Source organism: Trematomus bernacchii, unplaced genomic scaffold (assembly GCF_902827165.1).
Source record: "Trematomus bernacchii unplaced genomic scaffold, fTreBer1.1, whole genome shotgun sequence".
Classification (NCBI taxonomy): Eukaryota; Metazoa; Chordata; class Actinopteri; order Perciformes; family Nototheniidae; genus Trematomus; species Trematomus bernacchii.
This window is the reverse complement of record NW_022988043.1, coordinates 23,593,005-23,665,093: the sequence shown is the minus strand read 5'-3', so window position 1 is coordinate 23,665,093 and position 72,089 is coordinate 23,593,005. Positions and strand designations below refer to the sequence as shown.

Below are 72,089 nucleotides of genomic sequence, written 5' to 3'. Positions count from 1 at the left end.
AACAGTCATTTACACACATCTGGCTAACTCCATATGTGTATTCCCAAGTGAAAGAAGTTTGCTTAATCTTAATCTCGATGTAGGCTAGTGCTAAATGCTGTCGGAGTGCACCGGAACGAACGCCACTATCATAATATCTTCTGAAAACAAATGCCCACACACACACACACACAAACATACACACACATACACACACACACACACAGACACAAACATACACACACGCCCTGGCGACCGGACATCTTCTTCATAAAACTAATAATATGGCGTAATAATCGGGCAGTTCGATGTGTCTAACCATAAGAAAGTATCTTGTGCGAACGAGAAAGTATATCGTGCGAATTAATAAAACGAATTAATAAAACGTGGCCTCGTTTTATTTAAATTGAGGCCAAGAATTACATCTCGTGCGCACAAATTAATAAAACGTGGCCTCGTTTTATTAATTTTTCTCTCTATGAACCCTCCAGGGCTCCGTAGATGTCAATGTTATTTTCTACACTTTTCTTTTTTGGATTACTCCAAACTCCATGTTTTTGTCATGTTATAATTGTCATGTTATTGTATGTATCTTATCTAGAATATTAAGGATACATAGTAATGTGTTTTGCACAGTCTTTCTCTGATTATATTTATCAGCAGCTGTTATCAAGCCTGGGTGTGAGTCCAGAGCATCAATAAAGGCAGCCCATCACAGTTCCTCCCCCCGGTGATATGTCAATCTGTACAGGAGCTGACACACACCGAAATAGCATCATCTCGTAGGAACACGTCCTAACCTATAGTCACAACTGATCTGTTTATTTGTGGGACGTCTGAAGGATCCAATATGAAGTTAATGAATCCAGATACCACAGCTGGCCGAGGCCGTACTGAGGCACAGAGGTGCAGTGAGCAAAATGCTATTGCCAGCATGCTAACATACTCAATAGTAACAGAGTGGTGCAGGCATGGGTAAAGGTAAATAGCTAACATTGGGCTAAAAACAAACTACATCACATCAGCAACCACTGGTAAGCTAAAGGTGGCTAGTGTTCAGCGTGAGTAGTCTCATTTAGCCACTTTTTTGCAACCGCCATTTTGTACATGGAGGCTCAAGAAATTCCTACTCCGGGTACTAAATGCCATATTTTAGAACAACACATGAAAAACCAAAGACCTCACTTTGAGAATCTTACCAATAAAATCATTCATTAAATATTGACTGCGAGAAGAAGAAGCCTGGAACTGCTAAAATGCTAACCCATTTCCTGGTTTATGACTCGTTCCTTAACCACTCTATACAGTGAGCATGACTTTTCAATGTCCTATCTCTCTGTCCTGAAATGTTTTCCCCTCTGAAAGGTCAGGCTCACTGTCTCTCTGTAACTCAAGGATTTACAGATTTATAGCTTCCTGCCAGATAAACTGGAGCTGTCTGCCAACAAGAACAACAAGCTCCAAGAGTGTTGATTCTACAGGGCAAGAAATCAATAAGGCAACAGAGCGCAGCAGCCAAAGAGCAGGCCTCGCCTCCAACAGCTTTATGGAGCACAGAGATGTTTCCAACCAACAATCCTGCATCACACCTTCCTATGGATTTACAGACTATAATTGAAACTGTGGCAGCTGTCTGTGTTTCAATTAATCCGTTTCTCATGCTATCATGGACCACTGAGCATGTCCAGCCAATGGCGAATGTTCACCAATGTATAGGTTGGGGTTTTTGTGATAGGAGGAGGAGCTATAAAGACCTTTAGAGGAATTAGATGTTTATGTACTTGAAACAAGTCATGCAGCTGTCACCAGTAAAGCATAGCGTAGACGCCCCTTTCAGTCCAAAGAGAAAAAGGTTTGCATCCACAAACAGCTTGGTTAAAGTAAATTATCTCACTTTCCCTAAATAGTCTACTTTCCAGCAGTGTGAACCCAGAAATGTTGAGTACCCCAAAGTTTTATGTCAGAAATGTATAGTGCAGCACAAAGAAACTGCCGGATGCTAACTTGCATACATTGGGCAATTTGCACAATTGGGAAAAATTGCATTAATTAGCAGCGATTAGCATGTGCAGACAATAGCTCAAAATTGGCTTGGCCAATTTGGACAGTTTTCGTGTAGATTTTGAGAAATATTGAGGAGATTGAATCTATTTCTGCCATTTTTAGGATAAAAAATGGCAGTTTAGAGTCCCCTTATTAAAATCGACCCAAAATGAATCAAAAATAGCCCACAGAGATTACAAATATGGCCACTTTCTGGTTAAAACTGCCGTTTGTGAGATCATACTCTCAGAAATTGATTCAACATCAACAAAACCACTAAAACATGTGCCAAGCCATTTGATACTATTGTCTGCATATGCTAATTAATGCAACTTATGCTTATTGTGCAAATTGCCCAACATATGCAAGTTTGTATCTTACAGTTTCTATGTGCTGGGGACATGTACTGTACATTTCTAACAAACTTTGGGGTACTCAACATTTCCAGGTTCACAACAGGACTATTTTAGCTGGCAACTAGACTATAACCTTTGTGTTAGTTAAAAAACCTGAGTGGTTGGAGAAGCTTAATTTACGACTGGCCCCTTCCTATTATGAAGCTAAAAAATAATGCACACTCTCCAACCAATCAAAATCCAATACACACTTTGGATAGTTTAAAAAAATATATATATATATATACACATCTGAGCAATAAACAGTTGGTTGTAGCAGGCGGAGGTTGTACATGTCATGTCTCACTAACCGGCCAAAATGTATTTAAGCAAGCAAACACATTAAATAAAAGTCCTATGTATAGAAGAGAGCTGTTGATTTGTGAACAGACCCAAATACCTCTTTCAGTTACATAACAATCTCAGTAACATATGTTCAGTAATAATGAATGCTGTTTTTCTTTCTAAGAAACAGATATATTTGTATTAGTTGATGATATGTTACATCACATAAATGTGTGGATATTTATGTGGTGACTAATCTGCCTGAGATTCCTGTTAACTCACATAACTGTTCCCAACACATCCTTTCCCTTTCTTTTGAATTCAATGCCATTTACATTTATTTGTTTGATCTGCTTTAAATACACTGTAAACCCTTCAAGTTTGTAAACTTTTGCAAGACTGTTTTCTCTTAAAATGTTCTATTTATTATGCTCCTCTATAATCTTCCAATGTAGCTACAGTTTAGTGTTGGGAGAGGATTGTGCTCTTGAGACAACATTGTCCTTAGCTTGTAACACGAGTGATATTAAGGTCATGACAATAACATGTTATATACTGACTACATGGTATAACTAAGACACTAGAACAACTATGTAAAGGATATTACTGACATGTCTGATTTAACAGTCTTATTGCCAGTTCTGCCAGAGATGTTGATGACAAGCTCTGCTCTCCACAATAAAGATTTTGGTGAGCAGCTCCCCCTAGTGGAGGATCACCTGCACTGCACTGGAGATAGTTACCGTCTTCTTCAGGGTGAACTGTATCTTAACCTCGACACTAACAGGTTAAAGTCTTCTTATAGCAATAATGACTTCATTTAAAGTGGACCTATCATGCTATATTTAAATGATATATTGTAGGGCCATACCTATATAAGGTATATTTATACGTTTCTGTTTTCAAAATACCAAACAGATCATGCATTTTAGCCATGCCTCATTTCGCTCTATTTGCTGTTCTCCAGCCCTGTTTTTGCAGGGGGCTGATTCTGTGAGCTGAAGCTGACCACGCCCCCCTGCAGGAGAGGGGAGCCGCTCTGATCAAGTCAGAAGAGGGGGAGAAAAATAGATCTCCGTCCTCCGTGTTTTATTATATACTGTAGAGTCGTTATTCATTTGTTTTAAAGCTCAATAAATAACAAAGAAGACCTTTGACCGGCACTTTTCTAATTTTGTCCGGAAGATTTAAACTTTAACGGACATCTTGACCGGCGAAAGAAAATCTAACTGAAACTCTGCCGCACGGTCCCCTCGTTCCTTGGAAGAGGCGGAGAGGTGGGTATTTGTCATCTGCTGGTGGACTAACCGGAGAGAATTACAGTGCTTGCCTCGACGGGGAGGGATTGCATTGAATTACAGCAGCGGGAGCAAACGCTTGCCTCGGGGAGGGAGAAAAAAAGCCACAGCGGAGAATAAACAGAAGGGTAACCATGGTAACCATGCACGGGAAGACTTCTTCGCTGCTTTTGTGGCAGACTACAGCGCCACTTACAGGCCTGGCATATGTATTACAGCGTCTCCAGCGCTTTCGAGCGGCAATGGCCGGCCGTGGCCCAACCCCACATTCCCCTGATAGGTGGAAAGTTGGCCCAATAGCTGTAGCGCCACCGTCCTGACGTCAGGACAGTGTTCAAATCTGGATCAGTTTTTATCAGATCCGTTGCAGCCCCTTTTTTAGAGATTTGGGTATGGAGGAAAATAGAGAGGGTTGTGTTTTCTGACACTTGGTGAGTTCCCTGGAACACCGGGGACACATATTCATGTATAAAAGACGTACAAAAGTGCATTTTGCATGATAGGTCCCCTTTAAGATGGAAATACAGTGAAATTAAGTGGATTTGAGTAGTCTCTTGGATTTTCTAATGTGAAACATGTCTCTATAGAGTGGTGCAGTGATGACGTTTTATTTTAGGGCGACCAAAAAGTTAGCATTACAAGGGTTCCCTGTACTAAAAGGAATGGGATTCTTCCATTGCTATATGGAATACTGCACAAAATAAGATATGTGGCAAACTCACATTTATAATATTTACACAAATATCATATTTACACATTTTGTTAAACTGGATAATCGTCACTTAATAACATAAACTACCCGACGGTAACATGACTTCACATCACCAACGCTAAGCTAAAAGTGGACTTGTCTTTGGTGTGATGAAGTTAAATAGTCTTATTTAGTAACTTGTTAGCAACCGCCTTTTCTTTATAGACCTTATTTCAGGCATCCAACCAAAAACATAATGGAAAAAAACGATTGGCTCGCGAGAAGGAAACTGCCAGTGTGCTTTCCGGGATTAGGACTCAAACCCTGCACATTGTATTGTAATCCACTATAGATTACATAGATCTTGCTCAGCACATTGTTCTTTCAGTGCATTAAGATGCACTTAAGTCTCCATGTAGATTGATCCATCTCATTTTATCTGATTTCTTAAACTCATCCATGTACACAAAAGCAGAGTTCTATTTGGATGTCTACAAGTGCAGGTCAAAGACTTTCCATAGAAAAAGATGAGCAAAAGGATGGAGGGATGCTACTATACATATTACTTTTAATTCCATCAACAATCTGTCCTTCAAGGAAACCAAAAACTGACATGCAGCAAGTATGCGTGGATTTATAGTAACTGGATTGTGTGGTAAATGGATCTGCATTATTTTGCCCAAGAGCGCTGCGGACTAGAGGAACTGGAGACCAGATTCACAATCTTATGATGAGGGGGACAACTTACACTACAGTACATCCTGAGCCACAACCATTAATGTGGACACTTTCTCTGATGCCCTGCATAAGCTGGGAGTGCACGTGAAAGCACTGTTTGTGAAGGAGCAACCCCAAAGTGTTTACTGTGAGGTTAAAGGGAACCTTCACTGATATTCCACATCAACATGTTAAAGGTGTCGGGGAGTTCCACTGCCTGTGTGTAAAAAACCTTCTTGTGGATCTAACGAAACTATAGTATAATAGTTATAGTTAATACGCGTTTCCCATTTTCAAGGTGTAAAAAATAAGAACCTCTATAATAAGCCTGCTCAAAGTTGAGTAGCGTGAGCGTACGATGGCCATCAACCTATAATTAGTGTGTAAAAATACCACATACAACATTCAGATGTTCCACAGTGACAGTGCACAGGACATAGTGACTTACAGAGAAGACAACATCGTAGTCTGCTCCAGTGAAAGCTTCATCTGTCAGGTCCTCAAAATACTCTGTGAGAGAATCCAACGTGTCCTCTGCCAGCTTCTCATACGCTGCTTCAGTCAGCTCACTGTACACAGTGACACACTTGTTATTAGAAATGTAACCATTCAACTAATGATGCTGAAATGAGATAGAACCTGGTTTACCTTTTCTCCAGCCTTATTGGTGTCAGGTGGAGGTTTCTCCTCCATATATCACCATCAACCCTGTTTTCAAACCACTGACACAGAAACAGAGAGGTCAGAAACGAAACCACAAGCACTCAGCAGTTAGTCATCATCACACTTCTGACCAGTGATGTAAAGTAACTAAGTACATTTACTCAAGTACTGTACTGAAGTACAACTTGGAGGTACTTTAATTGAGTATTTCAATTTTGTTCTACTTTGTACTTCCTCCCCACTACAATTCAGTGGTAAATCATGTACCTTTACTCCACTACATGTATTTAATCCCTTTAGTTACTTTACAGATGTGGATTAATGATGTGAAATACTGTATAATCAAGCCTTAAATCAGACTTTAGATCCACCTGGAGTAAATCCACAAGCTACCCTGCAGTATACAAAGTCATTCAAACTAGCTGCACCTTTACCAGCTTTGAGAACACTTTAATGATCAATCATTATAAAACATATCATATATATTATTCTGAAATGGACCAATCTGCACAACTTTTACTTGTGGTACTTTAAGTATATTTTGATGCCAATACTTTTGTACTTTTTACCCGAGTAACCTTTTGAATACAGGACTTTTACTTGTAAGAGAGGATTCCTACACACCTCCTTCCTTTTACTCAAGTACAAGATCTGATTACTTCTCCCACATCTTCTTCAGTCAGTTATCTTTCACTTTCACATTTGACCTTGTAGGGTTTTTACCGTCCACTTTGATACAGCTTAACTTCATAATATATCATTCTCCCAGAGCTTCTGTCCCCTCACTCTGATGACGCAGTGAACAGTTAAAGTGTGTAACTTGTGAATAGAGTCCTACAGCAGCACTCACTTTGTGTTGAGGTTGACAGACAGGATGCAGAGTGTGTGTTGTAAACGGAGCCCCCCTCAGCTGAGAGACGCTCCTGAGCTGAAACATATCAAATAAACAGTTAACTGAGTGTTAGAGAGATATGACACAACGGCAGGTGTTACCGTTTAACTGGTGTCACTGGGAACTGGTGATATTCTATAACGGTAGGAAGATGTGTCAGGAGCGTGTACTTTGAGGAGCCATTGTCGAATAACCAGGAAATACACATTTCGATCGCTTCTTCTGTCGTTTACATTCATCTTTTGGTATATTTGGCTGGATAGGAACACTTTGATGCATATTCAGTAACAGTGTGTGAGGTTGAGATGCCGATATCCAGCGAGGACTACAAAATGACAATGAGGTGACTGGGGATGTCTGTTCAAAATATTGCACGCTTGAATAAATAATTTAAACCAGTTATTTTGCCAGACTTATTACTGAATATCGTTCTTAATGTGATACCAAGTCCATCTGAGACCTGTGTATACCTTCAGACAGCATACAAGTGAAGCACACGTAGTTTACTCGCAGTTTGAAAGCAGCGTGGAGAAGTCTTCAGCTGTGGAGCTGTGATCCGCCCAGGTTAAATTGTGATACGACTTCTGTTCTGTGGCTATCTACCAGCGATCATGTTTAATATTAAAGACTACACACATGTATCCCTTATCAAAACAGTATTCTGCACTTTGCAGCATTTATCCAGATAAGATGTGACAGTTTACTCGTTTTGCAAAGATAGCAGCAGAAATGTCATTGCTGCATGTGCAGGGATATTTAGACTTTAAAATGCTGCTTGGTCATTCATTTTGGTCTCCGCAAACAATATTATGAATCCTCTATTCAAAAATATAATTCAGTGTCCATCGACATGAAAATAACTAAAAAGTTCATGCTGGACTCACACATTAACATGGTTGGGTTACATTAAAATGCAACCCAACCATCATTTATAATGTGAGCAAATGTATGTACACTTTAAGCCATATAATATACATATTATAGTAGGCATTTGCTTTTAAATAGTATACTGACTGAGGTCTGTATCAAGCCTCATTAAGACCCACAGAGATCAGATATCCTAGTTTATCAGCCTGCGAGCCCACATTATGTTGTGATAAGTGGTCATTTTACATATAAATGTATTCCAGTGCACACATTAAGTTATATAATATAAATATAAAATATGCAAATCAGGCCATGTGTTTCGTTATGTAGTATAATCATCACCGACAGATGGAAAGACAACAATAACAAGGAATTAATATTAATATTACCAAGTTACACAGAAATAGATACAAAATATAAGAAAAAAATACCACAAAGATAAAAGCATTAACGTTAAGATAGAAACAAAAACATGTTCACAGCAGAGTAAAAATTATGAATATATGTGTTTGTTCTCAACGTATGTGAGTATCCTCGTCATTCGGTTTGTGTCGCTGTATCGGTGCATAACGAAAGTTAACCAAGTAAACTGTCACATCTTATCTGGATAAGTGCTGCAAAGTGCAGAATACTGTTTTGATAAGGGATACATGTGTGTAGTCTTTAATATTAAACATGATCGCTGGTAGATAGCCAGAGAACAGAAGTCGTATCACAATTTATCCTGAGCGGATCACAGCTCCACAGCTGAAGACTTCTCCACGCTGCTTTCAAACTGCGAGTAAACAACTTGTGCTTCACTTGTATGCTGTCTGAAGGTGTAAACAGGTCTCAGATGGACTTGGTATCACATTAAGAACGATATTCAGTAATAAGTCTGGCAAAAATAACTGGTTTAAATTATTTATTCAAGCGTGCAATGTTTTGAACAGACATCCCCAGTCAACTCATTGTCATTTTGTAGTCCTCGCTGTACGCGTCCGGATATCGGCATCTCAACCTCACACACTGTTACTGAATGTGCATCAAAGTGTTCCTATCCAGACAAATATACCAAAAGATGAATGTAAACGACAGAAGAAGCGATCGAAATGTGTATTTCCTGGTTATTCGACAATGGCTCCTCAAAGTACACGCTCCTGACACATCTTCCTACCTTTATAGAATATCACCAGTTCCCAGTGACACCAGTTAAACGTTAACACAGGCAGCTATAACTACCAATGTTAGCTAATGTTAGCTTCATGACATTAACTGAGTGTAGCTCCGCCGGTTAGCTTTAGCTAACGTTACCTGTTTAAATATGTTCCCGAGTCTCTGCGGTGCCCCCATGTTGAGCTGTCAGCGGTTATATATACAAATAAATACCAGGGAATCTTTGAGAGAAGGAAAGCATGTTCCCCGCTGCCCTGTGTGACCGCCAGGCTGCTCCGTCCTCCGTGTCAATGGACCGAGGAGCCGCTCCCTGCCGGCCACACTGCCGCCTGCTGGGTGGGAGAGTGTGAGAGATAAGCTCAAGATAGCCTAATTTTTCTAACACTGATAATATGTAGTGTTCATATTGAATATTATTGTATTATTGTGAAGTTAAACATTGTGTATTTCTACGAATTTTGCGTATCTTATATCTGCACAGCTTTCCACTTGTCATACCAATACTGCACATATTTTATTGTATTCTATTCCTACATTTGTTTACGTGTTTATCTATATTTCATGTAAATATTGCTATAATTTAATGTTATAATAATTTGTTTTAATAGTTTTATTATTGTTTTTTTTCTTACAATTTATTTTTCTTTTAATGTGTTTATGTAGCGCCATATACTCCAAGGCAAATTGGTTAATTTGTATTTACAGGATCAGAAATCAGAAACGGGGTTATTGCCAAGTCGGATAACTTATCCTATTTTGGAGGCGCTGACCAGCATGGAATTCATGCTGGTCTATGCTGGTTTTTGCTGGTGAAGCTGGTAGTTATGTTGGTCTATGCTGGTGAAGCTGGTATTTATGCTGGTCTACCAGCATTCTTGCTGGTGAAGCTTTATCACCAGCAAGACCATGCTGGTGTACCAGCTTCACCAGCAAGACCATGCTGGTAGACCAGCAAGACCAGCATAGGAAAGCTGATACACCAGCAAGACCAGCTGGTATTGGTACACCAGCAAAGTCTCATTATGTTATAGCTGGTGAAGTTGGATTACCATTTTAGCTAAATAAATAGAGAGAGAGAGACATAGACAGAGAGAGAGAGAAAGACAAACAGACAGACAGACATACATACTGTGACAGACAGAGAGGGCGGGACACAGAGGAACTGCGAGACAGCAGTGGTTGAAACAAAGTGGTTTAAAACAGGGTTTTTAACTGGCGCTAACGATCGGGGAGTGAAGATCAATTGATAGGGCTTTCACAACAACGCGATTCCCGTTCCGTGCTAGAGCTTTTCTGGTTCGGAACCGGTTTTTCTTTTCAGCCCCCGTTTTGTTCATACCGCCCAGAGCCTGACTGGTGGGTTATGGCTAGAACGGTTCCTCTCAGAAGAGCAGCAGTGGGCGGAGTCACAGAAACGGCTCGTTTCTGTGACTCCGCCCACTGCCGGAGCTAGAGCCTGAAAAGCACAGTTTTTTCCTGTTCACACCGCTCCGGAATCCAGTTCGTTTCAAGCACCAAAACATTGTCGGTCTAGAAGCAAGAACCGCATACGTCACGCTTACGTTGGAGGGGGGCGAGATTAACATGAGCTAACAGTTAAAGGCAGTACGGCAAATAAAAGTTGTAACAAGCAGTAGTGCTGAGCAAAGTGACTAGAACGCAACCACACACTTATAAAAAAAAAAAACACTTTATAAAGTCAGGCAACACTAACCAGGCTCCGTGTGATTCTGTTTATTTTTACCTTACTTTGACCATCCGTTCGCTGTTATTGATCATTGTGGAGAGCAGGCAGACGTTTTGTTTTGTAATATAGCAGCTATCGGATGGAATCAATACATGGGCTGCTTCTGACAGCTCTCTCTACTAGGAAACAGCTAAAAGCTACACAATTACACCCAGTCTGATAGTAAAAGCTTTCTCGAAGGTTCGTTTTGCTTTCTTACAACGTTACGTTAATGTTAACGAGGCTATTGTTACTTCCCTTAACAAGAGCTAGCTGTCTTAGCTAACAACAGTTAGCAGCTAACGTTTTCTGCAGTTTGTGTTGCCCCTGAAAAACGTGATGTAGTTATTTTTTGTTGTTATTTTACAAGTTGAGAGTTAAAGGTGGGGTAGGTAAGTTTGAGAAACCGGCTCGAGATCGCTAGAATTTGAAAATACACAACCGGAGAAAATCTGCCACTTCCTTACAGAGCCCCTCCTCCAACACACACAAACGCGCACATGACCAATGAGGGCACGAGATAAGTTTGTGCACAGATGGAAGGCTGACAGGCAGGTAGGCCATCCAGTTATTTTAGCCGGGCCGGCTAAAATGATTGGTCGTGCTTTTTACAGTACTACGGCTTCCACAGATGACATTTTTTTATGGATTTTTTGTCAAAGCACTTAAGATATTCATTGCTATCGGGATGTTAAGAGCATTCCATGGAATATAACAAAAAGTGTATCTCGAGCCGGTTTCTCAAACTTACCTACCCCACCTTTAAGTTTTGTTTAAAATCGTCAATGTAATGCACGTTAGAGGTTTTGTGTTGGACATGAAGTTAGCAAACTCTACAAAAGGTTAGTATGTTAAAGTGGACCTATCATGCTATATTTTAATAATATAGTGTAGGACCATACCTATATAAGGCATATTTATACTTTTTAAATACCAAACAGATCATGCATTTTAGCCATGCCTCATTTCGCTCAATTTGCACTTTTTTAGCCCTGTTTTTGTAAGGGCTGATTCTGTGAGAACAGCACCACCTACATGCCTGGCATATGTACTACAGCGTCTCCAGCGCTTTCGAACGGCAATGGCCGTGGCTGTCTCCTCCTGATTGGTGGAGTTGGCCCAATAGCCGTAGCGCCACCATCCTGACGTCAGTAAAGTGTTCAAATCTGTATCAGTCTGTATCAGATCCGTTGCAGCCCCGTTTTTAGAGATTTGGGTATGGAGGAAAAGAGAGAGGGTTGTGTTTTCCTGACACACCGGGGACACATATTCATGTATAAAAGACGTACAAAGGTGCATTTTGCATGAAACCCTCAAAATGACCTGCAGGTACGTTATTTATATCTGCTCTGTCTGTCCTAAAGATAGTTCAATAGGGCTACAGTGTTTCCCACAGAATTTGATTCTATTTGTGGGGGCACCGCAGCCCACCTCACTATCCATTAGACCAGGGGTTCCCAAACTTTTAAAATTAATGTATTTAAGTTTTCCGTACTCTCGCGGGAATATCTCCGAAATGGAGCGAGTTTAAATTTCGATTGCATGATATAGCCCAGCGCAACACCTTCGTCACACATGTTGCCACTTGTTTGTACCATTTTTTGGCGATTTGTAATCTGTTCTAGAAAAATGATGTGTTTTTTTGGATTTCAAGAAGCATATAGAACAAACAATGGATGTATTTTATGAACATTTATCCATGCTGAAAGTAGATTTAGATGTGTTAGGAGTGAGATACTGTAGAGATTATTATCTAATATATGCATCCAATGAAGCATTGCATGTAGTCTGTTGATGATCAGAGGCTGTTGTTGGGGCTGCATAAACGTTCTTTTATTTTTGTTTTGTAGGCAGACCATACAGGCCAGCCCGATGGTCACCAAGGTTCATGTTTTATAGCATTTTTACAAAAAAAGCCCAGGCGAGCCTAACCCCTAGATTCCACCGGGTCCGTCTGCGCCGCGTTGTGGTTTTGGTCCGGCCTCCTCCGGCGTCATACCCTACCAGGCGCGTTTCAGAAGCATTTCAGAAGCGGAGCGTCTTGCCTGCCGGCTCGCAGTTTTTGTTGATTTGGGCATATTTCCTGGACAGGCTACTTTGTACAGACAAAGTTAATAATAACTGTAATATTCCAGTTATAAACGACATGAATCAAAGATGTGTTGCTGTATTTTAGTGGTAAAAAAATGCATTCATCATCATAATTATTCTATATATATATATATAATTTACACAGTGCCTGTAAACCGGAGGAGAACGCTGGCATTTCTCCTCCTACTTGAAATACTACGGAGGGATAGGGTCTGCAAAATTAGTTTGTGTGTGTGTATATATCGTATATATATGCTCTGAACGTTCCACTTCCTGCCTGCCCGACCTTACGTTACGGCTGCGCCGCGACAAAAATAGGATTCGATCCTAATTTTAGAGGAGCCCTGCGCCGAGCCGCTTCTGGGACGCTTCTGAGCCGCTTCTGAGCCGCTTCTGAGCCGTAACGCGCCGCGTGTGGTGGAATAGCACCCATTGACTAGAGTGGCCGCGATCGCCGTGAGCACCGCGGCGCAGCCGTAACGCGCCCGTAACGCGCCCGTAACGCGCCCGTAATGCGCCGCAGACGGACCCGGTGGAATCTAGGGGTAACATGTGAAAAAATGGCTTAGACCTCAGAGAGTTAAACTTGGGCCTGCGACCATAGTTTTACTGTATTTTGTCTTGAAAATCCACAGCGGAGGTTTGTGTCGTACTACATGCGGTGTATTTTGCATTTCTCTCAGTAGCCAACGATCTGTGAGTCTGTTGGCTCGGACATAAACTCCGTAGTAAATGTAGTCTACATTTCATAAGAGGTGTAAAACCTGTGAGCATTTTAAATCGCATTTGAACTAAATGCTTATAATCTGTAGTTGTATTTGTATTGTTAATTTATTGTGTGAACGAGGTGATATAGAGAAGGTTAAGCTGTCATTACTGTATGTACTGTTGGAGTGGTAAGCAGGCCTATTGTTTTGGGATATTTGTGGAGTTAGGTGGTCCGTGAGTGTTTTTTTATTGGTTAAGTGGTCCTTGGTATGAAGAAGTTTGAGAAACACTGCGCTAGTGGATTCTCAACGGGGGGAGCCTCGCTGCGGGGAAATTATACAGATGGCCAGTCCACCCCTGAAAAATGTCTATGCACACGTTATTATTAATAATAATTAAAAAATATTGATTACATTCTTTATTTTTTTATTTTGTAATCATCTCGCGACCCCCACTCGGGTCTCGCGACCTCCACTTTGGGAACCCCTGCATTAGACCACCAAAATAAAAAAAGAATTATTATTAATTTAAAAAAAATTATGAGATCCATTTGTGGCGGACGATATTTAATTGTGGCGGCCCGCCACAATTAAATCAATGTACTGGGCTACAACAACAAACTGTTACGCTCTCACGAGCCTACAGGACTGAACTCCTAATGCTGAACACCAGGAAGAGGAGACAGAGTTTAGTTGGTAAAAAAGGTTTATTTAACCAAAAAACCCTTCGGGAATAAACAGAAGTTGGGAGGTCTCCAGGGCTGAGGGGAGCTTGGGCAGAGCTACAAAATGGGCACATTTGGAGAAACGGTCTACAACTGTTAGAATAGTTGTGTTTCCTTGTGAGGGAGGTAGGCCGGTGACAAAGTCCAGTGCTATATGAGACCAAGGTTGACTTGGGATAGGAAGGGCTGGAGCAATCCTGCAGGTCTCTGATGAGAGGCCTTGCTCCTAGCACATGTAGTGCAGGCTGAAACAAACTCCTTAGTGTCCTTGTCAATTGTTGGCCACCAGAAATGTCTCCGGAGAAGAGAGAGTGTGCGGTTGGCACCTGGATGATTTGCGAAACGGGAGCTGTGGACCCACTGCAGGACTTGGGAACGGACAGAGTTGGGGACAAACTGACGGTTTGGCGGACCACAACCAGGGTCCGGTTGCTCCAATAGCGCCTCCTGGATGGAGTTACTGATCTCCCAGGTGAGGGCACCCACAACACAACTCAGGGGGAGAATAAAGTCAAAAGAGGTGACTGGTCCCTCAGACGAGAACGACCTGGACAGGACATCGGGCTTTGTATTTTTGGAACCAGGGCGATATGTAAGAGAAAAGTTGAACCGACCAAAGAAGAGGGCCCATCTGGCCTGTCGGGAGTTTAGCCGTTTAGCTGACTGGATGTACTCCAGGTTTTTGTGGTCAGTCCAAACAAGGAATGGCTGCTCGCTGCCCTCGAGCCAGTGTCGCCACTCCTCCAACGCCATCTTCACCGCCAGCAGCTCTCTGTTGCCCACATCATAATTTCTCTCAGCTGGGGAAAGACGGCGAGAGAAGAAAGCACATGGGTGAAGCTTATTGTCTGGCCCTGCAGTCTGGGACAGAACAGCGCCAACCCCGATGTCAGATGCATCTACCTCAACAACAAACTGCTTGCTTGAGTCTGGCTGGATGAGTATGGGGGCAGAAGTGAACAGGGACTTGAGAAGAAGAAATGCATTGTTTGCATCTGTTGTCCAGGAAAACTTGATCTTGACAGAAGTGAGACTGGAGAGTGGAGCTGCTACCTTGCTATAGTTCCTGATGAACCGGCGATAGAAGTTAGCAAAACCCAGGAACCTCTGCAGCTCCTTCCGAGTAGTGGGGACTGGCCACTCAGAGACAGCTAGAATCTTTCCTGGATCAGCCTCCAACTTGCCTTGCCTGATGATATATCCAAGGAAGCTGACCCGCTCCTGGTGAAACTCGCACTTCTCAGCCTTGACGAACAGCTTGTTCTCAAGCAGCCTTTGTAGAACCTGACTGACGTGGTCCTGACGTTCCTCCAGACTCTTGGAAAAGATCAAGATGTCGTCAATGTAGACAAAAACGAATCGGTTGAGGAAATCTCGTAGGACATCATTAACAAGGGCCTGGAAAACAGCTGGGGCATTAGAGAGTCCAAAGGGCATGACGAGATATTCAAAGTGACCAAGGGGGGTGTTGAAGGCTGTCTTCCACTCATCTCCTTGGCGAATTCGAACAAGGTGGTAGGCACCTTGGAGAGGTTCAAAAGCTGAGTTTATCAGGGGAAGTGGGTACTTGTTTTTAACTGTAATGTTATTTAACCCACGAAAGTCAATACAGGGTCGGAGAGATTTATCCTTCTTGTCCACGAAGAAAAACCCAGCACCCAGAGGAGAGGAAGAAGGACAAATTATTCCTGAAGCAAGGGAGTCACCGATGTATTTCTCCATGGCCTCTCTCTCTGGCCGAGACAGATTATAAAGTCTGCTGGTAGGTAAAGGAGCTCCAGGTAGCAGATCGATGGGACAATCATAGGGACGATGAGGAGGGAGAGAGAGAGCTTTCTCCTTGTTGAAGGCCCCACTCAGGTTGTGGTAAACCTCAGGAACACCAGACAAGTCTACTTCAGCAGAGACACATGGAGCAGGCTTAGGGTCTACAGGGACGGGAGGCACAGCAGACTGTAAACAGTTAAGGTGGCACGACTGACTCCATTCTATGATTCTCCCTCCGGCCCAATCAATATGCGGATTGTGGGTGCGAAGCCATGGGTAACCAAGAACCAAAGGGGTTGCTGGGGCGGAAATAACCTTCAGTTGAATTTCTTCTCTGTGATTTCCAGAAATTAACAGGGTTATGGGTTGTGTCTGCTGTGTAACCTTAGAAATGCTTTTACCATTTAAGGCATAAGCAGTCAAAGGTTCCAGTAGAGTTTCCAAATGTAGACCCAGCTGCTTGGCTAGTTCACAGTCCACAAAGCTATCCTCAGCACCAGAGTCAATGAGGGCAGAGAGGGGCAACGTCTGAGAGTTAGAACAAAGTCTGGCAGGAATCAGAAAACGGCTCAAAGTTGGGGCTACAATAGGTGTAGGTTGCGGACTCGTCAGGACCTGCAAATTCACTGACGAGCCCCTGCGTTTGGGCGGACAGGACTGCCAGAAAGGATATGCCCAACCTTACCACAATACAGGCACTCTCCAGACCTCATGCGTCGAAGGCGCTCAGGGGATAATCCAGCACGTCCCAACTGCATTGCTTCCTCCATAGCAAAGGTGGGCACGCGAGGTGGTGAGGTGAAGCCAGATGGTCTGGACACAGAGGGAGCAAACTTGGGTGAGCTGTTTGGCTTATTTGGCAAAGCAAAAGGTGAACGCTGCGCACGCTCCGCACGGCGCTCCTGCAGCCGGCTGTCGAGACGAGACACCCAGGAGATTAAGGATTGGAGGTCAGCAGGCTCCTCTCTTGCAGCCAGCTCATCCTTCAGTTGATCCTTCAATCCCCTAACAAACACAGCCCTTAAAGCCACCTCGTCCCATCAGGCTTCTGCCGCCAGTGTGCGAAACTCGATTGAGCAATCTGCAACGGTTCGAGTCCCTTGTTGTAAATTAAGCAGACGACTAGCAGCTGAGCCAGAGTGTTCGGGATGATCAAAAACAGTGGAAAAATGATCAGAACAAACTCCAAAGGAAAGAGTGTCGTAATCCACAGAAGAACTCAATGCTTCGGCCCAGGTTAAAGCTCTTCCACGAAGCAAACTCAACACATAGTTAATCTTAGTCACCTCAGAAGAAAAAGACAAGGGGCGCTGGCGAAATACCTTGTTGCATTGAAACAGAAATCCTCTGCATTTCTCCACCTCTCCATGGAAAGGCTCAGGGTCGGCAATGGGGAAATCCCGGCATGGAGTGGAATCCAGAGGTGGATTGGAGGGGGCAGGAAATGCAGCAGAAGAAGTCAGGGTAGAGATTTGAGCAGCAAGGTTCGAGATGTGTAGTGCCATGGACTGATTGCTGTCAACTAAGGCTCGGATCATCTGCTCATGTTGGCCCAGAAGATTTCCCTGATGGGAAAGGGTGTGCTGAACAGCGGCGGGATCCGATTCAGTGTCAGCGGGGTTCATTTTGACCAGTTCGTACTGTTATGCTCTCACGAGCCTACAGGACTGAACTCCAAATGCTGAACACCAGGAAGAGGAGACAGAGTTTAGTTTAACCAAAAAAACCTTCGGGAATAAACAGAGAGATTAAATGTCCACTTAATCCGGGGCCAGAGTTTTGTCACCAGCGGAGGTGCGGAGATGCACGGAGGTACACAGGCGAGGATAGCCGGGGATCCAGAGCTGGCGAGAGTTGACAGGCTTGAGCTGGTGTGCGTGGAAGCACGGAGGGAACACCGGCGAGGAGATCCGGGGATCCAGAGCTGGCGAGAGTTGACAGTCTCGAGCTGGTGTGCGTGGAAGCACGGAGGGAACACCGGCGAGGTGAGCCGGGGATCCAGAGCTGACGAGAGTAGACAGGCCTGAGCTGGTGTGCGTGGAAGCACGGAGGTAACTCAGACGAGGAGTCGGAGGCTGGACGTGGCAGGCAGTGGAGTAGGCAGACGGATACTGGACAGAGAGAGCATAAGGTAAGGATACAGGAACACAGAGAGTATAGTTAAACTATAGTCAATATACCAAGTCGTATTTACCAGCATGGTGAAACGACGAACTGGTGAATACTGGATGGAGGACCCGGGTATATATGCAGGTGAAGGTGATTAGTGTAATCCGGATGATGAGCCACAGCTGAGGAGGTGAGTTGGCGGGAAACAGAAGTGGGTCAGCCACGCCCAGCCAGGAAGACAGACACACAGACAGACAGACAATAACAAACACAAAACAAAGGGGAGAAGAAGGAGGGAGATACTGCAAATCCTCACACAAACAGTCTTTCCGTTTATTCCCTTGGTTCTTTAAGTGTATATTTTCCCATTTAATGCTTAAAAACGTTGAACAGCAGCTGCACATGATGCTCTTTTGACCCCTCTTTTAATTTCTTATTTCAGGCTCAAGCTCTGTGTCATCGTATTGGCCAGTCTAAGGCGGTGAAGGTGTACCATCTGATCACTAGGAACTCCTATGAGAGGGAAATGCTGGATAAAGCTAGTCTGAAGCTCGGGCTGGCCCGTGCCGTCCTGCAGAGCATGAGTGGGAACAAAGAAGGCAACAACAACAGGGTGAGAAAAATAACATCTGTCATATTTCTAGATGCCAAGTCATTTTTGGGTCAGTCGCTGTTGCAGTTTCGAAAAAAGTTTTCTAAATCCACTTGTGTAAATGTCTCTCTGCATCGCCTTTAGCCGGTCCAGCAGTTCTCCAAGAAGGAGATTGAGGACCTGCTGAGGAAAGGAGCCTACGCCGCCATCATGGACGAGAACGACGAAGGCAATCGCTTATGAGAGGAGGACATCGACCAGATCCTGCAGCGAAGAGCCACCACCATCACCATCACCAGGTATGTTCTTAGCAGCACTAGCCACTTGCTCTTTGTGAGATACCAAGTACTTGGTTATTTGAAATGTAATATTGATGATGTAATAATTAAAACTAGGGATGGGTATAAAGACCGTGGTACCGTTAAGGTCCAACGTTATCGATCTTTTTATCGGTACTGGAGACATTTAAAAAATAGATGTCATATGTATTATTGCTACATAAACATTATATCGCAGTCTTACTGTCGCCAACTCCGTTTCTAATATGCAATAAGACTAAAAAATGCGTCTATACGTATTTTCGATTTTTCCAATCCAGAGGAGAGATCTCTCTCCCCTGTCGGTGTGCGGAGGGCGGGGCAGTTTACACACATGCCCTGCTACATGCATTCAACACACACACACACATACACACACGTCAGCTTTTATCCAAAGCGACTTACAATGACCAATTACAGGGACATTCTCCCTGGAGTAACTAAGGGCTAAGTGCCTTACTCAAGGGCACACTAGTGGTGGTGTTCCTGGCGGGATTTGAACTCACTAGCCCACCTCACTATCCATTAGACCAACACTATCCCACCACACACACGGCGGAGAGCACTAAGCGCCCCGAGGTGTGGTTATATGTTACCCGTTTTGAGCATGGATGTATAATAAGAACTGGATACAGCGTGAGAGGCGGGGTCTCGTTCTTTCCTATGAGAGCTGCTCATTGGCGCATGAAGTCAAAAGGGCCCAACTTTTGAGAGAGCGAAACGTCACAGATTACCCGTCATGCCTGGCTGTCAGAGCAGAAGAACCCGTATGTGTCAAGCCCCCAGGAAGTATGCCGGACTCTGATGAAAATATTCGTTGTGTCCAAACGGCGGTACTACAATTTCCGTATCAGTCCGTGACGTCATTGGGCCCAGAAATACTTTTCCCCATTGACTTATGGCGCGTTTCCACTACAGCGCGGAGCACGGTTTAAGAGGGCTGTGACGTCAGCGGCCCGTTTTTGGTTGCGTTTCCACTTGGCCTAGTACCGGCCGGCGGGTCCTAATTCACAGTTTTTCTGGCCTCATAAAATCGTGGGTCTAGGGCCAGAGACAACAAGGCTGAGTCGGGCTGAGTATGCTAAACTAGAGAGAGCATCGCTGGCAAGGGGGCTACAACTACAACAAGATGGACATATTTGACCGTGATTTAATTGTAATACACGTTTCAAAATGATGCCGAAGTAACAACATACTGATACCGGTTAGTAAAAACCATGAATTAATGCTTTGACAAGTCTGCAGACAGACGGCAGGCGAAAAACCTTTTAAAATGCGTGTTTTCTAAATGGAGATTGGCTAAGCTAACGCAGTATATGCTCCGACCGTCCACACTCACAACAACGGCCTATACAGACATAAATAAAGCAGCGACTGTATTCGCCATGACACAGGCAGTCTGTGGTTTGTACTTGTTTAACTTTTGTCTAGTTTCTGAACATATATGAGGAGCTGTGAGCTCTGAGTGCTAACAGCTAACGGCTGTGTTGTTTTTCTGGGGTTCTCATTGAAGATGACGTCACGGCTCCGCCTACACTGCGTTACTATAGATACTACCCCAGTTCCTATACTGTAATGGAAATGCGCCATAAAGTGAGCCAGTCCTAACGAGGCCAAGCCATACCGAGCGAGGCCGAGCGAGGCCGTGTAGTGGAAATGCGCCATAACATGGGGAAAGAAACGTCTGTAAATCAGCGGATAATTTTTTAAAAACTAAATAAACTACCCAGTATGAACTATTGTATAGCCCTTATTATAATCATTAGGTTGTAAAGTTGTAAAATGCACTAAAAGCCGAATCTAGATTTATTTCCTGTCTCCATTCATTCTACTGAGCCGAGAGTGGGAGCTCGGGGGGCGGGACTTAAGGGGCGCATGCTCTGTGAGCGCACACACGGGTTCTTCTGCTCTGAAAGCTAGGCATGACGGGTAATCTGTGACGTTTCGCTCTCTCAAAAGTTGGGCTATTTTGTCATCATGCGCCAATGAGCAGCTCTCATAGGAAAGAACGAGACCCCGCCTCCGACGCTGTATCCAGTTTTTATTATACATCCATGGTATGTGTGCTCACAGAGCATGCGCCCCTTAAACCCCGCCTCCTGTCATTAAGCCCCGCCCCCTGATGTCCCACTCTTGGCTCACTAGAATGAATGGAGAGAGAAAATAAATCTAGATTCGGCTTTTAGTGCATTTTACAACTTTAAGAACCGAATGATTCTATTTTTAGACGATATTTGATACTCTGATCTTTTCATTTATTTTCAGTTTGCTTCAAGCAGTGGCTGTACGAGAAAGACGTGGAGGACCAAGAAATGCTGGCCAGATTGGCAAAGACCGGAAGATACATAACAGAGAAGATAATGGTATCTTGAGTAAGAAAAAGGTTTATAACGCTGTGAGAATGGGTCTGCGGAGAGCATTTCTCCGCGATCTCAACTTAGCAGCCCGAAAAACGTTTACTCATTTAAACAGTCGTGGTAGATACCTTGTTTGTTTTAAACATCATAAATACACAAACAACAATGAATACTTACAGGTTGTGTACCCGAATCTCCCGCTGGTCCAAACAAAGTAGGAACAGCATCGTTCTTCAGTGCCCTACGCTGTACACATCCGGCATGAATCGCTGAAAGGTTTGTGAAGCTTTGTTTCGTGAAATGCTGGCAGAGGGTGTGGCCTCTGGGTATTCACACGTCACAGTACCCAGGAAGTAAACAATAGAAAATGAGAAATCTCCAACGAGGCGTTTTGGGGCAGCATAGACTGTGTTAGAGTTTTACTCGCTACAGGGTGTACTTTGAGGGTTTTTGACTGCAGACCGTTTACATGCATAAAAACCTTCATAACACACAAGGGGACGGGTAATAACCGGAAAAGCACATGGGACCTTTAAAAAAAAAGTTTATAATTTCTTTGTCGCTATTTACATTTTGAATTATATTTGTTATTTTTTATTTTTAAATCAAATGCATCTGTTTTAGATTATATATTTATTTAGATGTAGGTTTTTTTTGTAATATTATTGTATTGTTAATGTACAATTTATTAAATACAAATACTGTTATGAACACTATACAATGTCTTTATTTTTGATAGTTACCAGAATACATTGTATATTTAATACTAACATAAGCTGGTGATAGATAGATACTGAAAAAACCAGCATAGTGTTGACCAGCATAGACCAGCATAGTTGACCAGCAAAACCAGCATATGTTGTGTTTTGGTCACTTGTATGCTGGTCTATGCTGGTCAGCATAGACCAGCATACCAGCATAGACCAGCATAGACCAGCATAGACCAGCATAGACCAGCATAGACCAGCATAGACGTGACCAAAACATATGCTGGTTTTGCTGGTCAACCATGCTGGTCTATGCTGGTTTTTTCAGCAGGGTTGGCATCAGTGTTGCTTTACTGGCTTTTACTGGATTGCAAATAAAACTTAACTCTCCAAATATTTAAATGTTTTAAGACTTGATTATATTTCACATCATTAATCCACATCTGTAAAGTAACTAAAGGTATTAAATAAATGTAGTAAAGTATAAAGGTTTTCCTCTGAATTGTAGTGGAGTAGAATGAAAATACTCAATTGGTACAAGACCATCCAAATTGTACTTCAGTACAGAACTTGAGTAAATGTACTTAGTTACTTTACACTGCTGGTGGAACATCTGCAGCAGCCTTTTGTATGTGTTGAAAGACCAGAGCTTTCTCACGGAGCAGCTTGCTCAGTCCCTTCCTGTAGAGGGCATCAGTGTTGTCAGTTCAGTCCAGTTTATGTTTATTTGCTCTCCAAGTAACTCAAACTCCAAACCTGAAAAAGGGAACCACCTTCCACTGGATACTGGGCCTGTTAAACAGTGATTGTGAAACCATCTCACTCTCAACATGAAGGAATTGTTTATACTGAAACATGGCTAAATAAAACTATTTTGGCCTCTGACATATCCTTAAATGGTTATAATGTGTATCGTACCGACCGGCCTAACACCGGTGGTGGAGTTGCCATTTATGTTAAGAATAAGTTCAGTGTAACCACATTGGTTTCCAAATCTGTCAGTAAGCAATTCGAATTTTTAGCCTTAAATATAGAAGTGGCAAAGGGGCAACAAGTCATGGTGGTGGGGTGTTACAGACCCCCCTCAGCTGTCAAGGACTCCTTGCCTTCACTAGCAAAACTTTTATCGCAACTAGACTATAAGGAAATAGTGCTACTTGGTGATTTTAACTGGGACTGGTTAACTGCAGTATCAGAGGATTTAAAAAACCTTTGTATCTCTTTAAATGTTACTCAGATTGTTGACAGTCCTACTCGCCCTAACGTTAAGTCCCCTAATAAATCCTCCCTAATTGATCTCATTCTAACTAATGTTCCCTATAAATACTCATCTGTGGGAGTATTTGCAAAGGATGTGAGTGACCACTGTGCTGTAGCCACTGCATGGTCTTGTTTTTATCTTGGTTTTATGGAGATCATTGATAGACATGCACCCCTACGTAAATTTAGAGTAAAGGGACAAGACAATCCTTGGTTTTCTGCTGAACTGTCCAGTCTCCTGCATGAGAGAAACAAGGCCTGGGCAAAGGCTAGGAAATCAGGCTCAGAGGTAGAATGGCTGCGTTTTAGGCAGCTAAGGAATAGCTTCACTTCACATGTCAAAAGTGCTAAGTCGAAGTACTATTTGTCAGTTACTACAGAAAACCTAAATAATCCTAGGAAATTTTGGAAAGCCATAAAATCGATATCCACCGGTGAGATCCGTAATGAGCTACCTCCGTGCATCACAACATCTGGCTCTATATCGGACAGGGCTACTATGCTAAATTGTTTTAATGAGCATTTTGTGTCCTGTGGCTCTCTGTTTGATTCTGTGACTAACTCTGCTTCTGTGAACACCACAGTCGGTGACTCTGAACAATGTGGTCTGGAAAACCCTTTCAGTTTTACTCCTTTTACTGTTAATGTTGTTCATGAAGCATTATCTAAGTTAGATCCTAAGAAACCGGCTGGCCCGGACAACGTAGAACCTTTCTTTTTAAAGATAGCTGCAGATTTTATTGCTCCACCTCTCACTACTCTTTTTAACCTCTCCCTCAGCACAAACACAATTCCAAAAGTATGGAAGTCAGCTTATGTCCTGCCACTACTAAAAGGAGGGGAGGCAACTATTTTAAATAACTATAGGCCAATCTCTAAATTGTCAGTTCTGGCTAAGGTTCTTGAACGCCTAGTGAGTGAACAGGTAAAGGAGTTTTTATGTGAAAATAATATCCTGTCTAAACATCAGTCAGGCTTCAGAAAGCAACATAGCACCATCACTGCCACAATGAAAGTGGTGAATGACATTACAAGTATTTTAGATAAAAAGCAGAGTTGTGCAGCTCTGTTTATTGACCTTTCCAAAGCGTTTGACACCGTCGATCATCGCATCTTAAAGCAGAGGCTAGTCAGTATTGGCATATCCAGCCATGCAGTGGGGTGGTTTGTGAACTACCTCTCTGAAAGGTCCCAATGTGTTCACTTTGATGGGCTGTCTTCTGAGTGGTTGAACATTGCTAATGGTGTTCCTCAAGGTTCTGTTTTAGGTCCACTTTTATTCTCCATATATATCAATAGTTTAGGTGAAAATGTGGATGAAGCTACTTTACATTTTTATGCGGATGATACCGTGATGTACTGTGCAGGTCCCTCCATTAAGGAGGCGATTGTTAAATTACAGGCTGTTTTTAACATTATTCAGACTCAGCTCGCTGAGCTTAAGCTTCTTTTAAATGTTGAGAAAACCAAGGTAATGCCCTTTTCTAAAGCTAAAAAGACTCAAGAAACTGCTTTGGATATTGTTACTATGCAAGGACAAGTACTCCAAGTGGTTACCTGTTATAAATACCTTGGTATCTGGCTTGATGATCGTCTTACTTTTAAACTTCAGGTCATTAATCTGTTTAAAAAGCTGAGGGTTAGATTAGGTTTCTTTTTCAGAAACAAGTCCTGTTTCTCTTTTGAAGCCAGGAAAAGGCTAGTCTCTGTGACCTTTTTACCTGTGCTGGACTATGGTGATTTGATCTATATGAATGCACCTGCCCATTGCCTGGAAAGGTTAGATGCCACCTATCACAGTGCTCTGAGATTTGTTACTAACTGTAAAGCACTTACTCATCACTGTACCCTGTATACCAAGGCAGGTCTGCCTTCACTTACTGTTCGGAGGCTCAGTCATTGGTACATGTTCATATAGAAAGCCATGTTGGGTAAACTCCCATCTTATATCTGCTCTTTGATCTCACAGAGAGTGGCAAGTAGCTATTGCCTGAGATCCCAGGATGTGTTTTTATTACATGTGCCAAGTGCTAGGACTGTTTTAGGTATTAAAGCTTTTATGTGCGCTGCTCCTCTAGCTTGGAACACTATGCAAAACACATTGAAACTGAGCATTTTGATTCCCTTGCATCATTTTAAAGCACGGCTGGATGAAATGGTATTGGATACCTGTCACTGTGAATTGGTTGCTAATTTATACCCCTGTAATTATGTTGTGATGTCCTTTTTGTTTTCTGTTGTTTTTATGTGTAACTAATGTACCGCAGGTCTCCCTTGAAAAAGAGATTGTTGATCTCAATGGGATTTTTAAACCTGGTTAAATAAAGGCTACAAACAAACAAACAAACTGAGTGCTGCTCATTTCAATTTTTTATCAAACACTCAGATACAAAATCATGTGCATGTAACCACCTAGAGTTGTCTTTATGAATGACGCAAAGATAATTTTGTGATTACTCTGCATGTTGTGTTTTAAGCCAACATTGCTAAAACTCTGACATTTTAATTTCAGCAGTATCTGTGGAGCCACAAACATCTGTTCATGTTTTTGGGATGCCCTGGTGACTAGGCCTCACCAGTGTGAACAATACAAAAGCATGCTTAATTTGTCAGTAATGTTAAATAACATAAATGCGTTAGTTCTAGTAGCGTTTAACATTTTCAATCTTTGCATTCTTACATCCTAAATTATAATAATTCATGAAATACTGCATGCTTGCTGTGTCCCAGGTGCTGATTCATGTAGTTGTGTGAGAGGGAGGAGCATAGAGCTGCTCGACCTGTTATGTAACTGCAGACACCATTATTGTTGAATCTGCAGCCGGGGTTTAGCCAATCAGTGCGCTCACAGCTGGTGAGATGTGTTAGCCCTCCTCTGATTGGCTGGAGCTTCTCTGGTGAGGGCCGAGCACTGTGAGATCAGTGGAGGATCTCTGAGTGCTCAGCAGATCCATTGGATAGGATGTGGGTAAAAGGGGAGAAAGTTCAAGTGGTGTAAGCTCATCAGGAGAGGACTAACCTACACCTGTCACTCATTGATTACTTTGATCTGTGCCCCAGCAGCGTCCATTGGTTCATACAGTCACACCTCAGACCCTCATACCTGCTGGAAGTCAATCTGGAGACTCCTGCATCACATTTATGACTAATGGTTAAATGTGATTCATGAAAATAATCTCAGTTGCACTTCTGCGGACCATTTTCCCAAGGAATACAATGTGATTCAATTTTTTTTGTTCCATATAAATAATATGTCATTTGTAATAGATTAGTTAAATCATGCAAAAAACTCATTTAAAGGAAAGTTGAATTGAACATAACCAACGGAAGTTGTTTAACAGTGTGTCCCATTCTTGCAAATTGTATATAGTATACTTTATATACAATAACAATACACACACACAATATACATTTTCATTTTATAAAATAATAATGATAATAATTTATAATTATTTTACTTGTCTCTCATCAATTCTCCTCTTCTATCCTTGCCTGATTTCATGTTTCTCTGTCTGTACAGGCAGCAGGCATTCGGCCTCGGGCCCTATTGTTTGGAGATAAGCTGGCACTTGTTTTCTCAGGCTCTCTTCATCAGCTGTGTTACTTCTTAGTATGCATGAAGCAAGGTTGTAAACGTCTTCTCCTTCAGATAAGGATAAGTCAGAGAGTAAACCGGATCAGACCGAGGCCTTCTGGAGCCGGCTCCTCTGCAACAAACCTAACTGGTTATGTCCTCTGATGGAATGTCTGATTACTGACTCTCTGTGGGGAGAAGGAGCACTTTAGTGTTGGTTCTTAGCAAATGTCAACTTGCTGGCTGTAACTTCAAATTAGTCTTCAGTGTCTGACATCAGTTTGAAGCTCTCCTGTGTACTCCTTGTGTTCCAGTGCTTTGCTCCAAGATTTAACCCTTTTCATCACAATAATAATAATGTTATTTATATGGCAGCACAGTGAACCTGTTGCAGATCAGTGCGCAGGTGCTTGCTTTTCAACGTGCCCGCTAATGTTTCTATTACTAAATGTCTGCTGATAAAACCATCTATGAACAGTGAAACAGAGCCATGCCACGTTGCAGCTTTACTGTACATGCAACACACTTCAAGATGTCATACAAACTAGACGGAAAAACTGCAGACATGAACCTCAGCTCTTCAGCGACGTGTTCCATATTCCAATTCCTGACAAAGCATTAATCAAAACAGTACAATGTTGTCGTTGTTTAAGTCCTTTTGTATTTATTACAAAATATATCCAAAATGTTTGCCTTCCACTGCTTTCACAGGAGACTCACTATAACTGCATTCATTTAACCCGCTCCACAGCTGCATACATTACCCTCTGAAGCATCAGCGCTGCATGCTAATGCACTTCAAAATGCAACCGAATGGAAGAGTCTGTCACTTTCTGTAGATCAGGGGTGTCCAAACTATGACCCGGGGGCCAACTTTTTTTCCTTTTCAAATAAATTCAGTCATTTCTTATAAATGTACTTTTTTTATATTTTTCTGTATGTGGCCCTCAGCTAAAACTAGTTTGGACACCCCTGATGCGATGGTTTGCATCACACATAAGAACACTGTTCTTCAGTCCTTTTTTTGTGACAGGAAATGCACTGCGGGTGGGTTGAGAATTTGTTTCCTTATGGTAATTAGAATGTATGATCCCAACAGGAAGGGGCTGATGATTAAATGATTCTTTGATTGGGACCCCACCTGTTGTGAGAGGAAGTCAGCCTTAAGTGAGGTTTGCAATCATACTTTTAGAGTGCCTCTTGGATCCAGATAATTAATTATTCATATGTTCCCTTATTCATTCCTTCTTGAGTCTGTTATGGTTATTCTGTCTGCATGGTTCACAGAACTGTATGGGCTGAAAACTGTGACACTGTATGATTCATTATATTCAGTCTGGTCATGTGTTCCCATGCACATTCAGCAGTCACAAACATTCCCTGTGTCTGTTTCACACTGCTTCATTTGGCAACAGGACAGCAGAAACATTTGAAGCAGAACAGCTAGACAGCATTCTTACTGTACATGTGGGAATAAAAGAAGCCAGCCCCATAAACACACACAGATACAGAAAATGAAATATTTCCACCGAAGAGTCTGATTAGCATCATATCCAGCATAGAGATTGGTCCAAAGACACTCCAGTGTTTCGTTGAAAGCCCTTGAAAGACAGCTGAGCTCTGATTCGATGAATAATGAATAATTGTTCTCTTCCATATTGTCCATATTTACTGCTCTGTCCTGTGACCTGGGCTCAATGCAGGAGGCTCTCAGGAGGCTTTCTTTGTGCACGTCCCTGGCTCCTGTAGGTTCACTTTGGATCTGCAGACACAGACAGCAGTCAGGTCAGATTCATCATGATGTATGGTGAATACACACTGGTTGTACATTCTTCACTTACATTTCTATCTATTGCAATTAAGCTATGGCTGTGCTAATGCTGTGCAAAGTGAAACATGTATGTGCTCTTAAAAAACATGTATTCAAAGGTTTAACTATGCTAAGAAAAGGTAGTTGCCTTGTCCCACGTTAGTTTATATTATTGAGACCTTGCAGACCAGGACCCAAGCCTGCAATAAATAAATCGACCTGGAACACAAGAATTAGAGCGTCGCGGCTGTCTCAAATCCTACAATCCCAAAAATTGGTTGTAGTTTGAAATGCCACTAAACACCATGTATATATAAATGTCCCTGTAAACAAAAAGAAAGTGAACAATCTTTTCAGTTCCTTTCCGTGTCTTCACAGAAACATACACGTGTATGTTGTCACTGAAGAAAGATTAATTGATGAATAAATGTTGCTTACCTACATAATAATAATAATAATCATACCTAACAAGCTAGCTAGTGTGTTAATCAGCAACAGATGTGCTAGCTTGTAACTCTGATGCACAAACAGCGACAAACACAAAGTTGGCAAGCCTTTACATTTGTTGTCTCTTTCAACAAAGATGTTTCCAATTATCAGCAGCTGTGGTGTTATTTACGTAGTGATGCTAACACTGATGGGGACCAAGTTCTCTGAGCTCACTAAAACCAGTTCTTAGTAGTGATAGAAACATTTTTCTTTTGCTTATCTTTCTGCTGTTTGTGTAGACATAGAGGAATCATGTAAATGTGTGAATGAGGGTTGGTCGCTCTCACCTGTTGTGTGTCATGTGACTCTTGACCAGGTGGCCTGCAGCGAGAGCAGACATCAGTGAGAGCTCTCCAGCCAGCACGGTGGCACACACTACCCGCGCCAACTGCCGCGCGTTCTCCCCGGGACAGTCCAGACTGGCGCCCTGCACGCCCAGCATCTGCACACACACAAACACATGAAGCAAATTAGCTTAAAATATTGTGATATATGCTTTTCACATTCATTTTCTTAAGTTCTCAAAGGTAATACTGCATTGGTGTCGAATAAGAAATAATTTAACAATCCCAGGGGGAAGTTGTTTTTTTGACGTTTGTTCCATTTCGAATGAATAAAATAGAATAAAAGAAAATATATCATATAAACATAGGGAAACATTTTGCAATTAAGGTAAAATATGATGTATGAACAACAGAAATAAAAATAATATGTTCAATTAAAGGTAGGGTAGGTAAGTTTGAGAAACTGGCTCGATATCGCTAGAATTTGAAAATACACAACCGGAGAAAATCTGCCACTTCCTTACAGAGCCCCTCCTCCAACACACACAAACGCGCACATGACCAATGAGGGCACGAGATAAGTTTGTGCACAGATGGAAGGCTGACAGGCAGGTAGGCCATCCAATCATTTTAGCCGGCCCGGCTAAAATGATTGGTCGTACTTTTTACAGTATGACTTTTTTTTATGGATTTGTTGTCAAAGCACTTAAGATATTCATTGCTATCGGGGTGTTAAGAGCATTCCATGGAATATAACAAAAAGTGTATCTCGAGCCGGTTTCTCAAACTTACCTACCCTACCTTTAAGATAAAATAACATATAAGAATATGAAATTATTTTAAAAATATGATATTAAATCAAATAAACCAAACCTTTCTAAGCTCTGTGTAAGGAAGTGAGAATTTTTCTTTCTGTCTTTTCTTTTTTGCAAAGGTGCATTTGAGGTGAGGTGAGACCTTCTGGGTGAGAAGATGTAGACTTTCTGCTGTCCTGATATCATCAATACTTTAGCTGAGATGTGTGTGTGTGTGTGTGTGTGTGTGTGTGTGTGTGTGTGTGTGTGTGTGTGTGTGTGTGTGTGTGTGTGTGTGTGTGGTGTGTGTGTGTGTGTGTGTGTGTGTGTGTGTGTGTGTGTGTGTGTGTGTGTGTGTGTGTGTGTGTGTGTGTACCCGGAGGCAGGCTTGCTGGGGGGGCAGGCTGGTTCCTCCCCCTACAGTCCCCAGCTCTATGGAGGGCATGGTGCAGGTGATGTACAGATCCTCCCCAGTCGGTCCTGACGCCTCCATCAGGGTGATGCAATTACTGCTGCCCACTGACTGGGCTGGATCCTGAGGACACACACACACAGATTTAACACAGGAAACACAAGAAGACATGGAAATACACAGGTGCAGGATATTTCTTTACCTGTCCACAGGCTATGTAGATGGCAGCCACCAGGTTGGATGCGTGTGCGTTGAATCCTCCGATGCTTCCGGCCATGGCTGAGCCCACCAGGTTCTTACTGATGTTCACCTCCACCAGAGCTGCTGTTGTTGTTTTCAACACCTGCAGCACAGCCACAACACACAGTTAATATGAGATCTGATCATTCTGATGAATAGAGTTTAACTTATACCAAAGCTACTGAAGTGGCTAATAATGTTTGGTTCCACTTGAAGATATACGATATATTGAACAAGAACTTTCTTTTGACATTCAAGAAAAAACTAATAAATCCAAAATCCATATTTCATTATTCTGATCAGGCAATCGTCAGAAATAAGGTGACAAAATAATGGGCTAAATGGTGCGCCAAAAGTAACAAGGTGCCAAACTATTGTCATCTACTATAGAATGATGCGTCAAATAATGTAGTTGGAAAACTGTAGGCCTTCCACCATCTTACCCAAAAACTCACAAATGTCTGGTCCATTTAAAGCCTCGCCCACAGCGTAATTGTGGAGGACTATGTTTTAAAATCTGCAGCATTGGGTAATTCAAAGGTGTTCATTCTTGACTTTCAAGTCTCCTTCAATGGATTTCCGTTTCTGTGTATATAGTAAAGACCACGGACAGTAAGCTGCAGCCTCCTACCTCTCTGACCACTTTAGCGGGGATGGTGGCCTCACAGACGGCAGACTTGCCCCGGCCTTCGATCCAGTTGATGGCAGCAGGTTTCTTGTCGGTGCAGTAGTTCCCGCTCACAGCTATCACCTGCACATCTGGGAAGTGCTGCTGCAGTATGCTCAGAGCCTGCTCTGTACCCTGCAGGAGAACATGCTTCCTTTAAAAAGAGAGTAACATCTTCTCACACAGCCAGGGGGCGCTGGGTGATAAAGGCTCTAGCAGGCTAAGTGACAAGTACCTCAACATTGTACTTAAGTAAGTGTGGGTTGTTGCTTTCACCCCTTTTATACGGAGCGCATTAAGGGGCATGGATAACAAAAATGAATTGAGAAAAAGTGATTTTCTCCTGCAAAGTTACCAGTGCGCACAGGAGGAGCTGGAGCGTGCAGGAGACCACCAGTTAATTGCAGACTGTTACGTTGATGTGTGGAAATGACAGTGAATAGAATAGAATGGGAGGGATGAAACCCCTCTTTAATGTTCACACATGCAGAGCACACAGTGAAAGACATCAATTGAGTTATATTTAAAACTCGGACTTCATTTGAAAGGACATTACGGCCAGAAGTGTAGAGCTGTCTGTTTAAGCACTGGAGTGCACTGATGATACAATCAAATTGTATTTGTTTAGCCCAATATCAAACATTACACTTGTCTAAGAGGGATTTACAGTGTGTATAGCATACCCACGAGGAATTAACACTCTTCAGCATAAATCGGCAAAGAGGGAGAGTCTGTAAACCAGTCTGCATCGATCTATGAACTAATGTCAGGGATGTTCAACTCATGCGCACCATTTAAAAAAAATTGTCATTAGTCTTTGGGGGGCTCCGTACTTTTAATACACTAAGTGGTTGTATGAAATTGCACCCGCTCACTATCCACACAGCCACAACAGTTACCTTCGAGATCATATTCATCCCCATTGCATCCCCGGTCTTGGAATGGAAGCGGATGTAGAGATTCCTCCCGGCCAGACCGACCAGCAGCTTCTGCAGCCGAGCAAACCTGCCAACAGCAACAGACACTCAGACACACAGAGACAACACGCAGACACACAGCACAGCCCAGACTCTGGATCCTCGTCATGTCCATGTCAGTATTTCTATTTTACCTGCTGGTGTTGTCAAAGGCGTCTTTGATGGCCTGAAAGCCGTCCGTGCTCTCCAGCCAGGCCTTGACCTCCGCAGCATGGCAGGCAGAGGGCAGCCTCACCACGGGTCCTCGCGTCATGCTGTCGGCCAGGATACGACAGTTGGCTCCGCCTCCCAGCTGTGAGATACAGTACATAGTATTAACATAAAGTCATCACATCGCACCCCGACTGAAGAGCCAGGATACATTGAGAAGGCTGAATGAAATAACCAAAAACTTTCTTTTTTGAAATTACATTTTCATATAATTTTCAGGAGTCATGCTTCTGATATCAGCTGAACAAAAACGAAATAGCTATAATGAATCACTTGTTTTTGTTCTTCAGGAAAACATAAAGTCAGGGTCTCCCATGTTCAAACCATTTGAACAGATCACCAATCTTTCTTGTGAACACAGTGTATAAATTCAATGTTGCCATAATAAAAACATACAGTAAGTTGTTAGTGGTTATTCTGGCTGCACACTCCTATGTGTACCCGATAACTCATATGTAAATAATAACTAATCTAACTTCACAAAGCTTGATCTGTGAAATTATACCAAAATGAGCATTAAATATGCATTTATTTCTGTCAAAGTGAAATTATTGTGAAATGTAATATTTATTTTGTCCGCCCTGGTACAATCAATCGGACACTCACAGCGATTGCTCGACAACCACGGTTAGTGCTGGCAACCAAGCAACCCTCTGTGGTTGCCATTGGAACCTGGAACTGCTTCCCATCCAGATGCAGGGGTCCAGCCACGCCCACAGGTACGGGCATGTAGCCAATCACGTTCTCGCAGCATGTGCCTATCACCTGGAAAACAGAAACATGAATGAGAAAAACGTCTAGAAACAGCAAGCAGTGTGTGTGTGTGTGTGTGTGTGTGTGTGTGTGTGTGTGTGTGTGTGTGTGTGTGTGTGTGTGTGTGTGTGTGTGTGTGTGTGTGTGTGTGTGTGTGTGTGTGTGTGTGTCTTCACCTTGGAGTAGTCATAGTGGGTGTATGGCAGGGAGGACAGTGCAGAGGGAGAGGGCAGTTTGGAGGACAACATCTGTCTGCGTATGGCCACTCCTCTCTCCGGTTTCTCCATCATGGCCTCCAGTTTGTATGCAGGGATGTGTTTGGAGTTGACCAGCTGCATCACCTCAGCATCGCTCAGGAAACGAGCCCCCATCTGTAGAAACACAACCATGCAGGGACTTAAGGTGTGTTTACACTGGACGCGGAGGGAAGATTCATAATTTGAAATCATTTGTGTTTACTAGTCACTCAAATTAGACGCGCTGGCAAGGTGGTGGGGCTTATCTTATCATTCCTGTCTATATTTACTTAAGATTGGATAAACCAAAATATATTTTTGTGTAATATACCAGTGAAATAAACCCACACTTTGATTGAAAGTGCTGTTGAGAAATAATATTGAGAGCTTCAGATTCAGCCCATTCCATATTTTAACACCAATTATCAATAAACTGTGTGACATAATGCTTGTTCTATAGGGCTATAGTGTTGGCTTGCATTACACAATTACAATTTATAAGAAATGGATTACAACCAACTGCCTAATATTTAATTTCATAAAAGCACCAACAATGTTTTTAGAAGATAATCAATATTGAAGCAATATCTGAACTCCCTACAATGGGATGTTAGCCTTTGCAGCCCATTTACATGCACAGTTCAGTTGTTGAGTTCAGGCCAGAGGAAACAGTGTCTTATCTATTGGCGTCATGCTCTAATTGGTTCAGCCTCAAAAAGAGAGTGGAGTGAGTAAGCTTATTACAACGCTCTTAAATCAGACTACTGCCTCAAACCTGCAGTCTAATTGGTGTGGCGACTGAAATAGACACCGGGGCTAAAGGTGTGCCGAGGTAAAGTATAAGCCAACCCCCGACTTGTTTGAGACTTCAGATGTGAAAGGTAGCTTTTATCTATATTTTACAATTGATTTTAAAATCCTTACATTTAATTGTCTGGCACCCTCTTATCTCACTGATTCTCTGTCATTCTGTGTCCCTGGCTCTATTGCCTTCAACAGCAGGCTTTTTAAATATTTCAAATGTCCCCCAAAATAAAACTGGGGAAGCAGATGTTATGCCCCTACACTGTGGAACATCCTACCAAGAGAATGCCGACTAAGTTGGCCTCTCTACTTATTAGAGAGGCCAACTTAGTCTGCATTTTTGTTTTTCATTTGCCGATTTAACCTCCTTGTATTCCTTGAAATATAATATATCACGTACATAAAGTATGCTGCATGTGTGTTAACAACTTTTGAACTTCTGAGCTGAATTTAGTTTATTTTTTCTGTTTATCTTGCGTTGTGTGATTTTATTGAAACACAACTTTAACTTAGATGGTTATCTGTTGCTAAATTCAAGATTAATTAATTGCATTTATTATTTTGTGTATTTTTCTAGAATTCTATGGAATCATGTGTTATGGGGGGGTCATGCAGAGTAAGGGCGCCTATCCCTTTAAGAGAGAGAGGGGGGGGTATATGTGTGGAGTGTGCATGTGTGGAGTGTGCATGTTGAGAGCGAGCGAGATGAGAGTGAGTGTATGTCTGGAAGTGAACGGGACTAGCAGCAGCTATAAATCTGTATCCAAAGTCAGCTAAGTTGCAAATAAATACAACGGCCTCCGAATATGAAGCTTGACTGTTTTATTGAGTGGATCATTGAACCCCCTGGACGACTATCCCCTGTGTTCCTCTGCGGTCTGGGAGCTTCAGTTCAAGTTCAACACATGTTTGCATCATGTACTCATGCTTCATGTGTGCTAACATTTAACGTTAATGCCTTACTTTCTGTTTGTCTTACGTTGTGTGCCATATTGTAAAAGCACTAGGAGCGGCATTCTGTGTATGAAAAGTGCTATACAAATAAAGCTTTATTATTATTTGTATTATTTATGTGTAATGTACCTCAGGGTTGTTGAGGATGGCCACACATTGGTCAAGGTCTCTGGGTTTTTCGGGGAGGCTGGGCTGATTGCTCTCAACCTTGAGCTCCTCCTCTTCCCCCCCCACCACAAAGTGGCTCTTAGGCTGGGTGTCGGCGGCCGGGGCAGACAAGGGCCGGATCACTTCATCTAGGGAAACAAGGCGTTAGATACAACCATGCCACACAAGTCCATCCGCTACAGCATCACCACTGAGCACAGACGCACCTCTCTCTGCCTTGTTGGCGGGTGGCGGGGCGGGGGCGAGGGGTCGGGGGGGGCATGGCTCTGTCCTGCAGCAGCTCTCAGTGCGCCGCCGGGGGCTGGGGGCGGACATGGTGATGGGGTTCTTCAGTGACAGCGTAGACTCCATCTCGACCTGCTCAAAGAAGATGTACTTGATGGCCAGCAGCAGGGCCAGAGCCAGGCAGATCACCTGCTCTATGTCCATGGTGATCATCCTGCAGGGGGGAGACAGCAACATGTACAACGTATTTTATTCTGATCCAAGCAAACACTCGCATTAATGTATGTATTAATGTTTTCTTTATGCGGAGAAACTAAAGATCACATTTTCCTTCTGACACACTGCAGTCTTTTTAATAACAAGACTTTAACTTATTTTTATCTAACAAACGTCTTGGTGTGTCAGAAACCAATGTATTACTACAGGTTGTATATCATTCCCTATCTGGAAATACAGTACTTAGGAACATCAAGACTTCAGAAAATAGAGAATGTAATTTAATCACTATCTTCACTTTTTCTTAAAATGTTTGTTTTTGTCCATGTTACATTTTACTTTAACGTCATGTGTTAATATAAATGTTTGTATTCTATTTTTGAATTGTTTTATTGGACATTCTTACTTAATCTTTACTTCAAACCTAATACAGTCTCTGCTGTACATTAGCCAGCGCACATGAAGTTGAAAGCATGGCCATCACCAGCCTTACCTGGTGAGGTAGAAGTGCCAAAGTGGTTTCTCTGGCTCGATCCTCCTGGGGGAGAGGCTGTCCAGCTCCATGCCCACCTGAGGGATGCCCCCTGAGGTGTGGATGGACAAGGGCTCAGCGATCCAGCGGCTGTGGGCGTGAACCATCACCAGGCCCAGAGACTGCACACACAGCACACCACACAAATCACATTATTGCTTTCCACTAACCTAATACAGTTGTGTGAAATCTGTTGACATAATACATTTGATTAAAGTCAACATTTCAGTTTTTTCAGTGGACCTACCATGATCATTTTGACCCTCTGCGTGACGGGGTTGGGTTTGTGGTCCTCCTCCTCCTCCATCACTCTGGAGAATTGGCTCAGCTGCCAGATCGGGTGTCCCTCCCGACTGTCACGGGACAACTAGAGCAAACACAACACCATCAGTCACACCGACAGAAACACATACAGGTACACACCTATACTGGAACACTGCGCCAGTGCTGAAAGAAGTATCCAGGTGCTTTACTTGAGTGAAAGTACCAATACATTACTGTCAAAATACTTAAGTACCAGTAAAAGTCCTGCATTCAAAATCTTATTTAAGTAAAAGTACAATAGTATTATCAGCTAAAGTATAACAAGTAAAAGTAATCATTGTGCATAAAAACTGTGTGTGAATATGATTATAATTATACTGTATATGTGACATTTCTAGATAATAATGTTACATCAAGTAGCATTTTACTGTTGTAGACAAATAAAGTTCTGATGCACTTTTGTAAAATATTTAAATAATTGGACTCAAAGAGACTGTGACTTAAAAATATTTAGTCCACTAGTTTAATTTATAGAGATGCATTTTCTTTAAATAAATGTAGTGGAGTAAAATTACATGTTGTCCCTTTTAAATGTAGTAAAGTATAAGTATGAAATAGCATTTCATGGAAATACTCAAGTGAAGTACAAGTATACCTCAAAATGGTACTTAAGTTCAGTACTTGAGTACAAATACTTAGTTACTTCCCACCTCAGCACTGCACCCTTACCTCCAGCACCAGGGAGACACACGCAGGGAAGAAAGTCATGAACACAAAGTAGTTGGCCAGGACCGACATGCAGCCGAAGCAGCACATGATTTCCAGCTGCCGCACACCTGGAAGACACGAGACATGTCAGAGGCCACAATGTCACCTCAATGACCAAACAGAAAGCCACCACTCCCTTCATACAGTGGGGGCCGCTCACGGTGCTGCTCTTCTGCATTTGCTATCGGGAGATAATCTGCTCTGTGTCCGCAGGGTAAAGGTTACAGCTATGCATTAGTTTGTACAATGTAGGAGGTCAAATTGGCAGCTTTATAACAGCCACACTGTTTTTAGACAATCCATCTTAAGTATCTTGTTATGTCAAAGACTCTTGAAAACATCTTAATTTGAGATGTATCTCAGATAAAAATCAGATAAAAATCTTTACTAACACTTTTGAGCGATTTTGGATTATATTTGTAACACACCATTTCCTGATACTGGTACAATTTGTATTTAGTTTAAAATAAGTTTTTCTGCTAATTACAAGATCCGATTTATCTTAATATCCCATGTTATTTCAAGAAATCTTACCAAACAAATGTTCACTTGTTCTATTGGCAGATTTGTTTTATTTATTACGAGGGATAACACATTGTTTTCATTCTCTTTTTACTTATTTTTTTTAAATCCTGCTACATAACACACAGGCATCATGCTTGACATCACTTAAGCAACTTTCAGATGTGAAGTGTTTCTAATTACGCATTCTCAAAGTCATGTACTTTGACAGTTTTACAACAAACTTTCTAAACTGCACAATTATCCTAAAATTGAAAACAATTCTGTGTAATTCATGGATCAAAGGATCATATGGGATCCAAAAATGATTTGTCTATCGCTGTTGACTACCCGTAGTGGTCCGCCAGCCTGGGCAGGACTTCACTCAGCTTCAGTAACCACACCTAACACTGATGTCACACTAACAATAAAAAGTCTGAAAGCAGCGAGTACCTGACATAGTTCCCACTCCGATCACTAGACACTCCACCAGGGCGTCCAGAGTGAAGGTAGGTCCCAGTACTGCCATGCCACGAGCAATGTTCTCCCTCACCTCATCCTGATATAGAACAGTAAATTAGTTTACTGTTGAATTGTCTGTGAAATGTTTGAGTATGATGAGTGCATATTTCTTAGTACCTGAGAACTAGAGCTTAAGGCGAACTTGGCGAGAGCACATGCTTTGGAGAGGTCGATGAGAAGCAGGAAGAACGGCAAAGCCTCACTGGAGGACAGAACAGAACAGTCATGTTGAGTTTTTGAACAAAGATACTGGGGATGTATGAAAGGATGCAGGGTTGTCCTTACTTGAGGCCCGTGAGCTCTTTATCCAGGAAGTGAATGACCACTGTGCTGAATACGAAGCTGGAGAATATGGTGAAAAGACCAGCAATGCCTGCAAGAGAGTACATGAGATACATATTAGAGTAGATATATACAGTGATGGATAGTAACAGAGTACCATACTTAAATACAATTTTGAGGAACTTTTACTTGACCTGAGTATCTCAGCCTAGGTTACTTTATTTTTCTTCTCCACTACAGTTTGAAAGCCAAAATTGTACATTTTACTCCTCTAAATGAATTTGACAGCTTTTGTCCTAGTTACTTTTTAGGTTTAGATTAATAGCTAATACAAAATATAAATCAATTATTAAATGAACTTTGAGCAGTATATAAAGTTATTCGAATTAGCTATACATTTACCAGTTAGGATAAAACACATCAATAATGATAATATAAACCCAGTAACTCCATATGAACGATTCTGAAATGGGTCATTACGCATAAGGAGTACTTGTACTTTTGGTACTTTGAGTATATTTTTGATGCCAGTACTTTTGTACTTTTACTTAGTTAAGGTTTTGAATGCAGGGACTTTACTTGTCACAAAATACTTTTAAAATATAGTATTGCTACTTTTACAATTCTGAGTACTTCTTCCACCACTGGATTTATATAGCTAGCTTCTTCCTCTGCCGCCATTACATCCACATTATCATATTCACCATGTTATAAACATCTTGTGTACCCTTAAATACTTCACCTAAAATATATTTTGACCCCAGTTGTCTCAAGTTCTGGAACTGGAAGTAAATATAAACGATGGCGATGCAGCGTGTGATGGTCAGGATGATGATGTCACTGCTGAGGATTTGCTGTGAAGAGAGAGGAACAAATGCCTGGTTGAGTAAGGGATAAACTAAAAAGAATAGTTGGACATATTGGGAAATATCCTTAGGCTGGTTAGCTTAGTTTAGCACAAAGGGAGGAAACAGCTAGCCGACAGGCTCTGTCCAAACAAAATCCACACAGCAGCACCTCTAAAGCTCACGTATTAACCCATTCAATTTGTTTTATTCATACTGTTCTTAAAAACAATATGATGTGATGTTTTGGGAGGTAATGTGTCAGAATATTTCATAGCCTGCAACAGATGTTTCTTAGAGGCTTGTTGTCATGCTAGCTTGCCAGCTAACCAGTGCCCGATGAAAAATCAGAGTATCACCATACATATTATCTGGATGTCTTTTCATGGCAATCCACCCGTCATTTCAGTCTGGAGCAAAATGGTGTATCCCTACAGTTATGGACTTCACCCCCCTCCCCTCTGGCAGGAGGCTGCGCTCCATCAGGACCAAACCTCTCGCCACCTGAACAGTTTCTTCCCCTCCGCTACCGGCCTCATCAACAAGGCCCGGCCCCCCCACTGACACTTTACCTCAGCCACATCATAGACTCTATGCATTATATTAATGCACACAATGTACAACAATATCTGTTTTCTTTTTTTATTAATGCCGATTTTTATTCCATATTTTATTCCATTCCATTTCTATGTAAATAATGTTATATTTTACTATATTTTTCATTATTTTTTATATTTTTTTTAGTTCTCTATCTGTGTTTTACATTTTTGTTTTACTTTTATGTATGCACCATGACATCAAGTCAAATTCCTCGTACGTGTCAACCTACCTGGTAATAAACCTGTTTCTGATTCTGATTCTGAAAAATGCTGCATGTTTTGTGGGATTTATAGCTATTAGTCATGAGTCATGCAAGTGCTTATTCAAACTAGGTTGGTGTCCTACTCTCCATTGTGTGGTGGATCAACTGCCAAAGATAACGGACATATTCAGAATCAGAATCAGAATAGATTTACACATACAAGGAATTTACTTTGGTATAAATGGTGCATACCGAGACACAGAAAGACAAACATGTAGCACAAAACAGTACTTTTATAAAAGTTATTTAAAATAACTATTTTAAGACTATTGTTACAAATTAGAAATAAAGACAATAATTACACAACATATAATTATGAGAAAACCTGGGTACAGTAAAATATAATAAAATATGACAAAAACTATATTCAAAATGTAGAGCTGTGCAGATTTTAAAGAGAGGTGTGTAGCAGAAATGTGCAACATGTTGAAAAGGTTGTGCAGGATTTACAATATTAAATAGAACAATATATTGTTTGCATGATGTGCATCAATGTAATGCTTAATGTTTTTATGGGGTGGATAAAAATAATGCTAATGTTCTTGATCATCTCACTCACCTCCTCTGTTTTGGGGCAGTCAAAGTTCCAGCCACAGATTTGGTCGTTGCCAGTGAACATGTTCATGGACATCATACAGATAGTGAGGGTGACTGTGCCAACGATCACCTCCCAGGGGTGGGAGGCCACCAGGAGGCCGTGCATACGGAACAGACGGGTCAGCATGGTGCAGCAGAGCTAGCAAATAACACAAGTACAGTCATGTTAGCCAGGAGGAAGGAGTGATGAGCAGCTCAGATCCGTAATCATCGGAAACACAACCATAACCAAACATCAATAATTAGAAGTGATGATAATAATGATACATTCAAATATATTTATAAATCATCCATGGTATATAGTTAAATTGGCAGCACCTCCTGTAAATGCATTGATATTAATAATGATAATCCAGGTAAACTGCAGATAACAATACATATCATTAAAAGGAACATTCTGCTTTATGAATTGGCTATCTTGTATTTATTTTATCATTTATTATCTATATTTTATCATTTTTTTACTTTCACATAAATAGCCTAGCAAAAATTAAACGTTACATAAAAATATACTGTATTTATTTTAAGGCAGAGAATTAAAGAATAAAAGGAAAACTTAACTGTTGTACAGTTTATGAGTTGTTCTGTACTTTTATTTGTATGCATTGAATATAATATGACATATCCATCAAATGTGTAAATTAGTCAGTTTACTCTATGACATTCAGCAGCCATAAAACAAATAATTAATGATATTTAAAAAAAGTAAAACATTTCCAATTAAATCTTTATACATAAATGGATAACAAATGTATTACTGCTTTTGATTGCTATTGAAATAAAACATTACAGCCACCTGGTAATTATTTAAAAGTAGTTAAAGCACAATGTGCAGAAATAGCACAATAATGTGTTCATCGTTGTTTCACATGTATGACACGCATTGGGCAGTAATTACGTGTTCATGTGTTAAGGCGTGTAACACAGCTAGTGTTTACAAATGGTTTCCATATTACACATACATTTGTGATGCGTCACTTCTTAGAGTGTATACTATATTGTAGGCCTAGACTAAAATGTCACATTGCCTGCTTTTGCTGATTTTCTTCTTTTTGGACACCTGGTTTGTAAAAAAATACTTCAAATCCATACAGTGAGGCCATTTTCTACACTACTGCCGGAATTGTATTTATGGTTTTCACCTTCTTTGGTTCATTTGTTATTTTTCAGATTGAGTAGGTCAACCTATATGTTCATAAAATAGTGTAAATGAGCTTAATCCACTGTTTAAAATCGAAAACGTAGCTTTTGTTCAGATTTTATTTTAGCTTTTTTAAACTGTACAGTATGTGGTCATGTGTTGTGCACTTTTATGGTTAGACTGAATAAAATAATAAAATAAAAGGCAGGAGTTGCTTTAAAACAAAACACTCTACATTTTTTACTTAATAAACAGTCTAACTTAATAAACAGTCAAATATCAAGCCATTGCATTGCATTTGATATTAAGGTAATACAGAAGTATCTGAAAGTGATCAGGTTACATTACTTTCCTATTGTGATACTTAGATTAGTTTTCTGATTTAAAAACTACTTTTAACGGAATACGATTTTCAAGTAACACTCCAAGCCCTGGTTAACCTAAACTGATTCATGCTTACATCTTACTTATTTTAATTATTATTTAGTATTTATCATTAATGTATTATGAATTGACTATCAGCATGATCCTGCACAATAATCACTAACTCACATAACTTTTTCTATTATGTTTTCTTATTTCGAAAGGTATTTGTTCTTGTATTCCTTGTGTTCCTTGTAAAGAAAACATGTTATTCTTGCATTTGTTCAAAAATGTTTATGAATGTAACAGTTCGTTTTAAATATCTATGTATAGATGTCGCAATGTAGTGTACATAGCTTTGGCAATACAGTTTGGTCGTGCTAATAAAGCTATTTGAATTGAGTAAAGAGTCTGCCTTACCTTCGGTGGTTGGAGAGTGATAGTTGAGACAGCCCAGACCCCCGGAGCACAGACAGCCGCTCAGACTCACTGACACACGGAGTGAGCGTCTCCCCTGCAGCTCACAGGACCGATGGAACGATGGCACGCTACTGCATCATCCGACAATGCAGCCAATCACGTCGGTGACCTGCTTCACCAGCGTGTTTTCCACGCCCCGTTTCCTAGGCGACAGCCGTAAAGGGGCGGGGCCAGCGCGAGGACGCCTAATCTCGCCACCACACAGACTGAGAAAATGCATAGAGAGCCTATGGGCTGTGAGGGAGTGTATGGTAATCTGAATTACAGGGAAAAACCTTTATACTTTGTACACTTTTGTCACGTTAAATCGAAGGTGTTTAGTAGAACAAGATACACGTTAGTACAAACTTCACAAACTGTGTGTACAAAAGGTTTCACAAACAGATAGAATGGTGGCCATAGGCTTAAATCAGAGGTGGGAAAAAAAGGACCTAGAGCTTTATAGGCTAGCATTACTACAGTGTAAAAAATACTTTAATTTGTAGTCAAGAAAAAGGACAGCATTATTCTAAAATGTTTGTGTTATTAATACAAAAATGTTTTGTAATAATGTTCTATCTCTGCAAAGTAACTAGTTACTAAAGTTGTAAAATAAATACAACATTTGCCCCCAAAATTGAATAAAAAAGTACAATAAAGTCAAAATACTCCAAGTAGCACCTCCAATTAGTACTTACTGTAAGTACAGTAACTGAGTAAATAAACAAAGTTAAATTATTCTGTTGTGTGAATGGAAATGTTTTGATCAGGAAATCATTTTCCATAAGGAAATTATCAGAATAAGAAAGAGGTTTATTGCCAAGATCTTTTCACGTGTTCAGGAACTTGCCTTTGGTGTTTTGGTATATAAATCCAACAATAGAGAAATAAGGTCAAAGCCAATTCTGAATCTTTCTCTCTCATGCTACCTTAGTGTGGGGCTGGGTCAATACTTTTTTGAGATTTAAAGACTTGTCAAATAATTCTCTATCAGAAAAGAATATTCTGAGAATTAAAGACAAGTTGAATAATTTGCTATCATGTGTGTATTTCCTGTGTTACGTATAATGTATAACAAAGAATAAAGAATTCCTTCTTTTAACTACTACTGTACTCCCAAAAAAGTACAGAAACAAAGTATTCACGTTAGTCTTCAAAGTACATATTGAGACAGTGAAAAGTACATACTGGGACAGTGCCTGTTTCAGATGATTCGTGACGTGGGTCAGGTGAAACTATTGTTCATTAACTAATCCACCAAATAAATTGCACGTCAGAGATATGTTGCCCTACCCTTTTCAAAGTATGTCCAACATATCACAGGAAAGAACAATGGATTTACCCAGAGCCGTATAATAGAAGAGTTACGACATCTCCGTTCACTCCATGGATGTATAATAAGAACTGGATACAGCGTGGGAGGCGGGGCCTCATTCATTCCTATGAGAGTTGCTCATTCGCGCATGATGATAAAATGGCCCAACTTTTGAGAGAGCGAAACGTCACAGATTACCCGGCATGCCTGAGAAGTACCCGTATGTGCGCTCATAGCGCATGCGCAACTTTAACCATGCCCCCCAAAATGCTCGTTCACATCAAGCACGTGAATTTGCGTACACGTAACAGCACCGCACGTTCATGACAGCATGGTAATGGTTTGTTATTATGATAGATTTGATATTAACGAGGCGGCAGTTAGCAGCTAGCGGTTAGCTAGTAATTATGCTAATTTACACATCAATCGTTATGTACTTTTATATTACACTGTAACAGGATCTAGTGATATCCAAGCAACAGAGCTTCATTTAGCATGAAAGAATTATTGCACTGTATATATATATATATATATATATATATATATATATATATATATACAGTGCAATAAGCTTCTTAGTGCAATAAGAAGCTACAGGGACGTTAATCTACGTCGGTAATATTAACTTTATTTAATACAACATTTACGGTACAAGATTTAATCATACAGCCCATGTAGTATAATATTTTACAAATGATGAATTACAGCAAACATGTGCAATATATCCATTATTACAGCTCCGTGGGCTGGCAGTAAGGCGATATGGGTCTGTTCTTATTGTGGATGTGCATCCATGGGTAAAGATAAACCTTTATATATACAGTCTATGAGATAAACGCATGTAGTGCTGAACACGTAACATGAACGTGCCGGGCGGCGCGGTCCCGTGGGTTAGATGCACGTTGATTGATTGATTGAAAAGTTTATTAACAGCTTGTATATTGGGTACAGTACAGTACAGCTCAAAACATACAATTGTTAAGGGGATGCAGACCAGAGAAAGACTTTCGTCTTGTTTACATCAGGGTCCCCCATTTCCAATTCATCATATCATTTAAGACATATAAGACATATTTGACATACAGATGGCTTATTTACAATTTACATACAGGTGGTTTTTTACATACAGATGGCTTATTTACAATTTTCATTTTAGATTTCGTTCTAATACATCCTAACCGGACATTTAAGACATACCAAGTCTACAGATATACAGTTAGTAACAGAGTCTAAAATGCGAGTATATACATAGATGCAGAGGGAAATAACTCACAGAATAACGTTATTAGCACATTTTTACAACTTGAGGAACGAATGTTTTTAATAAGGGCTATACAAAAGTGTTCATACTGGGTAGTTTATTTAGTTTAAAACAAATTATCCAACGATTTACAGACCACTCTTTCCCCATGTAAGTCAATGGGAAAAAGTGTTTCCGGGCCTGGCAACCAAAAGGAAGTGTAGTACCGCCGTTTGGCCAGCACGAATATTTTCATCTGAGTCCGGCGCACTTCCTGGGGGCTTGCCTGAACCACGTGACGATCAAGCATTTTGGACTTCCGCTGTCGTAACTCTCTCTATGGCGCTGGATTTACCCAAAATACTCTTTTATTCATTTTTTTTTTTTATCAAAATAATTAATCAATGAGTCTAAATAGAAATAGTTTTTCAGATGTATGTTTTTGTAGTAAGCTATTGTATACGACCAAGGTACGTTTTAACCGTTTGTTTTTTAGTTCTAATTGAAACTAATAATAAAACAGAAACGGGTCGTTTTTTTGTTTTTCAATTTTGCCCCAAAACCAAAAAACGGAAATTCAGCTCGTTTTTTCGTTTTTCTGTTCTTACTGTTAAAACAAGTATACCAATGTTTCGTTTCCATAGGTGGGTGGGTCTCCAGTGCCTCCTTGCTTCTGATTGGCTAGTTTGCCCTATGCTTGCGCTGTACTCTTCAAAATAAAGGTTCATACTCTTTGCCTAGACAGTGCAGTGCGTGTTTGCACGAATATACATTGAATATATGGCTACATGCAAAACATACAGAAGACAGTCTGTCCGTGTGTGGGTGCGTATGTGTTTGCGCGTCTGTTGGTCTGTTGGTCTGTCTGTCTGTCTGTCTCGCGATCTGTCTATCTGGCTGTCTGTCTTGCACTGTCAGCCATGAATCCCTATCTTATAAATAAAGTATGAGTACCTCTCTGTTTGATGTTACTGACACTGCTGAATTGATGCGGCCGTATTTCCCGTTTGCGTGGTCAAGTCAGCATCGAGGTTTTTTTCTTCAAATCTATATTAAAATAGCTTGGAGGTTGAGGATTGATAAATGGGTCATTCCAGAATTGGAGGACATTTCATGTCCCCCATATAAAAAATCTAATAATCCATGCCCAAAAAGCTAAGACATGCACTTGTTGTGTTAAATATACATGTCTTGAGACAAGATGCATATAAAGTTGTAGAAAAAGTGGTTTCAAAATATTATTTAAAATATCAAATAGCTCTCGAACACCCCCTAAAATCGCCCTTTTCTCTTGTCCCAGCTTCTTGGTGACCAACTTGCATGTCAACTATAACATTTAAAATAGGGTTTTTATTTACTTTTTTGGTATTATTCTATTGATATATGTGTCTTGTAATGGTAAAATCAATTTGTTAAATCATAAACACATTTTAAATAACAGTAATTTTGCACAGAAGGTGTGTCCCTCAACATGCGCGCAACCCTGTTACCGAAACCTTTTTAGCTTGGCAGAGGAAGTGAAAAAACTGTTTGTCGCATGACACAGTGGAAAGGACATCAGCAAGCCATGTGCTACTACCATGGGTAGACCAAAACTAAGTCCTCTCTTTTATTTGTAATATATTTCCAATCTTGTCACTCTTGAAGGAGTGTGGCACTCATACAAACGCAACCCTGTTACTCAAATTAATTTCAAATGTATCTTTCTTTAGTTAAATATCTAAGTGTGTCCATTCCTTGACAATAGCATTACATTGTGCAGCTAGCATTAATTCCTGAGGTAAAAGCTAAAATTAGCATTGATTTTCAACCCTGTTACTTGCAACCCTGTTACTATAATTAGAGTAACAGGGTTAATTCTCCATTGGAAAATATACATTTGATGCCTTAGCTGGGCAAATCACTTTTTTTTATGGTTTATTATCTGTTTTTCCTAAATACATAACAAAAAATAATAAAATGAAAGGTTCATTTTTCAAAAATGTTGGTGTCTAAATTGTCCTCCAATTCTGGAATGACCCAAATACTATTTAGAGTACGTTTACTGTGTACTCTGTCAAACTCCCCTCTTGAGTACAATAATGCATGTTTTCTGCTATCTTTGATGAGAGATAAAATGATGTTCTGCCATCAATTCTTAATGAGAGTGATAGCCTACTGTTTGACTCAGTATACTAATTTAACTACACCAACAAGTACTTTTTCAGGTATTCTTTTTCAAATTCCCCCCCCTTAGTACAAGAATGCATCTTAAATAAAAATGTGTCATTCGACTTATATTGTTGGACAGAGTATTTTAAGAGGATATGGTAGACATGATATCAGCACTACTTCCAGTCAGTACTCCAGCAGCAGCTTTTACCCCTTGGGAAATCTTCAGAGAATATCCTGCATAGCTGGTCTATCCATCAGCAAAGTGACACACCCTGTCACTCTTGTTGGCCTCTTATGATGATGCTGTCTTAACCTTTAACAGCCAGTGCCACCATTTGGTAGAGCACATTTTGTGTTTTGATATCTTGTTGAAAAATAAATAAAAAAGTGTAACTCCATCTGATTCAGCCAGCTCTATCGTTTTGGTTGACATGTTATGCACAAAACAACCTCTAGATGTCACTGTGGTTCGAACAGAATGCCCTTCAGCTATCTTCCACTGAGAAAGTTGGCATGCTAAAAATCACTCCTGAAGAAATCACTCTTTTTGGTCAACTTTTGTAAAGTAACCATATCATTTTTGACATATTTTAGTGTCAGAGCACTTACTGAACAGAATTATATAACTTGATGCACAAAACATTTTTGTAACAAGGGTGTAATTACTTTTTTGAAAATATGCTCAACCAACTGGTCGAATTGGCCTTTTATGGTTAGCAATATGACTTTTTCAGAGAGCGATAATAATTTATATAGCACCTTTCATGCATGAAATGCAGCCCAAAGTTGCACACAGATGAGCAAGTTAGGCCAACACAGGATATAGACATTTGCTGTTAGGCCAGTTGTTTGTTGTTAGGCCAAACTTTTTATAATGAAAAACACTTTCCATTACTTTTTTCCATTTCTTTTTTGTTTTACAATAATAATTTATTATTTTTTATGAATATATCTGGTTGTATATATTGCTCATCTTCCATAAAAGAAAAAAATGTATTTGAGTTTGTGTTTTAATGCATACAAATACTGTACTATATGATGATTGTTGACTAGCTCGACCAGTTGGTAGAGGCTCATAAAAACAAAACTGTGTGGTCAGTAAAAAAAAAAAAAAAGGTTTGTGGTTATTTGTCCTATTTGATGAAAAAATGCAAAGAAATAATTTGTCCATAGATTTCTTCTTGGTCTGGCAATTAAAGGGTTAAAATATGATTATTTCTCTGCCCCTAGTTCGTTCCTCGCAGATTCTTCAGTGTCATCAGCCTCATCTTTCCATCTGTCCCAGTCAACGCATCAGCCTCCAGCACACTTTCAGTGTCTGACTCCATAGAGATATTGTCCTGATGCTGTACAGGGGTGATGCCCCATGATCACAAAATGACCCCTGTAGAGTCTGAGTGCCACTGACCTCTACATGTCACTTGTTAGTTGCTTTTATCTTAAAGCGACTTACATACACTCAATACTGTGGACAATCCTCACAGGAGCTATTTGGGGTGAAGCCCAGGGACACAACGACATGTTGACTGCAGTGGGGATTGAACCAGTCCCCCCTGAACCGAAGATCAACGCACGATCAGCCACAGCCTCCCTAGCCATATTATGTCTGTCATTAATAACCCCTTATAACAATTTTCTTTCCTTTCTTCTCTTTTCTCTTCTCTTGACTGAATTAAAAAGTCCAGTCTTTAAGTAATATGTCAAGTCCTTTTCCTGCACCTTTTTAAGGCTATGTTTGCAATATGTATTCAAAGGTCACTTATTTAAATAAATCAATATCTGAGGTTAGCAAACAGATACTGCCTTTATCTAGAGAGCCAATGACACCCATGAAGAATTGCAAATCTTTTCATCTGCTGTATTAATAAAATTGCCATGTGTTTTCAAATTGAAAATAAGGCACTCTCAGCCCAGAACATTATACAAAATATATATATATTTTAAAAGGGACCCGTAAGGCTTAATCAATGTTATATATAGATCTTTTTATAATATCAATATTATAATAAACTTCAACCAAAGTCAATTTCAGGAGTGGTGTTTGACACAGTTTACGTTCAATTTCAACTATTCAACCTTTTTAAATAATTTACTTTCATTTAGAAAAGGTTTTTCTGAGAAAAATGTACTAACAAATTGAAAAATACAAGTTTAATAGGACAATGTGGATTTATTTTCTCTCACCTTGTAATTACACAATCAAATAATCTATAATACGGCTTTGGACTTCACTCACCAACATTTTTTTTTTTTTATGTTTTGCATTTGTACTATTTTGTAGTCAATTTGGACACATATCTTTCGAACTCAAAATATCCTATGATTGCATATGGTGTGAATATGTATACCCTGCTCACTCCGTATTATTTTAGGTACAATTTATATTTTAAATGTAATGAAAAAGCCAACTCAATAGTGTGTTAAAAATAGACTTTAGGATATTGTAAAACAAAAAACTGCTATATAATGTATTCTTAACCCTCCTTTATCTTCACATTTGCTTTACACCCTTTATCCTTGGTGGTCATTTTGACCCCAGGAGTTTAAAGCTCAAGAAAATGATCATATTCAAAATTGTTACCAAAATGTACGTTTCAAGTACTTTATGTTTCTTAGTTGACTATCTAAATATCCATTTAAATAAAACACTACTAACCATTTTCATTACATTAGCAGCACTAAACTTACCCTGTTTTTCACGTGGGGAGCGGGACCAAGATAACTTTCCATTTTTGGAAAGTAATGTTTCTGCTTGTGTTTGACAGACAACAGGAGCATCTGCATGGGGTATTCAGCGTGGACAATTTGACAGAGGATTTCTCTGAAAGTACAACATAAAAGTATTTTATAGTCTTTGCGCTAGTAGTCACTACTGAGTCCAAAATGATCAGTCTTCGAACTTAAAAGTATTTGTATTGCTCGTCACATATAGCAGCAAGACAGGCATTGTTGTACCATGGAGGGGACTTTGACAGGAGAGTATGAAGAAGTACACAGTAAAAGTATTTCATAGTATTTGGGATAGTTGTAACTTCAACTGATTCCAACTTCATCAGTCTTATGAAAAACGTATGGCCAAAAAAAATGTTATCGCTCATCAAAGATAGCAGAAGCTTGTCATTTTTGCACTGTGTAAAGGCAAAGAGTTAGAACCTTTATTTTGAAGAGTACAGCGCAAGCATAGGGCAAACTAGCCAATCAGAAGCAAGGAGGCACTGGAGACCCACCCACCTATGGAAACGAAACATTGAGTGGTATACTTGTTTTAACAGTAAGAACAGAAAAACGAAAAAACGAGCTGAATTTCCGTTTTTTGGTTTTGGGGCAAAATTGAAAAACAAAAAAACGACCCGTTTCTGTTTTTTGTTGTTGTTTCAATTAGAACTAAAAAACAAACGGTTAAAACGTACCTTCGTCGTATACACATTATATACTGTGTATATCAACACAAAAGTTTAAAAAGGGAAAACAATGTTTATATTTAGCTTACTTTTTTAAGATTAATATATCAAACCTCTATATGACACCACAACTATGTGGCCACTATGAACTAAAACATATTAATTCGTACATTTTCATCCAAGAGGATTTTACCCACCTCTCTTGATAGACTCATGAATGCATCACTAATTCTAAACTAGTGATAATATATATTATTCCAAAAATGTCCTTGGATGATAAATACTTACAGATTTGCTTGTATATGTTGCTGTATACTGTTGATTTCAAATATTATACCTTTACTTGGGTGCCACCATCAGGCCAAATAATTTCATGCAGGCCCTTTGGTCCATAACAGTGTCAATATGCATCTGTAATGACAATAAGTGAGGCAAAAAACAAGTGAATAAAGTACAAATGCAATTGCAGGTTAAAATTAGCTGCAGTGAATGTTCAGGAGATCACAATAGAAAAAGTACATTCTAAATCCCACCACTGATTGCCTAACATTAGCAGTTTGATATAACTCTTCACTATTTTACTATAGACTTAAGTTAATTAAAGTTTTTACTGACAATACTTTTGTAAACTACTTGAGATTATGGCTGAGTACTTGAGTAAAGGCTGTAATTATACTACTTTTTACCTGAAAAAACTTTTTTAAATTGCAGAAAGTGTGTTTTTGTGATGTAATTTCTTTCCATATTTAGTGATTATTAATCCACAACGCCTGTAGTAAATGATTCACTGATAGTACTGTAGAACCAGAGCATCTACTCGGAGTGACCTAGCATCAGTGGCTATTAGATAATAGCATAGTAGAAGACTCTTTACACAGCCTATGGAAAATATGCCTTTGTTTATTTTCGCGCCGCTGTCGTGCCAGTACTGCTGTACCTCCCGCCTTTGGGTCAGAAAGAGAAGGCAAACATTTAGGACCAGAGAGACATAACAGACTTAAACCTGTCGTAAAGGTAACGTTCGTTATATTACAGCAATACCTTTTTTCAACATAAACGTTAACTTACCAGCACAGGTTAGCTCGCTAAAGATTGACACACCTAATTGTATGTCCTGCTAGCTTAGTGAGCTAGCTAAGGATTGAGAACCTAACGTCACTTTAGTTTATTAACTAGGAAGGAAATGGTAATGTTAAGGTAACATTAGATGATTTACTGTTAAACACAATATGACCTTAGACATTTTACTTTCAAAGGTTTAGTTGAGTTTAGATATGGCACATGTGTTTTTCTAAAGTTATAGCTAAGTTATAGCTAAGTGTCAGGTTGGGTAAATGTTAACGTAACGTTTTTGGTCTGAAGTATGCTAAGCCTGTGAGACCATTTATGATGTCATGTTCCAATTGTATAACATCATTTATCATATAACATTGGATATAGTCTTTTTCATACATTTGAGCTGTAAAGCGCGGTTTTACTAACTTGTAGTCAATCTAACTTTCCATTTATCCAATACATTAAGCTAAGAATTGAGCTGTCTCATCATCTTTACATTAAGCAATATATTTCTACCATACCAACTGTAGGTTGTCAATGTTCTAATAAAATCCCATCAATGGTGTTAATAATAATAGATGTTGCTCTTCCAGTGTGTATTTGTGTTTCTTATCCAGATCCCACACATGGGGCTGGAAGAAGTTTATTTTAAGAAATGTTACTCTGAATGTCCGCTTTACTAGCCAACAAAATGTATGTTTTAGTTTGTGCTGCCATCTAGTGAGTGGTGGTAAAATACTAAAAATAGTTTTATTTACAGGTTGGAATCCTATAATCATTAAAGATTTCATCTGATCCTTATGCTCGCAAGGAAACCACAAGCTGTACTGGGGCTAAGCCCGTTTATTCCATGGAAAGTGATAATCAACCATCAACATCAGCTGACTGAGGCCAAGTAACACCGCAGTAATTCATATGCCAACAATGGGAATGTGACTACTACACTTAGGTGAGTGATTTAAAAAAGCTTTCCCAACCATACTGTATACAGTTCAGCAGATGGACAGACATATCAAGTAGTGTGAATAAGTGTTAATACTGTCACATTCTTTCTTTCTGTCACTGATAAACCTGAACTGTCCCGAAAACACCATCTTAAAAACAACAACATTTACATTTTGGGATTTAGGTTTTTAAATGTATAAAGTGTATTACATTTAACAATGATAGAGATATAATGTTGAACTGCCTTACAAAGGTTAGAGAATAAAACCAAAACACAGATGATGTGAGGCTGGAAAGATACTTTCATGAAATTTCTGTTGATGCAATTTGCCACACTCAGCTGTTGCTTGATTCTGTACAAAGCCAGTTTAGTAAGCTGCCTTAAAAACACATGCAATGCAGTACAAGGAAGAGTTCACCATAAGTGCACAGGAAGTGATGCTTTCTGAATGTTGTTTGTTTGGAAAAGAAAGTACAGCTTTGTCGAAATCAGTTAATACTGTCCATGATTTACAATAAAGGCTTTTTCATTTACGGGATTATAGAAAAATAGATTTTGGATACTGCTGTGATCTCATCTGGCAGTCGTCAAATTAGTGATGATGATCATGGCATTTTTCAAATTATCAGGCTAAATTTAACCCGGTAATCAGGCTATATTGAGCCAGATAATCAGTCTATATTGAGCCCAATGAAAGGCTATAATGAGCCTATAAGAGTAGAAGTAATTTGCACAAAACATGGACAGATGGAAACAAACATAATATGGTAACTCAGGCAAAGGCAGCACCAATACTTCAGACACTGGAGAACCTTTAACAGGAGAGAGACATTCCAATTGATTAAAGAGAGGGTTTGTTATTTTGAAAAAATGAAACATTAAGAAACAGCTTGGATGGATGCCGGCATCTTTTCCTTAATGCAATGCAGGGCTATTTGATTTGAAAATCAACTTTGAAAAACTTGTGTATATGAAGTATGCACTGTGAGCCTGTATTATCTAGAAAAATAGAAGCATCAGATTGTGTTAAATAGCTTTCAATCAGTCACCATCATTTTTATGTTCATTTTGATGAACAGGCTATAATGATTCTCACTACACATTTGAAGAACAAAACTCAGCAAAAGTGACAACACACTATATTCTGTATGTAGGTAGAATGTTTTGTGAATTATAAGCAATCTCATAAATGCCATGAGCTGCTACACTGAGTCTACAGTTTATGTCCAGCCTGAAGCCATTTTATGACTTTATGATTCATAGTTAAATATCACATATCACTTGGACAGCCACAGCTTCATTAGAAGAAGGTTTTGATAAATGGAATGTTTCATTTCAGATGATATGAATCCAATCTGTGGTGCTCCTGAGGAGTTTCTGTCAGGTTTGCATAGTGTTCTGTTTTTCCCATGCTATTTCAGTATCTCACACATTATGCATGATATTAATTTTAAACCTCAGCATGTCACCAAAGTTTATCAGTTTACGGCGCCGCCCCCAGCCTAACACTCAAACTGGCATTGATTCATAGATTGCAGCAATTTCTGATAAAAACAAAAAAGAAGTTAAACAACAATGAATATATAAGCATTCAAAGGACTACAGCTCTAATGTATAAATCAAAAGCGTGAATGATACATTGTGAGTGTTTCTTTTTTAATCTGTGGCAGCTCATACACAATAATAGAAATAGATTTATTTTGTTAGCGCTTTTACAGGTGCTCAAAGTCGCTTTACAAAGATAGTGAAAAGAAAAGAACAAAAGATAAATATAGTTAAAGTCAAATTAAAATCAAGCAATACAAACACAATCACACATTAAAAGCCAGATTGAAGAGGTGAGTTTTTGTAAGTGTTTTGAAGGTGGTGAGGTCAGTGCAGTCTCTGATGGGTTGTGGGAGTGAGTTCCAGAGGGAGGGGGCAGCGACGAAGAAGGCTCTGTCCCCCCAGGTCCGGTGCTTGATGCAGGTGAGGAGGGATAGGAGGTTGGCTTCTGATGAGTGGAGGCAGTGGGAAGGGGTGTGGTGGTGCAGCAGGTCTGTGAGGTAGGGGGGGGGGGCCTGGTTGTTGAGGGCTTTGTGCGTTATGAGGAGGACTTTGAAGTCGATTATTTGACAGACGGGGAGCCAGTGGAGGTTCTGGAGGACGGGAGTGATGTGGTCTCGGGAGCGGGTGTGGGTGAGGAGGCGGGCAGCAGAGTTCTGGATATGTTGGAGTTTGTTGAGGAGGTTGGACGGTATGCCGTAGAGCAGGGGTGCCTACACTTTTTCAGCTTTTTTCAAATGATCTACCTGCCTAATCTGTGTCGCGAGCGGGGGGGGGGGATGCTAGTGGACTGAACGGCGGATAAACTGTGGCGCGCACATAACATTTTATACCCTTTCTTTAGGAGAATTGATAGGTAATCAGCTCGTCGGTGATTTGCAGCCCAGACTGGCTTACCTGTACGTCAATCAAGTGGCAAATGCCATAGTAAGGATGGGTGATAGGCTAACTTTAAAAAATATATATCTATATATATTTATTTTTTTCTCAATGCCATGCGATCTACCCACAATACCTTTGCGGTCGATCGCGATCGACGTATTGGGCACCCCTGCCGTAGAGGATGCTATTGCAGTAGTCGAGTCGTGATGTGATGAATGCATGAATCAGGGTTTCAGCAGCAGAGGAGGAGAGTGATGGGCGGAGACGGGCGATGTGTGTGAGGTGGAAAAAGGCAGTCCTGGTGATGTGATTGATGTGGTGATTGAATTTGAGCTGACTGTCAAAGATGACTCCGAGGTTGCGGATGTGAGGGGGGGGGGATAGAGTGTTGCCGTCAAGGGTGAAGTTGAAATTCTGGATGGTTTTGGTACGGGATGGGGGGCCGAGATGATGATGTCTGATTTGGCACTGTTCAGTTGGAGATAGTTTGTTTGCATCCATGCTTTTATTTCAGAGAGACAGTTGGTGAGAGTGGAGTGTGTTGTGGGGGTGATGGTTTTTGAGAATGGGTGTGATAGCAGCCAGTTTGAGAGAGGGGGGAACTGATCCAGATCTGAGGGAGGAGTTAATGATGGTAGCAATATGTAAGTAGAAAACATAATTCGTTTTTTGATCATCAGAGGGATTTGTTTACAATAATAAAATATAGAATATCACTACACTAAGGGTTTTTTATTGTATTAGAAAAGCAAATATGTAGAAAGCTCAAATGGCATATTGCTCAAATATTGTCTGCCGTTGCATCAGGAACAGTGTTTGAACACCAGAGGAGCACGCACTTTAGACCCTTGCTGTTACTATAACGGTACGTCTACACAGCAGCATTAAAAAAATCTTGGAGGTGGGCGTATCTGAAGCTTGGGGATTTTTTGCGAACAACCAATCACATGAATCTCCCGCCCGCGACATACGAAGCCAAAAAGCCCGAAGTAAACTGGATATAAACTCCCCAAAACAGGCGAAAACCTACCACTGTCTCTGCCACCTCCCTCCATGCCTGGCTCCTCCGGTTTATATCCCGGTAGGTCTGGTCATAAAGCACCGGGTGATTGATTCGCTACCGCTAATTTCTCCTCCATTTTTTGGAATATGAGGAAATGACCTGCGGTATGTCTCTCCCAGCATACACGCCGTTTGATTGGCTAGAGCTTGAACTGTCAGATTTGCGTACACGGGATTTGATTGGCTGACGCTTCCACCTCAGCTTCAAAAGTTGAACATTGTTCAACTTTGAATCCTGAAAATCCTGAAAATCTCCGCTCGCCTGCCCACAATGCATTTCGGCGAAAAGTGAGGGAAAGTGACGTCACCCCATTCAAAGTGAATGGGCAGAAGCGTTTCAAGATTTTTTAACGCTGCTGTGGAGACGCACCGTAATGCATTTGATTTGTGTAGTCTATTGAACTGTTCCAGCCTATACTACAAATGTGTGTGTTATGTTATTGTTTTGTTTTTGTTATTCATTATTAATTTGTTTATTGCATTTTGAAACTCAATTGGCTTGAAATAGAATTAAATGACCACTATCTTTTTGAAAACGTGTTTATGAAAGCATTTCAGTGTCTACATTTGTCAATCCAGAAGCAATCCACACAGTAATTTAACCAAATTCAAAGCTTTAACTTTGTTTAATGATCCTAGTTTTAAAACGTATTCAACTGAATGTTAGTCATGTAGTGTATTTCATAGAACAAAGCTCTGTTCAGGTGTGGAGGTGAGAGAAGAAGAAGTGCAGCGCATCCTGCACACGTACAACAACATTCTGTTTCTCTCCACCAGGTGGGTCTGATGTTTCAGGTGCTGCAGCAGGATTGTTTTATAATTATGTTGTACTAATCTTTCCCTGTTGGTGTTCTAGTCCGTATTAAAGGTGAACAATCTGATAATACCTGTGGCTCTGTAGCTCAAAATGGTACTCGTGCTCATTCAAAAATAAATATCATATTGCTCAAATATTGTCTCAACACAAATGTAGTCCTATTTATTTGACATTATTATTATTATTATTATTATTATCATATTGACCTTTTTCAGAATAACACATTATATTATATGATTCATTTAAACAGTTGACAAAGAACAAAACATTGATATACTACACAAATGTAACAGAGTTCGGCAATACAAAACCTATACACAAAATAATATTGACACCATGTACTGAGTACAATACATTATCAAACAAACAAAATGTATTTGACATTATGGCAATGGAGAATAATAAACCTTAAGATTAACACAACAGACATGCATAGTTCTCTTTAGGTAATTCAGTCATGGGCAGTTTGTATGTAATCAGTTTAAATATCTAATACATTGTTAATGTTTTAACAATTTAGCAAACAATTTAGCAAAACATTTTTAACCGGCATTAATTGTGTTTGCAAATATACATCTGTAACTGACCATGGCCTCAGCAATGACACCTAGAGGTGGTCCGAAAGCTAAACACTTAAATGAAATGCAGTGGGGGAATTCAGTCTTTCTTGACTTCATACCTATGATGATATAACACACCTGCACAGCTCAGTTTCTCAGAGACTACCCAGGCAGTGAGTATCCTGTGCTAACCACAAACAGGAGATCTTTTGTTGTTTCACACTACCGAACAGGACTCCAAAAGCTGCTGATATATAGACACATATTTTAATATGATCATGGAATTGTAAATACCTTTACTTCAGACTAAAATGTCGCTTTACCAGCTTTGGATTAAGAAATAGTCAACTTTTTCTGCCGGAGTTAAAAAGAGACTGTCCTCACCAAAGATATGACAGCCGATGTTTTTACTCTTTTTCTATTGTTTTCTCTATGTTTTCTCTTCTGGTGGCCATGTGAATGATGAGTCTTATCCTAATTCCAGGAGTTAAAGCAGAAGTAACATGATGTTGTTATAATGCCGCAAAACCTCTGCTGAAAGAGTTTAGAGAGAATGGATGGAAACAAAAAACATATTGAGAACTGCTAAACATCTCCCACCAACAGTCATTTAACAATCACCACCACATCAACTATCCTAAGTAAATAAGGTTGTACGGCACCAACATCACATGCATCCTTCCTGAAGGTCAGATGAATAGAATTTTGAGGGCAATTGTAATGACGTGTAGTTCTTAGTTTAGAACATTTCTTGCTTTGTCTTTAAAGTGCTGAATCCTTTTTTGGTTTGGGCAGAATAGTCCATGAGCAGAAGCACCTTCAAAGTTTTGTTATCTGACTGTCACATGTGTTTCTCTTCCAGAGACATTCTGGAGATGTTTGACGGCTGCAATCAGGAGATTGAGATGAACGGAGACGGATCATCAGATGATGACTCTCAGAGCTTGTTGCGTGATCTTAATGTCTTCAAAAGCATAGGGGCAGCTGAGGACATGGAGATCACGAATGCAGATGCACAATTTGGCAGCAAAGAGCAGGAAAAGAAAGTGGAGAGGGAGATAAATGGACCCAAACCACCTGTGCCAGAGACTGCAGCAGGCAGCCAATCATGTCATTGTGAGTTAGAAGATACTGAAACATCTTGAACAAAGAAAACTGGCTTTATTTGATAAGATCCTTCTAACGTTTCAATAAGAATCACAATCAGAAATCGTTCATTCGTCCCACATGTACAATGTTACGGCAAAGTGCACAGTGCAGGCAAAAAAAATGTGTAGACTAACATATTAAATGAAGAGGAAAGCACACTTTAAAAAATAAATAAATAAAATAAGTATCATTATTATGAAAGTTAACATATAAAAGTAAGTGCAGCAGCAGCCAGTGATAACAATAATTCATTGTAAAATAAAAGTGTATATAGCGCATACTATTACATGAACAAACTGTTATTGTGATTATGAAATATTTTACATTATGATACACAAATATTGAAATAAGAATATAAACAAATAATAAATTACATTGGCAATCAAATAGAACATAGTACATTTACAACACCGAACAAAGATAAAAAGGAAACCTAAATGAAATCTATGATTATTGTGTGTATATCTAGATACACATGATGTATATATATTTGTAAATACTACATTTTAGTTATTACTGTTATAACCTTCAATACCGATATCAATTATTATAGTTTAAATAGAAAACATAGTGGGAATAAGCATGTGGTCTGTTTAACAGAAAGCTCCATTCCATATGTTAATGGTTGCTCTGTAGTGCGGTGGTACGTCAGCGAATACTTCTTCACTGATTGCCACATGGCAGCAGTGGGAACAGGCGATATATGTCCTAATAACATATAAACATTGTGATTGAAATAACTTATTGGCCTTGATTCGTCATGTTTTATCTTCGTTTGTTTCTATATCTAAATTGTATTCATCTTCAAAGCGGCAAAGATCTCAAAAACAGTGAGAAGGCTAAACGAGAAGCTACTGAACAAGAGAGATTCAATGGGAGAGACTATTCTGCACAAGGTATGCAAAAGGAGAGATCTGGCTGAGGTCAGGGCGCTCATTGAAGCGGGGATCAACGTCAACACAAAGGATAATGCAGGTTTGTCACAGCTTGGACACCTAATCACTTCTATATTCTGATATATGTGTTACTCTTATGAGTAAATGTTCATTGACAGGATGGGCAGCTCTCCATGAGGCTGCTTTGGTTGGTGATAAGGCAGTGGCTGAGGAGCTGTTGAAGGCTGGAGCTGATGCAAATGCTAGAAACGATGATGGGGTCAGCCCACTGCATGATGCTGTTTCCGGTGGACACTACCAGGTGAGGAAGAAACTAGAGTACAGCTTTTGGTCACACATTCCACACGTCCATAGAGGAACAAAGTCCTGGCATCAGTCTCTGACTAGATTCTGTTCTCACTGGCATTGATCAAATTTGGCACTTGGTGAAAGAATTTAGCAATTAATTAAACTGTTTCTTTTCTTTCCCTATTCTTATGTTTGCCTCTTTTCTCTTTCTTTTCTTCTGGGATCAACAGGTTAGATTTGCTTTTGTTCCAGCAATGTCTGGACCAGACCGATTGACATTACAGCCTCTGTCCAAAACAAAGAAAATCCCATTTTGATAATTTAGTTTTAGGGCTGGATGTTAAGCCAATTTTGTTATACAGCATATTGTATCAGCTGTGGTTTTAAATGATGTCAATCCCTGAGTTTTTTAATAATTAGAACGGCTGCTATTTATCACCCTGCCTCCATTAATCAAAAGAGCGTTTTTTTAACCAAAAGCTTTAGGAGGTTCCAATTCCTGATATTGTGGAATGTGTGTGTGTGTGTGTGTGTGTGTGTGTGTGTGTGTGTGTGTGTGTGTGTGTGTGTGTGTGTGTGTGTGTGTGTGTGTGTGTGTGTGTGTGTGTGTGTGTGTGTGTGTGTGTGTGTGTGTGTGTGTGTGTGTGTGTGTGTGTGTGTGTGTGTGTGTGTGTGTGTGTGTGTGTGTGTGTGTGTGTGTGTAGGTAGTGAGGCTTCTCCTCCAGCATGGGGCAAACAGCAGTCACAGGCAGATGGGGGGCCTCAGTGCAATGGACATGGCAACGGAGGAAAAAATGAAAGAGCTGCTCTCTCTCGGAGTGTCTTCTGTGATACGTGAGCAGCCTTGTCAGGGCCCTGCACAGTACAGACAACCAGGTGAGCAACCTTACATTACATTTCCATTCTCTTACACATACCACTGTGTACTTCACAACTCTCTGTGGAGCAAATGTGATGCCCATTGTTGGGCAACAAAACACACAGTACCTTTGTGTGTTTTTACTGACTAGTCATGATAATATGATTCTTTCAATTTGTGGATAGGCAATTAATTGACTTATCGTACGATAACTAAAAAGGAACTCGATAACTTTTCTGACCTCGATAAATTGCCGTTTACTTGCGTGTTTGTTTACATAAGGATGTGACCAGCATTTTAGCCAGGCGCACTGTGTCTGCCGGCCACTCTACCGGCCAGGCGCGATGTGGTTGCTGGTAGAGTGGCCGGCAGACACAGCGTGCCGGGCCGGCAGAGACCACTCTACCGGCGCGCTGTGAGGGGCGGGGCTCACACACAGCCAGGTCAGGACACTCCGCGTGCAACAGTGTGTAGCAGCCAAATGAATAATATAGAGAAAAGGTAGCAACAAAAGCTAGCAATACGACCAACCTTAAACTGCACCTGAAACACAACCACCCCATTCCGTTTTCCCAGCTGGGAGCAAACACGGCAGCTGGAGATGGAGAGCCCCCACCTTCCCGACTTACTTTATTTTTAAAAAACATTTTTTACTACTGCATTTTCACAAATGCAATTGCGTGTTTTGGAGAGAGCTCTGTTTTCCAGCCTGAGTCTATTTAATTTATTGTTTTGGTTGTGTATGATTAATTTAATAAATGTTTTATAATTTAATTTATTTGTTTTATTTATTATATATAATTTATATATTTAAATATTATTTCACATTTCATTTGTAATGTTGAATGTTCAATAAAAAAGAATGTACTTGAATTATTATTATATATTATCATTATGTCAGTGGTCTGAAATGGTATTACAACGGTGCCGACAATATTATCGTTTATCGCAATAATTTCCGGGAAAATGTATCGTCCAACAAAATTAATTATCGTAACAGGCCTATTTGTGGATCTCTTTAGCTGGAATCTTTTGAAGTGTCAAATGTGCCCCCCATCTACATGACAACAATAATGTATGTTAATGTGAGCAGTTCAGAAATCCTGAGATTTAAGGCTTGCACAAAACGAAAAATCCTTAGATATTAAAAACAAGGTTTGCCAATAGTGTCAGTAATATGTACTGACACTAATTTGCTAGTGTATTATTATGATAACTTGCAGAGTTTATAAAGTATCAAAAGTTGCAACCAACAAACTTGTTTTCTATTATATACAGTTGAAGTTAAAGCTGATTTCACTGCAGTGTGCCCTTAATTCTGATCAGTGAGCACATTTTAAAGCAAGTCCAAACTGTTTTAAATATGTTTACTATACTTAAAGTTGCTCACACTAACTGCAAAATATAACTTTTTTTTCTGCGAATAATGTTCAAATTCAATTTATTGCATGGTACAAACAAAGCCTTAAGACTTGTGATTTCTTTCAGTTGTGGTTTAAAGCTGAGGTCTGAGTGCAGGATTCTTTCAGGTGAAATGTCTTCCGAGGCTCCGTGCCACAACAGCATCTCTGCCAGCTGCAGTAACGCATTAAGTGTACGACCCGGAGACTTGGGTGACGGAGACGGAGTCAGAGAGCCTGGTGACATTCAGCCGAAGAAGAAAGACACCGCCACGGATAATGTGAGAGCTTTTTACACTTCCATTACCTTTATACTCAAATGTGCTTCTGTGTGTAAACTGATGCTGGATTCAATGTACATAGACAAAAAAGGTATTTTTTACCATTTATGGCACCAATTATTTGCCTTTCCTCCTTCAGGGACATGCAGAATTGTTGTTTTGAAAGCTTAACTGTTTTTTCCACTTTGATGTGTGTTTCTCACTAATTGTCTTCTTTTAGCTGAGTCATTCAGCGGCCACAAGAGTGTTTTTGGAGGAGACGGGCAGGAAACAGACAGATGTTTCGTCTTGGCCTCTGATTGATTTGGAGGATGCAGGTAGAGCAGCCAGTGAAGTAACTGGTCACAAAATCCATTTACACGCCACCGTAATGTTAGAAGTATACCTAACAAGCAATACTAATGCAAATGATAGGATACGCAAATTATTGTCAGCTTGGTTTCAAATGGAAGAAGGCAGAATATTGACTTGTGCTGTTGTTTTAGGCAGATATCATGCTGCTCTGATACAGATCCACGATGGGCTGAATGAGGTGCTTAACCAACAGCAGTTGGAGAAGGAAAACCTTGAACAGAAATTACGGTCAGTTCAGGAACTTCTTACATCGAGGATTTAAGTGGAGCATTGCAAGCCAGCAGCGAAAAATATTGTGTACACAATGCTTTCATTTCCAGAACATGGCAAAGTGACACAACATACTTATAGTGCATGCTATATACAAGCAGTACATATTTATAAATAGAAATAAGGTCTTTAAATGGCATTTCTTTAAACTGTCTTCTCAAAGGAGTAATTATTCTCTCAAGTAAATCAACTTTATCAGCCGGACAGACACAGAGCAGACAAGCAGTAGCAACGTGGAAGTAGCTGCAGCAGCAAGCAATGCATAGAGAGAGATCTGGCAGGTTAAATAGAGTGGCATATTAAGGAGACTCTGTTTGGTTGGTTGTAAAGTGGCAAAGGGCGTTATGTATGAATGCATCATTAGTGCTCGAGTTGACTGCCTGAACTAGCTCGCAGGCTTCACCCCATTGGAGGCATGCCTAAAGAACGGTCTCATAAATAAAACACATTGGAAACCATTGCCTTCTATATAATCCTGATGTCTTTTAATCTGTCTATCATATCACCTTAAGGTAAACAAAAACACTTTCTAAGAATTCTATGAAATATATCTACACATGCAGTATAAAGTTTCCTCTTCACCTTACCTGCATTTATTTGGCCTGCAAAAGACATTTCTATAAAGTTAATTGAAATATCTTGATTGATTGAATTGGTTGCTGGACTTTTGATCAAAGAAAACGACAATGAGTTAAAATGGTATTTGAGGATCAGTAGTTTAGGAAACTTTACTTTAGCAACCAATTTCACTCTCAAATGCTTTACTGTGATCTGAGGACTTGCTGAGTCCAAACAAAAGGCATCTTTACAGAGTGTGGAGATAAGACACACAAGGGTTTCTGGTAGGTTCCCATGTAGAAAGGCTGAGTCTTTATCATAGTGGCCTTTGCTGCATGTCATCCCCTCTTTCCATTTCCTGTCTATCTCAAGCTGTATCTAATAAAGGCAGGAAAAGCCAAAACCAGATGGAAGTGAAGCCAAAATACAAAGATAACACCGGTGTTCACAAGTTAGCCAGCTCAACACTTACGAAATGACCAGCAGTACTGTTTGATTCTCTGCAGGATGGTGTCCGACCCCCTCCGGCACCGCTTGCTGAAGAGTCGCCTTGTCTCCCTGTCTTTGTGTCAGAGGACGTTGGTGGAGCTCCTCCAGAAGCAAATGAATATGAAAAAGGTGTATCTAACCGCGAAGGCCAGACTTTCCAATAATCAAAGCAGAGCAGGAGAGACACAGCAGCTAAATCACTTCTCCACTCCTGATCCTGAAGCTGGAGAAGCACACAGCTCAAATCACAACGGCCAAAGACAGGAGAGCCATCAACCCGTTACACAGCCCACTCTGTTCAGATCAGCACCCTTAAACAATGCCGGGAACCCTACACAGCCTTTATTAACTGCCAAACACACTGATGTGCTGGATAAGAGAGCCGGTCGCTGTCAGAGCAACGCCCCTCAACCAGACGGATCACAACTCTCTGACCTCATTCAGAGGGGGGTCATTCCCTCCGGAAGTGCTATAGAGCTGGAGTTGAAGGTTAGGCAATGCTCTTCTCATCAAACTATTTATTAACCATGTTCTCTCTACAGTTGTCACCTGACCAGTTGTGTAAAGCACATTTACTCAAGTACTGTACGTAAGTATAATTTTGAGATACTTGTACTTTAATTCAGTCTTTCAATGTTTTGCTTCTATGTACTTCTACCCCACTACAATTCAGAGGTAAAACGTGTACTTTTACTCCACTTCATTTATTTAGTACCTTTAGTTACTTTACAGATCTGGATGAATGATGTGAAATATAATCAAGTGTTGAATCAGACTTTAGTTCCACCTGGAGTAAATTCACAAGCTACCCTGCAGTATACAAAGTCATTCAAACTAGCTGCACCTTTACCAGCTTTGAGAACACTTTCATGATCAATCATTATAAAACATATGAGAAAGATGGACCAATCTGCAGAATGAGTACTTTTACCTTTGGTACTTTAAGTAAGGAGAGCAGCAGCAACATGAACACAGTGGCAGCAGCAGCATATCGAGGCAGAGGCAGGAAGACCTGGCAGCTTAAATAGAGCGGCAGGTCTAGGAGAATGTGTTTGGTTGGTTGTAAGAGGGACGAGGCGCGTCACGTGTTAATGTATCATTGGTGCTCCAGTTGACTGCCTGAACTAGCTCGCAGGCTTCGCCCATATCTGAGTACTCCTCCCACCTCTGCACCTGACACACTTATTTGCCAACAACCTGAATAAATAAAACCAATATCTTTCCTAATGACATGAAAGGTAATAAGATGAGAAGGGGAAATGCAGTTTTCCACTCTGTTATTCTATACCAGGGGTGGGGAACCTCCGGCCCCCGGGCCGTATACGGCCCGCGAGACCATTTGATACGGCCCTCGAGTTAATTTATAAACACACTAAAAAAACTCAAGAAATCTAGACCGCAAAAGAATTAAACGAGAGTGCCTGTTTTTCCTGGCTAAGGTCAGGGTCCTTGAACACAACACGAGCCTAGCGTGTCATCACGTGGTATATGTCTCGTCTGACAGGGGTGCAGTTCTGCCGGAGAGCACCGGAACGCCACTCCGGGACTTCAACAATTGCAGTACCCATAAGGAGCTGTACACATGCCGCAGTTTATGCGTGGCTGTGTCTTTAGTTGTAAGCTCAGTGGCGATCTGTTCATCCGTCATACTGATCATACAGTCAATAACTTTGTTGTTATTAGCATCTGGTTAGCTAGCTATGCTAACGAATATAATAAGCTTTTTCTACAACCAGTGAGGTAAAGGCACATCTTTATATGATCATTATATTTATAAAAAAATAAGAGAATAAAATAAACAGGTATAAAATACTATATGACAGTAAAAGAAAGTTGTTATTAATAAACAAGAATACAGTTTGAAAGGGGAGTGATTTGTAAAATATCCATAAAGAAAAAGTAAATCTGTTTACAGGTCTGTTTCATATGGATGTTGAGAGATGTATCCATAGATCTCCTAATGTTGCTCTCACACCAGATTGATGCTTTTAACTTCAACATTTAAAAAAAAATCTTCCCGGGGGAGCATGCCCCCGGACCCCCCTAGAGGAGGTTAGGTCCCCCCCCTACTTAAATCATGTTCACATGGATAGGAAACTAAATACATTTGCACACATCTTGTCCATATCTTTCTGTTTTGGTGGTCATGCCACAAACGTGCACGTGCATGCATACGCGAGTCATGGTAAAATATCTGGATTAAGAGGTTGCTTTTTCTTTGCACACATGAAAGAAAGGCGAAATGAATGGGCGGTGATTTTAGTTTTTTTAAGCAGAGGTCAATCATTTGTACGGCCCTCGGAGGATGTTGTAAAAATTGAAATGGCCCTTGAGAGGAAAAAGGTTCCCCACCCCTGTTCGATACACACACACTAGAAATACATACATGCATAGGACCTAGACTTGAACGGGCAACTCTCCACCTACCCGTATTTTTCCGTTCCTAAGCCAGGTCCCTACAGACTAAGCTACTGCCGCCTCAAATGATGTAACTTTGGGAAATGTTTGATTGCATGACATGTTTGATTGTGGCGACTAATAACAATGAATGGCTGCCATTGTTCAATTGACTTACGATCAGGGCCCTTGACATTAAGTTGCTGCAATTTGATATAAAAATGCAAAAAATGAATGCCTACCATCATCCCACAAGGCCACAGCACAAGGTTCCCTCCTGTTCACCACCACAGCCCCTGGTAGACCCCCCACATACATAGACTGGAATACCCCTGATGTGCAATAAAACTGTCTGAAAATATAAAACTTTGTGCAATATACCCTCCTGCAATTTCACGTTTATTACCATGGTGTACATATCTGCTATTTTGTTATAGTTTTTTACATATTGTGTTATTAATAACATAGTTATGTGCATACTAAGCCTGTTTTTTTCTTCCTTTATCTGCTATTGTAATCATGTAAATGTCTCCGTTGCGGGACAGATAAAGGATTTCTGATTCTGTGTGTGTTTCCTCTGCAGGGTCACTGGCACCTTGCTCTCCTGCTGGATGACGGCTCGATAAAGGACAGCAAAGGCAAGCTGCACCTGACTCCAGAACGCTGGCTAGAGTTGATTCTCAATAACAACATCCCTGTCAGCTCAGAGTACGCCTGGGACAAGGTTAGACATCAGACTGCCTTCATACCCTCACTGCACTCAGAACAGGAGAATGGCATCTATGTTGTTTTTTATTATTACTAACACAAACACCCTGAAGCCTCTGGCCATGTTCGGACAGACTGTAGTGCCCTTCATTCATTCCTAAGAGAAAACAACAGGGTGGTCCTGATGGAAAAGTAAAAAATCCCTTCTCATTTGATTCTTTACAGCTGTGCAGTGTTTTAGCATCTGAGGAGCCATGGAACTCATTGATCTATTACAGTGTCTGGCCTTCCTGGCTATAACTATAACCAGGGTTAGAAGGGTTACTTGTATTCCATTACTATAACTAGTCACATGTCAAAAAATGTAATCAGTAACCTAATCTGAGTATCAAAATATAAAAGTAACCTGATTACTTTCCGTTAATTTTGGATTATCTCAATATCAAATGCAACGCAAATAATAAACGAGAAAATAAATAACAATAAGGTGTTTTTTACTTCAGTGTATTAACCTTAGAAAAGAAAAAACAAGATAGTTCCTATCAAAAATGTAGTAACATTAATCCTTTACAAATGCTAATTAAGCTTTATACATTAATTAAAAGCATAGACTGTATTTTTGTTTAATAAATTATTTGTTTACTTAAAAATAGATATACTTAAAATAAAGACTAATTAAAGTAGCCTAAATATAAACCATAAAGAAAATTAATTCATCATGTCTACCTATAATATATCGATCTTTATTTCAAAATGTATTGCAGTCCTGCTAGTAATATCAATTTTTTTGAATGTAAAAGTAATCTGATTACTTTTTTTTTTTATGTAATTGTAATCGAATACAGTTACCTTTTTTTGTATCCTGATTACATAATCTTGTTACATGTAATCCGTTACTACTCAAGCCTGCCTAAAACAACATGGACACACCAATTCCCCCTTTACTTTAGGGGTGTTTTGCCTTTAGACAAAAGCAGGTCAATTGGGAATGACATGCAACAGAGGTAACGAGGGTCATTACAATCATATTATTTATTATACACAGGGGTGCACATAACTGGTACGCAGGTACGCATGCGCGGCAACAATCTGAAATGCGTACCGTCACTTGTGTCACAAAGCGCATTTGCGTACCGACGTACTTGTGAAGTTTTTCCAGAAGGCGGTTAGATCACCGGCCTCCGGGCTGCTGTTAACGTCGGTCTGTGCAGCAGCCCTGCGCTAAAACAGCTGATCACAGCGGTCACGAAGCTCTGTACTCCACTGCCACCCCCCCCCCCCCCCCCCCCCGTTGACATTCGCCAGAAGTTGGAGTACCAAACACTGACTCCAGGTACTCATCTGAGTACCTCACTGAGAAAGTTGTGTGCACCCCTGATTATACATCCTAATCACTTTGTCTTTATTAAACTCTTGAATTATTTTCCATTTGCTCTGTTCTCAGCAAAAGGTATAATACTGACATTAGAAACCAGGTCCTCTTTATCATTTTGCTGTAGATATTAATCTTGAGTATGAATCCAGCTGTGACTATCTAGTCCCACCCTCAGATAAAAACGTGCTGTGATATTGGCTGAATCCTGTCATGTTCCCCCAAACAGAATCAGCTGCATTGCCAAGAACACACACAAGGCATTTGCTTTGGTATATAACGGTGCATGCATGAACACAGTAAAATAAGTTAAGATCAAAAATGTAATTATTATAAAACAAAATATTATAAAAACTCTTAGAAATCAAAAACTGTATCTACAAAAAAAGGAAATACAATAAGGATATTATATATTAAATATGAAAAAAGTGTGCAGTATATCTAAATTGGAAGTGGATGAGCTGTGCAGTTCTTAAGGGGAGAAATTGTGCCGAAATGTGCAAAGGTTAACATCACGGTCTATAAGGAAAGACAAGGTGTTAATGTGTTGCATAGTTTCTATGGGAGTAGTTAAGTAACAACTCTTGGAGGACTCTAACCCACAACTGTTGAATTTTAAGTAAAAAATAAACTATAAAGTTAACCCCAACCCTCAGGACAAAATGGGTTTTAGCTCCCATTAAATTAAGACAACACAGGCCGCTTAACAAACCTCAGTATTGTCTTGTGACTGTATAATGAAACTGGAGAAAAACCAAGCTGGCACGAAGAAAACATGCAAACTTCTCACAGAGGCTCCAGCCAACCGGCGGCACTGCTGCCAGAGCCTGATCAATCTTCTTCCTCTGTCAGGGAAAACACATGAATGAGCCACACTGTTGCACTGGGTGACATTTCCACGAACATACACACCTTACTTTTATTTCACCCAATCCTAACAAAAGCACTATCTGACTAACATTTGATCCAAACCTCAGTGAGCAGTTGTTCAAAAACCGGAACAAAGTTACAGAGAATACTTTTTCTTTTTTTTCATAACCGGTGACTTCCGGTGGCATGCAGTGAAGGTGTCTAGTTCGCAGCCAACTACCCCTCAGAAATATGCATTAAGTGACTTTTTCAGAAGGATCAAACAGCTTTAAATAAAGCGTTCGGAAATAATAATATCGAAGAGCATTTTGGCGTGTAATTTGTTTTTACCACACGCCTAGTCTGATCACACCAGGCCAATTGTTTGTTCAGCCTCACGGATGCCGACCACGCGCAGCACCTGATGGATCCTGAATCGCTTGGAAAACTCATAAGAGATATCGTTCGAGTGGAGATCTATTCTGCATTGGAGGATAAATTAAAACCAATACAGGACTCCCTATCCAATCTCCAAGTGACAGCGGTGAACAGCGCCTGCAAAATCCAAGACTTGGAGGAATCCGCTAACGAAACAGACAGTCGCCTGAAGAATTTACGGACTGAAAGAGGGACTGGAACAAGGGTCACCAACTGCATATGTAACCGAGCTCCTCGCAGATTTGTTTGGCCAAAACATTCTTGGGCCGCTGCCCACAGTGAGCTATGCGTACCGCAACGGGCCGGTTAAAGGCAACCGGTGTATCGCCGCACGGCTTAACAGTTTCGAAACTAAGAGGACTATTCAACGCCTCGTCAGTGAGAGGGGAGGGAAACTCCAGTACCGTGACCAGAGGATTAACATATACCCGGACCTGAGTGCCAAACTACGGGAGCAACGGGCTGAATTCAACACCGTAAGAAGCCTCCTGCGCTCTGCTAATATGAAGTATGCACTGGTCTACCCAGCTAAATTCCTGATAACGTTTGAGAAGGTTACCCACGCCAAGGCAGAAGAGGCAATGGACTTTTACCAAACACAAATCAAACCAACTCTGGAAGGCGTCCAGACCACCGGCAACAAGTCAGCTGAATAGTTACCAGGTATGATGATAGCTGGGGTTACGTACTGTAACCCAGCTTCTATGAGTATAGACACAGCCCTCTAAGGTTCGGGCCCCACTGGCTCCGTGAATAGCTGAAGAAAAGCTGTTTGTGTAGGAGCAGATTGTCGGTCCTCCTTCCTATTTATACGGAAGTGAGTCCGTAGGTGGGGCCCGCGTCATAGGTGGGCGTGGATTAAGTCTGTCAGTGCTGCGCATGCGCAGTGGGATTACCCAATAGCGATAGCCTTAGAGTCTAAGCGATAGCCTTACAGTACGTAACCCCAGTTCTATATCGTATAGGCTTCGCCCTCTAAGGCTATCGCTATTGGGTTAAGGGCGAAGCAGGATGTAGTTCACGCCCCACTGGTCCGTCCGTTACCAGAAGCACAAAAACACATCTACTCAATTAATAACCCATGTCCATTGAGCCATGCGTAATGGAGCATCACAGTCCCTGGAAATATAGCATTTTTATTTATTTTTTAAATGAATATCCTCCATAAGGGAATGAAGGTACAAACCTGTCGTTATAACAAGTAGAGACCAAAGTCCCACTTGTTAAAAACGATAAAAGAGGGGGAAAAGGGAGCTCTCTGAGTGCCGACAGGCAGGAGAGAGGGCACACGGTTGAGTCCCCGACATTACTCACTCTGACAGGACACTCAGTACTGAGTGTGTCAGAGAGGAATGGGAGACATCCCTCAAATAAAAACGAATAAAAGAACAGGGGGAAGACCAAGATGCAACAGTGCAAATGTCTTCCACTGTCATTCCTCCGTGCAACGCCGTAGAGGTTGAAATTCTTCTGGTGCCGTGCGCTTTGATGTTTTCCGGGGGATCCAACCC

At 40.5% G+C, this 72,089-nt stretch overlaps 2 protein-coding genes across 2 annotated transcripts in view; both read right to left on the bottom strand.

Moving 5' to 3' along the window:
- Positions 1-9,301, bottom strand: part of fxn (frataxin) — a 17,751-nt gene extending 8,450 nt beyond the window's left edge. Inside the window, exons 1-4 of the mRNA XM_034118242.1 lie at positions 9,124-9,301; positions 6,922-6,999; positions 6,057-6,130; positions 5,857-5,977 (exon numbers count right to left, since the gene is read on the bottom strand). Coding sequence (XP_033974133.1) covers positions 5,857-5,977; positions 6,057-6,130; positions 6,922-6,999; positions 9,124-9,162 — 312 coding nt within the window. The 5' untranslated portion in view covers positions 9,163-9,301. The remainder of the gene's footprint in view (positions 1-5,856; positions 5,978-6,056; positions 6,131-6,921; positions 7,000-9,123) is intronic.
- Positions 9,302-27,558: 18,257 nt separating this feature from the next.
- hmgcra (3-hydroxy-3-methylglutaryl-CoA reductase a) lies at positions 27,559-43,369 on the bottom strand. The gene is made up of 20 exons (XM_034118215.1): positions 43,254-43,369; positions 41,292-41,468; positions 39,768-39,879; positions 39,029-39,116; positions 38,861-38,945; positions 38,675-38,780; positions 37,682-37,788; positions 36,936-37,055; positions 36,650-36,810; positions 35,922-36,154; positions 35,677-35,843; positions 33,730-33,924; positions 33,407-33,565; positions 32,725-32,882; positions 32,513-32,618; positions 31,578-31,748; positions 30,909-31,049; positions 30,671-30,829; positions 29,504-29,658; positions 27,559-28,679 (listed from the first exon to the last, which is right to left on the bottom strand). Exons 2-20 carry the CDS (start codon positions 41,454-41,456, stop codon positions 28,628-28,630), a joined length of 2,640 nt encoding a protein of 879 aa, XP_033974106.1. The 5' UTR covers positions 41,457-41,468; positions 43,254-43,369; the 3' UTR covers positions 27,559-28,627.
- Positions 43,370-72,089: the final 28,720 nt, after the last annotated feature.

Coding starts and splice junctions, on each gene's coding strand:
- hmgcra (XM_034118215.1), bottom strand. CDS start 41,456: ATGCTGACCCGTCTGTTCCGTATGCACGGCCTCCTGGTGGCCTCCCAC. Junction 39,117..39,767: donor GGGGTCAAAATATATTTTAG/GTGAAGTATTTA, acceptor ACTCTCTTGCAG/GCATTGCTGGTCTTTTCACC. Junction 32,883..33,406: donor GTGGTTGTCGAGCAATCGCT/GTGAGTGTCCGA, acceptor TGTATCTCACAG/CTGGGAGGCGGAGCCAACTG.